Source organism: Mus caroli, unplaced genomic scaffold (assembly GCF_978045245.1).
Source record: "Mus caroli unplaced genomic scaffold, Mus_caroli_1 scaffold_1, whole genome shotgun sequence".
NCBI classification, from domain to species: domain Eukaryota; kingdom Metazoa; phylum Chordata; class Mammalia; order Rodentia; family Muridae; genus Mus; species Mus caroli.
In genome coordinates, this window is record NW_028227256.1 from 148,600,234 (window position 1) to 148,671,456 (window position 71,223).

Consider the following 71,223-nt stretch of genomic DNA (forward strand, 5'->3'; position numbering starts at 1 on the left):
GTGAGCCATACTCCAACTGGAGTCAAAGGAAATTCCTCCCAGAATGAGTGTGGTCAGAGAGTGAAAAATCAAGAACAACAAGTTTTTGGTCATCACAACTGGAAAGATGGCTATGAATGAATAAACATAATACAACACAACACAACACAATACAGTACAGTACAGTACAGTCCAATGCAATCCAATCCAATACAAAAGGAGAACATGACTGCTCGGAACTGGTTGAGGTTTTTGTTGTAGATATAAGGAAGAGCACAGTCAGAGATATCTGGAATTGTCTAGAATGAACCAGGCTAAGAGGGAGAGGGCAGGGTGAAGAGAGGAACAGAAGAGAGAAAAGGAGGACCAAGAAGCTAGGAGACCACAAGCCCAAGAGGACAAGACATAAAAAGGGCCACGTGGGCTCCAGCTGCCTGTGTAGCAGCTTATCTGGCATCAATGGGAGGGGAGCCCCTTGGTCCTGTGGCTCGTTGATGCACCCTAGGGGAATGCTAGGGTACTGAGGCAGGAGGGGGTGGGAGGGTGGGGGAGCACACTCATAGAAGCAGGGGAAAGGGTGGGGGGAAGGGGGTATGGGGTTTAACTGGGAAGGGGGATAACATTTGAAATGTAGACAAATAAAATAACTAATAATAAAAGGGGGGCCTCATGTAGCCAAAATGGCTGGGTTATATAGGGAAGAGCAGCTGGGGAAGGACAGAGAAGCTCGTGGGGGGGGGGAGGTTGAAGTGTACCGCCTAAACAATTCCGACCTGACCGGGAGCTAAACTCCAGTTCCAGGAAGAAAACCACAAAGTCCACGTGAGCAAACATTCTATGGCAACTCCCCCCCCCCCACTCCTCCCCCCCCCCCCCCCCCTTAGCAACAGCCAGTCAGGCCACAGCAGCAGAGTCAAGGTACATAGAGATAACTGAAGACATCCTACAGAAATAGATAACCCAACCAGCCTGATTGTCAGGTGGGTTTTGCCCCTGTGTTTGGTTTCTGCAGATTACACCAGAAATGCAGCTTTTAAAACTTCCTGACCTGTATGGAAATTCCCCGAGCTGGTAACCACCATAAATACCCCTAGACTGGGGCTTTCACTTCTGACCCTCTGCAATGATGACAGTAAGTGTCCTTGCTCACGGGTGGTCTAATAAAGACCCTTGAGTGTTTGCATCAGAATTGGCTCCTCGGTGGTCTTTGCGGTCCCTGCGACTTGGGCATAACAGAGGGTAGAGGGCTGGGTGAGAAGCAGTAAAGACCAGGACTCTGAAACAGGTAGAGACTGCTGCAGGAGGAGCCAGAGCCCGCTTTGATATGTTAATAGACACCTCAGACCTAACAGGATAGAATTGCCAGCTATTTGAAACTGAGACTTAGAGCAGATGTGTGAGAAAGACTGGGAAATTTTTCGGGGAATCTTCTAAATCTGAACTGCCCTTTAGACGGGTGGGAGGAGCCACCTAGGAGGTGGTTGGGCATTAGGACCCAGAGTTAAGCATCTCAGTCTAACCGCTGCCCTTCATCTACCCTCCAACCTGTAGGCTAACAAGGATCTGCTCACATTGTTTCTTGTAATAATTGACGTCACAGAAGTTACACAGAGTCCGTTTACACTGGTTATGCCTTTTAATCCTCACAGGTACTCGGAAGGTGACTTCACCTTCATTGCTTAGGTGAGGAAATCAGGCATCTTGTTTAAGGTCCCGTTGCCAGGGTGATTTCAAGACAACTCCCTCCTTCCAGTGCTGCTCTGGAGAGCGCTTCCTCCCATGATGAAGCCATGGTGTATCCTGCCTACCTGGGCGGTTTTGTTGGCTTAGGGCTCTGAGATCCTTATCAGTTTTACACCCTGGGCTTCTTTCTATCAGACTGATTTGGAAACTGTAATGGCTTTTTACCGCTGCTCACCTCACAGCAGGAGGAAAACCCGTTCCCAGCCCAGGAAAGCAACTAGCTTCTTCAGACTGTCTTTGGGTAATGAGTAGCTTCCCCATCCACTCAGAGTCAATCTTAGAGCCTTAAAATGAATGTTAAATTAAGAACCAACAACATTGTCACAACTGCTAATCTTATGAAGCAGAGACAAAAAAAAAAAAGAAAGAAAAGTTAGCGCACATTTGAATAAAAGTCACAAAATTGCTGCCATAACTCTTGCCCTGTCTCTCCTTTGCCCCCACCATCCTCCCACCCAGTTTTCTTTAATGACAACATCACTGTTCTTCCCACCAAAACCTGGCTTTCAAGTCTAGGAAAGCATCAGAAAGTCCCCGCTGAGCTGCCAGCTGGAGAAGTGTCACAGGCCACTGAACTCTAAAATGAGCTGTCTCTGTGACAAAAGGTCCCCTTCCCTGGGAATAACTTCAAGGGATCTCACACTGAGACCCCATTGCTCCTTTTGTATTCCAGTTTGATTAAACTGGGACTTGTTCTGTGCTCAGGGCTGTTGAGAACACCAGGTGGTGGATCCTAGAGATAAAGGGTTATATAGATCCTTTGTTAGAAACAGACACTCCCATTATATAGCTTACAACCTCCCAGCCTCCATGCCAGGAACATTTCAGACAGCCTAGTGGTTATACACTGAGAAAACAATCAATCAATTTCCAATTCTCTCCTGGCTAGAGATTACTGTTGGTGGTAAAAACATAGCCTACCCAGTGGCTAAAATGGAAAGAATTAAATATTAAGCACTTATACTTGTATACATGTATAAGATCATCTAAGAATAAATGAAAGTTATCCTACTGGCTGGTGAGATGGCGCAATGAATAAGAGCACTGACTGCTCTTCAGAAGGTCCTGAGTTCAAATCTCAGCAACCACATGGTGGCTCACAACCACCCATAATGAGATCGGATGCCCTCATCTGGTGTGTCAGAAGACAGCTACAGTGTACTTATAAATAATAAATAAATCTTTGGGCTGGAGTGAGCGGGGCCGACTGGGGCAAGCAGAGGGCCTAAAATTCAATTCCCAACAACCACATGAAGGCTTACAACTGTCTGTACAACATAAAATAAATAAGTAAACCTTTAAAAAAAAAAGAAAGAAAGAAAGAAAGAAAGAAAGAAAGAAAGAAAGAAAGAAAGTTATCCTACAAAACAAGTGTGAATAATAAAAGAAGTAAAGGAAAGGAAAGAAGGAAAGGAGTGTGTGTGAGATTCTGAAACTCACAGAAAGGCTTTTCCAACCTTGTGTTCCAGTCCCTCATGCACTATGTCATTGTTTAAGGTGTTTAATAATAAATGTAATAATGGTAGTGATTATTTATTAAGAACTTCTTTGTGATCATGTCAGTCTTTGATTGCTGCATGACTATTTACAGTTAGCCTGGTAGCGTAGGTCAGCACCAGGTCAGTATCTCAGAGCTCTGCAGTTCAGCCACCTAGGCTCTCAGCTCACAGTCTGGAGATCAGCACCAGGTCAGTATCTCAGAGCTCTGCAGTTCAGCCACCTAGGCTCTCAGCTCACAGTCTGGAGATCAACTAGCTGAGCACTAACCAGAGGATCTGGGGAGAGTTGGCTTCTTAGCACATCCATGATGCCAGCCCAACTTAGTTCCTTGCTATTCTAGAATTGTTATTTCTATTCCTTTGCTGGCTGTTCATCCTGGGTCTCTGTTAGCCTCTGAGAGATCTCCACATTCCATCTCGATTGTCCATCTATCTTCAAAGCTACCAGCACCACTTCAAATCTTTCTCATGCTGTGAATTTTTGATTCACTCCTCAGCCAGCAACAGAAGGAAATGTTCTGCCTTTAAATGTGCTCCCATGATTAAACTGACCCCTCCCAGATAATCTCCCTACCTTTAAATCAACTGTGCATGAACACGGGAAGGTGGTTGTACTATATTCCCAGGTTCTCCAGGGCAGACATCACAGAGGGCACATTTAAGAGTGAAGCACAGTGGCAGATATTCACATGTTTAATATTCAATAATTTATCAGCACTTACAGCAACTCCATGATCCCTTCTATCAGGTAGATCCTGTTATCTTCTCCACCTCATAGCTAAATTATTTGCCAAGATCTCACAGCTGCTAATGGCAGGACCTAGATCTCCATTTGGTAGGCTGGTCTCACACCCACACCTTTTAACCACCATACTATGTTGCTTTTCAATCAGCTATTTCCAGGACTAGTGCATGAATAATTGATTTGGTGTGGGGCCAAGAAACAACCCTGAGGATGAACTAATTCCTTGATGCATATGGAAGTTTTTGTGTGAAGTTCTTCAACTGATTTTTCTGGAAAGGAGGGACACAAAGTCTCAAGGACACAGTCCTTGCAACTGAGCGTCCAACAACAGAGGCCCTGGTTGTCAACTTCAGGTGTTGGTGAGCAACAGCACTAAAGCATAGAACTGTAAATATTCAAGGCCAGTGAGGGATAGTTAAAGGGGTTGCCCTTTAACTGTAAGAGAGCATTATAGATGGTCCCTGCTGTAAATAACTTTTTAAAGTGAGTCATCTACTCTCTAGGGCAAATACTGACAGTTGATCAGGACAACCTCAATATGCTAACAATATGCAAATTTGGATTCCATGGTTAAAATTTATAATCAGAACATCTCAAGAAAGGAGACTGTCTAAAGTCATTCCTACATCCGATAGAGGACTAATACTCAATATATACAAAGAACTCAAGAAATTAGACTCCAGACAATCACATACCCTATTTTACAAATGGGGTACAGAGCTAAACAAAGAATTCTTAACGGAAGAATACCAAATGGCCAAGAAGCACCTAAAGAAATGTTCAACATCCTTAGTCATCAGGGAAATGCAAATCAAAACAACCCTGAGATTCCATCTCACACCAGTCAGAATGACTAAGATCAAAAACTCAGGTGACAGCAGATCTGGAGAGGATGTAGAGAAAGAGGAACACTCCTCCAAGGCTGGTGGGACTGCAAGCTGGTATAACCACTCTGGAAATCAGTTTGGCAGTTCATCAGAAAAGTGGACATATTACTACCTGAGGACCTAGATATAGCACTCCTGGGCATATATACTAAGAAGATGCACCAACATGTAATAAGGACACATGTTCCACTGTGTTCATAGCAGCCTTATTTATAACAGCCAGTTACTGGAAAGAACCCAGATGTCCTTCAAGAGAGGAATAGATACAGAAAATGTAGTACATTTACACAATGGAGTACTGCTCAGATATTAAAAATGATGAATTAATAAAATTCTTAGGCAAAACTAGAGTGAGGTAACCCAATCACAAAAGAACACATATGGTATGCATTCACTGATTAGTGGATATTAGCCCCAAAGGTCAGAATACCCAAGATAAATTTCACAGACAACCTGAAGCCCAAGAACAAGGAAGACTAAGTGGGAGTGCTTCGGTCCTTCTTGAAAAGGGGGATAAAATATTCACAGGAGCAAATATGGAGGCAAAGTGTGGAGCAGAGAGTGATGGAAAGGCCATCCAGAGACTGACCCACCTGGGGAGCCATCCCATATATAGTCACCTAGACACTACTGCAGATGCCAAGAAGGGCTTGCTGAAAGGAGCCTGATATAGTTGTCTCCTGAGAGTATCTGCCAGAGCCTGACAAATACAGAGACAGATGCTCACAGCCAACCAGGGACCCCAATGGAGGAGTTAGAGGAAGGACTGAAGGAGCAGAAGGCCTGGACAATTCCATAGGAAAAACAACAATATCAACCAACCAGAGTTCCTAGGGTCTAAATCACCAACCAAGGAGTACATATGGAGAGACCCATGGCTCCAGCCTTTTATATAACAGAGGATGGCCTTGTTGGGCATCAATGGGAGAAGAGGCCCTTGGTCCTGTGAAGGCTCAATGCCCCCTTGTAGGGGAATAGGAGAGCTGGGAGGTGGGAGTGGGTGGGTGAGTTGAGGAACACCCTCATAGAAGCAGCGGGAGGGAGGATGGGATAAAGGGCTTCTGATGGGGGGAATCTGAAAGGGGATAACATTTGATATGTAAATAAATGAAATATCCAATTAAAAAAGGATTAAAAAGAGAAGTACAATACTTCCTTGAGTTAGATTGAATTAGCCACCACGCCCTGCCCCTCCCTTTCTCAAGGGTAAGGCCTGTTGAGGGCGTGGCAAAAGATTCTGGGAGAGCTCTGCAGGAAGGGGGAGGGGCTTCCAGGGCTTTATTTAAAGCCAGTCAGCTCTCTTATCAGTACCATTTGCCAGTGAGCTCCACCCAAGGACAGAGCCAGAGACATGGCCCTGGGAGCAGACCTGAGTGAAACGCTAGTCGAGAAGCCTGAACATATGAATTTAGAGGTGTCCATCCTGGCTCCTTCCAAGAGAAAGCAGCCCCTAGACAAGAAGGCAGAAGACAAACAGCCCTCTGAGAGTCGGGGTAACAATGGCAGGAGTTCCAAGTCCTCTCCCATGGGCAAAGAGAACATCTGGCCAAGTCGAGAGGCTAAGGTCCCCAGCCAGAAGCGATCTGGGCGAAGCTGGGCTGTCTCCTCCTGCGGACCCCACAAGAGAAGCAGCAAGCTGGAGGAGAAGAGGAAGAACAGACCGTCTCGCTCCATAAAGAGAGGAAGGGACAAGCCGGGGTCCACCCACAAAAGAGATTCCTCGCACACAAAACTGCATGTAAAGGACCGAAGGCCCCAGCCAAGATCTCCTGTGAGGACTCTGAAGCGCAGTCGCTCTGGAGACAGGCAAGGTGCCCCATACAACTCTGCCAAGAGGCGCAGACAGACTTCTCCTCCAGAAGAAGCCAGCTCATTACCAACATTCTCGCTGCTCATGTCCAGAGTCTTCACCAATGTGGATGCCTTGCAGGTGACCCTGGACGATCTGCAAGCCCCCGGAGGTGCCTTCCTGCGTGTGCCCTCAAGCAGCACGGAGCCCAGTGTCTCGCAGCGGGCCTGGCTCACTTGGCAACTGTCCCATGCAGGAGCCACACTGAACTGGGCGCTTCACACAGTCAATTCCATCTTGACTGCGCAGGCCAGCCTGCCCAGATACACCTGGCCCCAAGGCTATTCCTTCACTGCTGACTCTAGACCCGTGCCCACCTCCAAGATCCAGGCCAGCCAGCTGGCTCAGAGACCAGGCGACTTGGCATCTCCCAACCCTTCCGTGGATGCGAGAAGCATCCTGGGCTGAGCACAGCAGGCCAGAGAGACCAGAAGGCAGGCTTTGAGTCCAGTAAGCACCAAACTACCTACAGACTCCGGAGGAACTCCACTTCAGAGCCCAGCGTCTCTCCAGTCAACGACACAGGAAGTGACTGTGAAGAAAACCTGGGAAGCCTCACTCGGGAACTTGGGAAACCTTTCATAGATGTGGACCCTTCTACCTTGCCCTTTAGGAGAAGTGTACCATTTGAGAAACGACCGACTCTTAGCATTCAATCACCCAGAGGAGCTTGGGTATCATACAGACACCCTCCTCCCCTTTTGGACAGGGTCCCTTATGCCAACTGAGGGTTAAACTGCCCATGTATGTATGGCACAGGCCACCACAACACATTGACTTGGAGTTCCCGGGGTCACACTTCTGCCCTTGTGCATGCTAGCAGTGGAGCTCCCCAGCCGCACAACCCTTTCTGGGCACGGGAAAGCCTGTGCTCCGTTCCTTCAGTTTGAACCGCATTCTTTCTTTCTGCAGAGCACTCAAGCACTGCCTAGAACCCAGACTTTACTTCTGGTTAGCAAGCTGGACTAGGAACGTTCAAAACACAGCTCACCGTTCAGTAGACTTACTCTCTGACACAGCCAATCCATTTAGTACTCTAAATCTATGACCTGATTTTTATCCACTTCATTTCCGTCTTGGTCACATCCTGTCTTGTAATGCTTCATCGTGGTTTTCACTATTTTAATAAAGTTTTATTTTTTTCTACAAAAAAATTAAGTCATTCCTTCTGTCTGAGACGTTGGCTGCTCATTCTTTAGGGCTTACTCTCTTCTTATCTCTCAGCTGCAGTATCGTCGAAATAGCACTGAGTTTAGTCGAGAAGGTTTAAATTCCAGTGCGACCTTGAACAAGTTGATTTGCTTCAACTTGTTGGAATTTTACGTACCCAACTTGTAAAATAGAAAGGACAATATTTACCTCATAGAAATGTGAATGAAACCTGAGACTTAATGGATGGTTCCTGTTCCTGTTTAAAGATTGTAGCTATAATACAGATTTCTATACTGGACCAGGTACCCAATGAACTGATGGGAAGGAAGAACAGGGCTCACAAAGACATCTTACAATGAGGTATCAGTCCCCATGTGAATGTCTCAGAAGAACGATGATTTAGGAAAAGGAGATCAAGAATGGTGTACCGGAAATGGCTGGGCTGGGGGTGAAAGCACTCACTATACAAGCTTGAGGGCCTAAATTCAATTCTCAGAATCCATGTATAAAAGCCAGTTCAGTGATGTTCACCAGCAATCCCAGCAGTCCTACCATGGCATGGGCAGTAGAGAAAAAATTAACTGGAACCTTAATTATTATCTACTTAGTGTGCCTAAAGCATACTAACTGGATAATAGGAGAAACAAGAGAGACCTTGATTCAACAAGGTCAAAGTGACAATCAATTCTCAAAAATTGTCCCTTTACCTCACATGCACACTGTGGCACATGTGCATATGCACACACATGCGCGCCACACACACAAACACACACACACACACACACACACACACAAAATAATAACAACAACAACAACAAAGCTATGTACCCCCTCCTAATTGTAGTTAAAAGGGAGGGACAGGCAATGACTTATGTGAAAATGCTACAGTCTATTATTAGATAGATAGATGTGTATATATATATATATACATATATACTTAGTATATACTAATTTAAAAGCTGTAAAAAACTTTAAAGAAGCTATATGTCATTTATCAGGCTTCTGCTGAGCAAGCATTTTGTAAATAAATACAGTTAAGGAGTTGAGCATGGCCCCTAGACAATATTTTGAGGAACAAATGGAGGCGTAAAAAAAAAAGATCATTTCGTAGATGGAAGAGTTAGACACTCAATTTGGGTATTCCTACTTTCAAAACACTGGCTTAGGCAAACCAAACATGTTCAAGAGCATCATGTGCAAGTGTCAGAGTCAAGATAGCCAGCTAGTAGGAGAAAAAAATGATCGCTTTTGTATTAAATAGTGAGATTTAGTTGCATCAGATACATGCAACAGCAAAATGTTCTTCTCAAATCACCATAGCTAAAGTGTCAGATGTTGGTATCAAGACAAGGGGTATAGATTATTCTTAAAACATGTATTGCTATATATAATCTACAGCTAAGATAGGAGACAGTATTTGTCTTAGTCAGGCTTTCTATTCCTGAACAAAATGTCACAACCAAGAAGCAAGTTGTAGAGGAAAGGGTTTATTCAGCTTACACTTCCACATTGCTGTTCATCACTGTGATGGTTTGTATATCCTTGGACCAGGGAGTGGCACCATCTGAAGGTGTGGCCTTGTTGGAATAGGTGTGACCTGGTTGGAATGGGTGTGTCACTGTGGGTGTGAGTATAAGATCCTCACCCTAGTTGCCTGGAAGTCAGTCTTCCACTAGCAGCCTTTGGATGAAGACATAGAACTCTCAGCTCCTCCTGCGCCATGCCTGCCTGGATACTGCCATGCTCCCACCTTGATGATAATGGACTGAACCTCTGAACCTGTAAGCCACCCCCAATTAAATGTTGTTTTTTTTTCATAAGACTTGCCTTGGTCATAGTGTCTGTTCACAGCAGTAAAACCCAATACTAATACAGAAATTGGTACCAGGAGTGGGGTATTGCTGTGATAGGCCTGACCATGCTTTTATTTGAAAGAATGTGGATTTTGGGACTTTGGATTTGGAAAGCAGTGGAATGCTTTAAATGGGGCTTAATGGGTCATCCTAGTAGGAATATGGAAGACTTGGTTGCTGGGAGTAATTTGAACTGTGTTGACCTGGCCCAAGAGATTTCAAAGGAGAAGAATTTCAGAATGTGGCATAAAGACTGGTTTTGTGGTATTTTGGTGAAGAATGTGGCTACTTTTTGCCCTTGTCTGAAAAGTCTGCCTGAGGCTAAGGTTAAGAGACTTGGATTAACTGCATTAATTGCATTGACAAAGGAAGTTTCAAAGAAGCCCACCGGAGACTTTGTTCTCTGGTTAAGTATTATGAAGAGAAGTTTGAACAAGCATAGCAAGCTTAGAAAGGAAAAATATAAAATATATGGTTTGAGTATTAAAGGAGTACCAGGAAGTGAAATGGAGCAAAATCTTGTGTTCTAGGAGATAAAGATTAAGGGAGTGGGACCTTGGGGCAAGATCCTACCCAGCTAAATTAGATCCAGGCATGGTGGTACACACCTTTAATCCCATGAGACAAGCATGCTGATCTCTACATTCAAGGTCAATCTACAGAGCAAGAACCAGGATAGTCAAGCTTAGGCAGTGAAGGATTTAGAAAACATAAGGCTAGTGATAATGTAATAATACAAGGGGATCATGTTCTAGTTCCTGTAAGCAGCAGAACTCGGCAGCTTCAGCCATGTGCCTCTGGCTCTAGAGTTAAGAATGGAAGGAACTACTGGGAAAATTGATGCTGGTTAGCTGGAGCTAAGGAATTAGTGGTGATTAAGAAGAGACCAGCATCGTTGAGGTGAAATCTTCTGGAAATTGTTTTCTGGGAGCACAAAGAAGCTGTGTTCCAGAGATACCCAAGGTTGTACCTCATGCTGCGGCTGGACTTGGTAATGTGTAAGAGTCACTCAGGTGGTACTGCTTGTGAAGGAATGAAGGGATCATGGAGAGAAGCTGAGGCTTAGCCCTGTGACAGGCCAGGGAAACCCACTGGAGAAGGTGAAGCCTCAGCTGTAGTTGATGGCCCAGGACTGAAGGGGTCATGCAAAGGATTTGAGGCTTGGCACCCTGAAGAGAGCCTATGAGAGGTTATTGGTGAAGCCTAGTTGGAGTGGAACACCCCAGTGCATTGGAGATGTCAATACCATGGGATGATCACCAAGAACAGCAGCCGTAATGGAGTGGATCAACCTGAGCATAGAGTGCTACAGAGGACAGAGATGGAGAAGTGATGTCAGCCCTTAGGAGGAGTCCAAAAGATCAAGTGGAATCCCAGACACTGAAAGAAGAAGCTGTAACATTGAAATGGCCTTGGAGACTCAAAGATGTTAAAGATGCCAGGGCCATGGGATACATGCTGAGGAAAGCTGCTAACAGGGAGTGGAACCAGGCCAGGAGGAAGCAGTTTGTTGCAGTCAATAAAGATGAAAAAGGAGTGAAGATCTAAAGAACACTTTGACATCAGTCATGGAGATGCAGAGTTTGGAGTTTGTCCAGCTGGTTTCCGGCCTTGCTTTGGGGATTACAGTTAATTAAGTTGAATGAATCTCAGAAGAGACCTTGAACTTTGGACTTTTAACATTGTTGCAACTGCTATAGACTATGAGGACTTTGAAAGTTGCACTAAATGCATTTTGCATTATGCTATGTTTAAGTATGGCCCCCATAGACTCATGTTTTTGAACAAGTCTATGGGGACCAGGGAGTGGAATGTGATGGTTTGTATAACCTTGGACCAGGGAGTGGCACCATCTGAAGGTGTGGCCTTGTTGGAATAGGTGTGACCTGGTTGGAATGGGTGTGTCACTGTGGGTGTGGGTATAAGATCCTCACCCTAGTTGCCTGGAAGTCAGTCTTCCACTAGCAGCCTTTGGATGAAGACATAGAACTCTCAGCTCCTCCTGCGCCATGCCTGCCTGGATACTGCCATGCTCCCACCTTGATAAAAATGGACTGAACCTCTGAACCTGTAAGCCACCCCCCAATTAAATGTTGTTTTTTTTTTTCATAAGACTTGCCTTGATCATAGTGTCTGTTCACAGCAGTAAAACCCTAACTAATACAATCACCAAAGGAAGTCAGGACAGGAACTCAAGCAGGTCAGGAAGCAGGAGCTGATGCAGAGGCCACGGACGGAGGGATGTTACTTACTGGCTTACTCAGATTGCTTTCTCGTAGAACCCAAGACTACCAGCCCAGGGATGGCACCACCCACAATGGGCCCTCCCCACCTGATCACCAATTGAGAAAATGCCTTGCAACTGGATCTCATGGAGGCCCTTCCCCAACTGAAGCCCCTTTCTCTGTGATAACTCCAGCCTGTGTCAAGTTGACACACAAAACCAGCCAGTACAATATTTGTTATGAGCAGCCTCTCTTGGGATACGTTGAATTGCCTTTTAGAGACCCTGAGAGTTCATCAAAGCCAGCTCAGACTTCTGGACTCCAGCACTAGGAGAAGATGAATGGGTGTGGCTTTAAGGCAAGAGATTTGTGATTTCTTGCACAGGAGTTTGTCTCCCTTTCTCATCCACATAGTTACCACGGAGCTTATGGACACTGGCCGTCAGAACAAGTACCTCAACATCAAAGTGGTACCTAGCATCTTCTGGGAGGTTGAGCAATAGCAGGAGCTGGATACTCAGCAGATGGGATTGTATGGCTTAGAGGAAGCAACCTACTGTTCTCTCACCGTCGCCCCCAATTTGAAAAGGAACTGACTCTGAGTTAAGACGATGAGACCTGCAGAAGAGTTCCTCAGAGAATGTGTGTGTATGTGTGTGTGTGGAAGGCTTTTATGCACATGATGTCAAGCACAGGTGGGACTCGACATGGTTAAACAAATGCTTCAGTTCTCCACTGCCCACTAAGAGTCCACTTCTCTCTCTCTGTACCCTATTGCCTTCAACTCCAGGGAGGAACTGACAGCCCTGTCATTCACTGAGAGAAGAAAGCCAACTTAACTGTATGTCTAAGTTCCGGAGAATGGCAGTAAATGGTGGTTGAAAGCTCAACTTGATCATTGAGTAGCCTGCTAACTTTGGACAAGTCAGGCAACTTCCTTGTGCCGGTGGCAACATCTCTGTGCCCCCAGCCAGGCATGGAAATTAGTGACTGAACACACACTTACCCAGAGAGTGTCCATAGAAAGCTGAGTGGAGTCAAAAATGACCATCTCCTCCAGTAGTTTCCTGGCTGGTCTCCTGCCTAAAGACTCAAACCCATCCACACTTGTCCTTCCAACACCAACTTTCATACTTCTAAAACCTGCATCTTTTCTCTTTTTCCCTTGTCCAAATCCTCCACGTCTTTGGCACCTCCCATAGAAGTGTATCAAAAAGAAATTTAGCATGGATTCCAGTGCCCTCCAGAATTTCCTTCTTGGAAAGGGGGACAAAATATTCACAGGAGCAAATATGGAGGCAAAGTGTGGAGCAGAGAGTGATGGAAAGGCCATCCAGAGACTGACCCACCTGGGGAGCCATCCCATATATAGTAGTCACCCAGACACTACTGCAGATGCCAAGAAGGGCTTGCTGACAAGAAGGAGCCTGATATAGCTGTCTCCTGAGAGGCTCTGCCAGAGCCTGACAAATACAGAGGCAGATGATCACAGCCCACCAGGGCACCCAATGGAGGAGTTAGATGAAGGACTGAAGGAGCAGAAGGCATTTACAATTTCATAGGAAGAACAACAATATCAACCAACCAGAGTTCCTAGGGTCTAAATCACCAACCAAGGAGTACATATGGAGAGACCCATGGCTCCAGCCTTATATATAACAGAGGATGGCCTTGTTGGGCATCAATGGGAGAAGAGGAACTTGGTCCTGTGAAGGCTCAAGGCCCCCTTGTAGGGGAATAGGAGAACTGGGAGGTGGGAGTGGGTGGGTGAGTTGAGGAACACCCTCATAGAAGCAGCAGGAGGGAGGATGGGATAAAGGGCTTCTGATGGGGGGAATCTGAAAGGGGATAACATTTGAAATGTAAATAAATGAAATATCCAATTAAAAAAGGATTAAAAAGAGAAGTACAATACTTCCTTGAGTTAGATTGAATTAGCCGCCACGCCCTGCCCCTCCCTTTCTCGAGGGTATGGCCTGTTGAGGGCATGGCAAAAGATTCTGGGAGAGCTCTGCAGGAAGGGGGAGGGGCTTCCAGGGCTTTATTTAAAGCCAGTTAGCTCTCTTATCAGTACCATTTGCCAGTGAGCTCCACCCAAGGACAGAGCCAGAGACATGGCCCTGGGAGCAGACCTGAGTGAAACGCTAGTCGAGAAGCCTGAACATATGAATTTAGAGGTGTCCATCCTGGCTCCTTCCAAGAGAAAGCAGCCCCTAGACAAGAAGGCAGAAGACGAACAGCCCTCTGAGAGTCGGGGTAACAATGGCAGGAGTTCCAAGTCCTCTCCCATGGGCAAAGAGAACATCTGGCCAAGTCGAGAGGCTAAGGTCCCCAGCCAGAAGCGATCTGGGCGAAGCTGGGCTGTCTCCTCCTGCGGACCCCACAAGAGAAGCAGCAAGCTGGAGGAGAAGAGGAAGAACAGACCGTCTCGCTCCATAAAGAGAGGAAGGGACAAGCCGGGGTCCACCCACAAAAGAGATTCCTCACACAAAACTGCATGTAAAGGACCGAAGGTCCCAGCCAAGATCTCCTGTGAGGACTCTGAAGCGCAGTCGCTCTGGAGACAGGCAAGGTGCCCCGTACAACTCTGCCAAGAGGCGCAGACAGACTTCTCCTCCAGAAGAAGCCAGCTCATTACCAACATTCTCGCTGCTCATGTCCAGAGTCTTCACCAATGTGGATGCCTTGCAGGTGACCCTGGACGATCTGCAAGGCCCCGGAGGTGCCTTCCTGCGTGTGCCCTCAAGCAGCACGGAGCCCAGTGTCTCGCAGCAGGCCTGGCTCACTTGGCAACTGTCCCATGCAGGAGCCACACTGCACTGGGCGCTTCACACAGTCAATTCCATCTTGACTGCGCAGGCCAGCCTGCCCAGATACACCTGGCCCCAAGGCTATTCCTTCACTGCTGACTCTAGACCCGTGCCCACCTCCAAGATCCAGGCCAGCCAACTGGCTCAGAGACCAGGCGACTTGGCATCTCCCAACCCTTCCGTGGATGCAAGAAGCATCCTGGGCTGAGCACAGCAGGCCAGAGAGACCAGAAGGCAGGCTCTGAGTCCAGTGAGTACCAAACTATCTCCAGACTCCGGAGGAACTCAACTTCAGAGCCCAGCGTCTCTCCAGTCAATGACACAGGAAGTGACTGTGAAGAAAACCTGGCAAGCCTCACTCGGGAACTTGGACTGTTGAAACCTTTCATAGATTTGGACCCTTCTACCTTGCCCTTTAGGAGAAGTGTACCATTTGAGAAACGGCCGACTCTTAGAATTCAATCAGCCATTGGAACTTGGATATCATATAGACACCCTCCTCCCCTTTTGGACAGGGTCCCTTATGCCAACTGAGGGTTAAACTGCCCATGTATGGGACAGGCCACCACAACACATTGACTTGGAGTTCCCGGGGTCAAACTTCTGCCCTTGTGCATGCTAGCAGTGCAGCTCCCTAGCCGCACAACCCTTTCTGGGCACGGGAAAGCCTGTGCTCCGTTCCTTCAGTTTGAACCGCATTCTTTCTTTCTGCAGAGCACTCAAGCACTGCCTAGAACCCAGACTTTACCTCTGGTTAGCAAGCTGGACTAGGAACGCTCCGAACACAGCTCACCGTTCAGTAGACTTACTCACTGACACAGCCAATCCATTTAGTACTCTAATTCTATGACCTGATTTTTATCCACTTTTCATTTCCGTCTTGGTCACATCCTGACTTGTAATGCTTCATCGTGGTTTTCACTATTTTAATAAAGATATATTTTTTTCTACAAAAAAAAATTAAGTCATTCCTTCTTTCTGAGACTTCGGCTACTCATTCTGTGCGGCTTACTCTCTTCTTATCTCTCAGCTGCAGTATCATAGAAATAGCACTTAGTTTAGTGGAGAAGGTTTAAATTCCAGTGCGACCTTGAACAAGTTGATTTGCTTCCGGAATTTTACGTACCCAACTTGTAAAATAGAAAGGACAATATTTACCTCATAGAAATGTGAATGAAAACCTGAGACTTAATGGATGGTTCTTGTTCCTCTTTTAAGATTATAGCTATAATACAGATTTCTATACTGGACCAGGTACCCAATGAACTGATAGGAAGGAAGAGCAGGGCTCCCACAGACATCTCACAATGAAGTTTCAGTCCCCATGTGAATGTCTCAGAAGAATGATGATTTAGGAAAAGGAGATCAAGAATGGTGTACAGGAAATGGCTGGGCTGGGGGTGAAAGCACTCACTATACAAGCTTGAGGGCCTAAATTCAATTCTCAGAATCCATGTATAAAAGCCAGTACAGTGATGTTCACCAGCAATCCCAGCACTCCTACCATGGCATGGGTAGTAGAGAAAAAATTAACTGGAACCTTGATTATTATCTACTTAGTGTGCCTAAAGCATACTAACTAGATAATAGGAGAAACAATAGAGACCTTGAGGGCTGGTGAGATGGCTCAGTGGGTAAGAGCACCCGACTGCTCTTCCAAAGGTCCTGAGTTCAAATCCCAGCAACCACATGGTGGCTAACAACCATCCGTAACGAGATCTGGCGCCCTCTTCTGGAGTGTCTGAAGACAGCTACAGTGTACTTACATATAATAAATAAATAAATCTTTAAAAAAAAAAAAATAGAGACCTTGATTCAACAAGGTCAAAGTGACAATCAATTCTCAAAAATTGTCTCTACACCTCACATGCACACTGTGGCACATGTGCATATGCACACACACACACACACACCATAACAACAACAACAACAACAAAGCTATGTACCCCCTCCTAATTGTAGTTAAAAAGGGAGGGACTAGCAATGACTTATGTGAAAATGCTATAGTCTATCATTAGATAGATAGATAGATAGATAGATAGATGTATATATATGTATATATATACATATATATATTTAGTATATACTAATTTAAAAGCTGTAAAAAACTTTAAAGAAGCTATATATCATTTACCAGGCTTCTGCTGAGCAAGCATTTTGTAAACAAAATACAGTTAAGGAGTTGAGCATGGCCCCTAGACAATATTTTGAGGAAGAAGTGGAGGCAAAAAAAAAGATCATTTTGTACATGGAAGAGCTAGACACTCAATTTGGGTATTCCTACTTTCAAAACAGTGGCTTAGGCCAAACCAAAAATGTTCAAGCGCATCATGTGCAAGTGTCAGGGTCAAGATAGTCAGCTAGTAGGAGAAAAAAATGATCGCTTTTGGATTAAATAGTGAGATTTAGTTGCATCAGATACACGCAACAGCAAAATGTTCTTCTCAAATCACCATAGCTAAAGTGTCAGATGTTGGTATCAAGACAAGGGGTATAGATTATTCTTAAAACATATATTGCTATATATAATCTACAGTTATGATAGGAGACAGTACTCGTCTTAGTCAGGCTTTCTATTCCTGGACAGCATGTCACAACCAAGAAGCAAGTTGTAGAGGAAAGGGTTTATTCAGCTTACACTTCCACATTGCTGTTCATCACTGTACTGGCTAGTTTTGTGTCAACTTGACACAGCTGGAGTTATCACAGAGAAAGGGGCTTCAGTTGAGGAAATGCCTCCATGAGATCCAGCTGTAAGGCATTTTCTCAATTAGTGATCGAGTGGGGGGAAGCCTATTGTGGGTGGGACCATCTCTGGGTGGTAATCTTGGTTCTAGAAGAGAGCAGGCTGAGCAAGCCAGGGGAGGCAAGCCAGTAAAGAACAGCCCTCCATGGCCTCTGCACCAGCTCCTGCTTTCCTACCTACTGAGTTCCAGTCCTGACTTCCTTTGGTGATGAACAGCAGTTATGGAAGTGTAAGCCGAATAAACCCCTTCCTCCCAAACTTGCTTCTTGGTCATGATGTTTGTGCAGGAATAGAAACCCTGACTAAGACAAATTGGTACCAGCAGAGTGGGGTATTCCTGTGACAACCTGACCATGTTTGGGGGAGGACTGTGGAAGGACTTTGGAACGTTGGGCTTGAATATCCATTCATTGTTAAGAGCTCTGTCAGATGTTTTGTAGGATCTTGGAAGATAATGTTGAGAACAGTGCAGTAGATGGAGGCCTGGCTTGTGAAATTTCAGAGGGAAAATTAAAGACTCTTTTCAGGGCCATTGCTGTTTTGATTGTGAAGATTCTGTAGTTCTGGTTAGCTGGGGCTGAAGATTCAGCTGTGATTAATAAGATACCAGAACAACTAAAGCAAAAACTTTGCATTACTGGGACTATTGGTGCTGGTTAGCTGGAGCTAAGAAATTAGCCGTGATTAAAAAGAGACCAGCATCATTGAGGTGACATCTTCTGGGAAGTGTTTTCTGAAAGCACAAAGAGGCTGTGTTCCAGAGATAGCCAAGGTTGTACTCCTGCTGCAGCGGGACTTGGTAATATGTAAGGGTCACCCAGGTGATACTGGTTTTGAAGGCATGAAGGGGTCACGCAGAGCAGCTGAGGCTTGGCACTGTGAGAGGGCATGGAAGACCATTTGTGAAGGTGCAGCCTGAGTTGCAATTGTAGGACCAGGACTGAAGGGGGTCACACTGTGTTTTGGAGATGCCAGTACCATGAGATGACCACCAAGATCAGCAGCAGCAGTGAAGTACAGGCATCTGGAGCCTAGAGGACGAGTCGTGTGCTACAGAGGACATGGCTGGAGAAGTGACCCAAGCCCTTGGAGGAGCCCAGAAGATCGTGAGTTGGATCCCATACATTGGACAGTTGGAGATTGATTTTTGCTTTTGATTGTGATTGTGCCCTGATATTTTCCCTCTTGAAGGAAGAAACTGTTTTAGTGGAGCCCACAGTTAAGAGACTTTTAATTGTAAAAAGACTTTGAATTTTAAAAAAGATGGATATTGTAAAGAGATTGAAATTTTAAGAATATGTAAAGACTGTGGGACTTTTAAGTTATTTAGATCTTGGGGATGAGTAAGAAAGTAAGGATTGAGGCTTACTAGTGATGTGTTTGTGTGTCAAGTTGACAAGGGGTCAATTGTACTGGCTGGTTTTGTGTCAACTTGACACAGCTAGAGTTATCACAGAGAAAAGAGCTTCAGTTGAGGAAATGCCTCCATGAGATCCAGCTGTAAGGCATTTGCTCAATTAGTGATCAAGGGGGGAAAGCCCATTGTGGGTGGGACCATCTCTGGATGGTAATCTTGGTTCTATAAGAGAGCAGGCTGAGCAAGCCAGGGGAAGCAAGCCAGTAAAGAACAGCCCTCCATGGCCTCTGCACCAGCTCCTGCTTTCTGACCTGCTTGAGTTCCAGTTACTGACTTCCTTTGGTGATGAACAGCAGTTATGGAAGTGTAAGCCGAATAAACCCTTTCCTCCCCAACTTGCTTTTTGGTCAAGATGTTTATGCAGGAATAGAAACCTTGACAAAGACAATCACCAAGGAAAGTCAGGACAGGAACTCAAGCAGGTCAGGAAGCAGGAGCTGATGCAGAGGCCACAGACAGAGGGAAGTTACTTACTGTATTACTCAGATTGCTTTCTTGTAGAACCCAAGACTACCAGCCCAGGGATGGCACCACCCACAATGGGCCCTCCCCACCTGATCACCAACTGAGAAAATGCCTTGCAACTGGATCTCATGGAGGCCCTTCCCCAACTGAAGCCACTTTGCCTGTCATAACTCCAGCCTGTGTCAAGTTGACACACAAAACCAGCCAGTACAGTATTTGTTATGAGCAGCCTCTCTCGGAACACATTGAATTGCCTTTTAGAGACCCTGAGAGTTCATCAAAACAGCTTAGACTTCTGGACTCCAGCACTAGGAGAAGATGAATGGGTGTGGCTTTAAGTCAAGAGATTTGTGATTTCTTGCACAGGAGTTTGTCTCCCTTTCTCATCCACATAGTTACCACTGAGCTTATGGACACTGGCCTTCAGAGCAAGTACCTCAACATCAAAGTGGTACCTAGCATCTTCTGGGAGGTTGAGCAATAGCACATGCTGGATACTCAGCAGATGGGATTGTATGGCTTAGAGGAAGCAACTCACTGTTCTATCACCGTCGCCCCCAATTTGAACAGGGACTGACTCTGAGTTAAGACGATGAGACCTGCAGAAGAGTTCCTCAGAGAATGTGTGTGGATGTGTGTGTGTGGAAGGCTTTTATGCACATGATGTCAAGCACAGGTGGGATTTGACATGGTTAAACAAATGCTTCAGTTCTCCACTGCCCCCTAAGAGTCCACTTCTCTCTTTCTGTACCCTACTGCCTTCAACTCCAGGGAGGAACTGACAGCCCTATCATTCACTGAGAGAAGAAAGCCAACTTAACTGTACGTGTAAGTTCCGGAGAATGGCAGTAAATGGTGGTTGAAAGCTCAACTTGATCATTGAGTAGCCTGCTAACTTTGGACAAGTCAGGCAACTTACTCCTGCCGGTGGCAACATCTCTGTGCCCCCAGCCACGCATGGAAATTAGTGACTTAACACACACTTACCCAGAGAGTGTTCATAGGAAGCTGAAATGGAGTCAAAAATGACCATCTTCTCCAGTAGTCTCCTGGCTGGTCTCCTGCCCAAAGACTCAAACCCATCCACACTTGTCCTTCCAACACCAACTTTCATACTTCTAAAACCTGCATCTTTTCTCTTTTTCCCTTGTGCAAATCCTCCACGTCTTTGGCACCTCCCATAGAAGTGTATCAAAAAGAAATTTAGCATGGATTCCAGTGCCCTCCAGAATTTCCTTCTTGGAAAGGGGGACAAAATATTCACAGGAACAAATATGGAGGCAAAGTGTGGAACGGAGAGTGATGGAAAGGCCATCCAGAGACTGACCTACCTGGGGAGCCATCCCATATATAGTCACCCAGACACTACTGCAGATGCCAAGAAGGGCTTGCTGACAGGAAGGAGCCTGATATAGCTGTCTCCTGAGAGGCTCTGCCAGAGCTTGACAAATACAGAGGCAGATGCTCACAGCAGACCAGGGCGCCCAATGGAGGAGTTAGATGAAGGACTGAAGGAGCTGAAGGCGTTTACAATTCCATGGGAAGAACAACAATATCAACCAACCAGAGTTCTTAGGGTCTAAATCACCAAAGAAGGAGTATATATGGAGAGACCCCTGGCTCCAGCCTTATATATAACAGAGGATGGCCTTGTTGGGCATCAATGGGAGAAGAGGCCCTTGGTCCTGTGAAGGCTGAAGGCCCCCTTGTAGGGGAATAGGAGAGCTGGGAGGTGGTAGTAGGTGGGTGAGTGGAGGAACACCCTCATAGAAGCAGCGGGAGGGAGGATGGGATAAAGGGCTTCTGATGGGGGGAATCTGAAAGGGGATAACATTTGAAATGTAAATAAATGAAATATCCAATTAAAAAAGGATTAAAAAGAGAAGTACAATACTTCCTTGAGTTAGATTGAATTAGCCGCCACGCCCTGCCCCTCCCTTTCTCCAGGGTATGGCCTGTTGAGGGCGTGGCAAAAGATTCTGGGAGATATCTGCAGGAAGGGGGAGGGGCTTCCAGGGCTTTATTTAAAGCCAGTCAGCTCTCTTATCAGTACCATTTGCCAGTGAGCTCCACCCAAGGACAGAGCCAGAGACATAGCCCTGGGAGCAGACCTGAGTGAAACGCTAGTCCAGAAGCCTGAACATATGAATTTAGAGGTGTCCATCCTGGCTCCTTCCAAGAGAAAGCAGCCCCTAGACAAGAAGGCAGAAGACAAACAGCCCTCTGAGAGTCAGGGTAACAATGGCAGGAGTTCCAAATCCTCTCCCATGGGCAAAGAGAACATCTGGCCAAGTCGAGAGGCTAAGGTCCCCAGCCAGAAGCGATCTGGGCAAAGCTGGGCTGTCTCCTCCTGCGGACCCCACAAGAGAAGCAGCAAGCTGGAGGAGAAGAGGAAGAACAGACCGTCTCGCTCCATAAAGAGAGGAAGGGACAAGCCGGGGTCCACCCACAAAAGAGATTCCTCGCACACAAAACTGCATGTAAAGGACCGAAGGTCCCAGCCAAGATCTCCTGTGAGGACTCTGAAGCACAGTCGCTCTGGAGACAGGCAAGGTGCCCTGTACAACTCTGCCAAGAGGCGCAGACAGACTTCTCCTCCAGAAGAAGCCAGCTCATTACCAACATTCTCGCTGCTCATGTCCAGAGTCTTCACCAATGTGGATGCCTTGCAGGTGACCCTGGACGATCTGCAAGCCCCCGGAGGTGCCTTCCTGCGTGTGCCCTCAAGCAGCACGGAGCCCAGTGTCTCACAGTGGGCCTGGCTCACTTGGCAATTGTCCCATGCAGGAGCCACACTGCACTGGGCGCTTCACACAGTCAATTCCATCTTGACTGCGCAGGCCAGCCTGCCCAGATACACCTGGCCCCAAGGCTATTCCTTCACTGCTGACTCTAGACCCGTTCCCACCTCCAAGATCCAGGCCAGCCAACTGGCTCAGAGACCAGGCGACTTGGCATCTCCCAACCCTTCCGTGGATGCGAGAAGCATCCTGGGCTGAGCACAGCAGGCCAGAGAGACCAGAAGGCAGGCTCTGAGTCCAGTGGGTACCAAACTATCTCCAGACTCCGGAGGAACTCAACTTCAGAGCCCAGCGTCTCTCCAGTCAACGACACAGGAAGTGACTGTGAAGAAAACCTGGGAAGCCTCACTCGGGAACTTGGACTGTTGAAACCTTTCATGGATGTGGACCCTTCTACCTTGCCCTTTAGGAGAAGTGTACCATTTGAGAAACGACCGACTCTTAGCATTCAATCAGCCAGAGGAACTTGGATATCCTATAGACACCCTCCTCCCCTTTTGGACAGGGTCCCTTATGCCAACTGAGGGTTAAACTGCCCATGTATGGCACAGGCCACCACAACACATTGACTTGGAGTTCCCGGGGTCAAACTTCTGCCCTTGTGCATGCTAGCAGTGCTGCTCCCTAGCCGCACAACCCTTTCTGGGCACGGGAAAGCCTGTGCTCCGTTCCTTCAGTTTGAACTGCATTCTTTCTTTCTGCAGAGCACTCAAGCACTGCCTAGAACCCAGACTTTACCTCAGGTTAGCAAGCTGGACTAGGAACGCTCCGAACACAGCTCACGGTTCAGTAGACTTACTCTCTGACACAGCCAATCCATTTAGTACTCTATGACCTGATTTTTATCCACTTTTCATTTCCGTCCTGGTCACGTCCTGACTTGTAATGCTTCATCGTGTTTTCACTATTTTAATAAAGTTTTATTTTTTTCTACAAAAAAAAAAAATTAAGTCATTCCTTCTGTCTGAGACATCGGCTGCTCATTCTTTAGGGCTTACTCTCCTCGTATCTCTCAGCTGCAGTATCATAGAAATAGCACTTAGTTTAGTGGAGAAGGTTAAAATTCCAGTGAGACCTTGAACAAGTTGATTTGCTTCCGGAATTTTACTTACCCAACTTGTAAAATAGAAAGGACAATATTTACCTCATAGAAATGTGAATGAAAACCTGAGACTTAATGGATGGTTCTTGTTCCTCTTTAAAGATTATAGCTATAATACAGATTTCTATACTGGACCAGGTACCCAATGAACTGATGGGAAGGAAGAACAGGGCTCACACAGACATCTTACAATGAGGTTTCAGTCCCCATGTGAATGTCTCAGAAGAACGATGATTTAGGAAAAGGAGATCAAGAATGGTGTACAGGAAATGGCTGGGCTGGGGGTGAAAGCACTCACTATACAAGCTTGAGGGCCTAAATTCAATTCTCAGAATCCATGTATAAAAGCCAGTACAGTGATGTTCACCAGCAATCCCAGCACTCCTACCATGGCATAGGTAGTAGAGAAAAAATTAACTGGAACCTTGATTATTATCTACTTAGTGTGCCTAAAGCATACTAACTAGATAATAGGAGAAACAAGAGAGACCTTGATTCAACAAGGTCAAAGTGACAATCAATTCTCAAAAATTGTCCCTACACCTCACATGCACACTGTGGCACATGTGCATATGCTCACACACACACACACACACACACACACGATAACAACAACAACAACAACAAAGCTATGTACCCCCTCCTAATTGTAGTTAAAAAGGGAGGGACAGGCAATGACTTATGTGAAAATGCTATAGTCTATCATAAGATAGATAGATGTATATATGTATATGTATATATATATATATATACATATATATATATATATATTTAGTATATACTAATTTAAAAGCTGTAAAAAACTTTAAAGAAGCTATATATCATTTACCAGGCTTCTGCTGAGCAAGCATTTTGTAAACAAAATACAGTTAAGGAGTTGAGCATGGCCCCTAGACAATATTTTGAGGAGGAATTGGAGACAAAAAAAAAGATCATTTTGTAGATGGAAGAGCTAGACACTCAATTTGGTTATTCCTACTTTCAAAACAGTGACTTAGGCCAAACCAAAAATGTTCAAGCGCATCATGTGCAAGTGTCAGGGTCAAGATAGTCAGCTAGTAGGAGAAAAAAAATGATCGCTTTTGGATTAAATAGTGAGATTTAGTTGCATCAGATACATGCAACAGCAAAACGTTCTTCTCAAATCACCATAGCTAAAGTGTCAGATGTTGGTATCAAGACAAGGGGTATAGATTATTATTAAAACATATATTGCTATATATAATCTACAGTTATGATAGGAGACAGTACTTGTCTTAGTCAGGCTTTCTATTCCTGGACAACATGTCACAACCAAGAAGCAAGTTGTAGAGGAAAGGGTTTATTCAGCTTACACTTCCACATTGCTGTTCATCACTGTACTGGCTAGTTTTGTGTCAACTTGACACAGCTAGAGTTATCACAGAGAAAGGAGCTTCAGTTGAGGAAATGCCTCCATGAGATCCAGCTGTAAGGCATTTTCTCAATTAGTGATCGAGTGGGGGAAACCTATTGTGGGTAGGACCATCTCTGGGTGGTAATCTTGGTTCTAGAAGAGAGCAGGCTGAGCAAGCCAGGGGAGGCAAGCCAGTAAAGAACAGCCCTCCATGGCCTCTACACCAGCTCCTGCTTTCCTACCTACTGAGTTCCAGTCCTGACTTCCTTTGGTGATGAACAGCAGTTATGGAAGTGTAAGCCGAATAAACCCCTTCCTCCCCAACTTGCTTCTTGGTCATGATGTTTGTGCAGGAATAGAAACCCTGACTAAGACAAATTGGTACCAGCAGAGTGGGGTATTCCTGTGACAACCTGACCATGTTTGGGGGAGGACTGTGGAAGGACTTTGGAACGTTGGGCTTGAATATCCATTCATTGTTAAGAGCTCTGTCAGATGTTTTGTAGGATCTTGGAAGATAATGTTGAGAACAGTGCAGAAGATGGAGGCCTGGCTTGTGAAATTTCAGAGGGAAAATTAAAGACTCTTTTCAGGGCCATTGCTGTTTTGATTGTGAAGATTCTGTAGTTCTGGTTAGCTGGGGCTGAACAATCAGCTGTGATTAATAAGATACCAGAACTACTAAAGCAAAAACTTTGCATTACTGGGACTATTGATGCTGGTTAGCTGGAGCTAAGAAATTAGCCGTGATTAAAAAGAGACCAGCATCATTGAGGTGACATCTTCTGGGAAGTGTTTTCTGAAAGCACAAAGAGGCTGTGTTCCAGAGATAGCCAAGGTTGTACTCCTGCTGCAGCGGGACTTGGTAATATGTAAGGGTCACCCAGGTGATACTGGTTTTGAAGGCATGAAGGGGTCACGCAGAGCAGCTGAGGCTCGGCACTGTGAGAGGGCATGGAAGGTCATTTGTGAAGGTGCAGCCTGAGTTGCAATTGTAGGCCCAGGACTGAAGGGGGTCACGCTGTGTTTTGGAGATGTCAGTACCATGAGATGACCACCAAGAGCAGCAGCAGCAGTGGAGTACAGGCATCTGGAGCCTAGAGGACGAGTCGTGTGCTCCAAAGGGCATGGCTGGAGAAGTGACCCAAGCCCTTGGAGGAGCTCAGAAGATTGTGAGTTGGATCCAATACATTGGACGGTTGGAGATTGATTTTTGCTTTTGATTTGACTGTGCCCTGATATTTTCCCTCTTGAAGGAAGAAACTGTTTTAGTGGAGCCCACAGTTAAGAGACTTTTAATTGTAAAACGACTTTGAATTTTAAAAAAGATGGATATTTGAAAGAGATTGAAATTTTAAGAATATGTGAAGACTGTGGGACTTTTAAGTTATTTAGATCTTGGGGATGAGTAAGAATGTAAGGGTTGAGGCTTACTAGTGATGTGTTTGTGTGTCAAGTTGACAAGGGGTCAATTGTACTGGCTGGTTTTGTGTCAACTTGACACAGCTAGAGTTATCACAGAGAAAGGAGCTTCAGTTGAGGAAATGCCTCCATGAGATCCAGCTGTAAGGCATTTTCTCAATTAGTGATCAAGGGGGGAAGCCCATTGTGGGTGGGACCATCTCTGGATGGTAATCTTGGTTCTATAAGAGAGCAGGCTGAGCAAGCCAGGGGAAGCAAGCCAGTAAAGAACAGCCCTCCATGGCCTCTGCACCAGCTCCTGCTTTCTGACCTGCTTGAGTTCCAGTTCCTGACTTCCTTTGGTGATGAACAGCATTTATGGAAGTATAAGCCGAATAAACCCTTTCCTCCCCAACTTTCTTTTTGGTCATGATGTTTATGCAGGAATAGAAACCTTGACAAAGACAATCGCCAAAGGAAGTCAGGACAGGAACTCAAGCAGGTCAGGAAGCAGGAGCTGATGCAGAGGCCACAGAGAGTGGGAAGTTACTTACTGGCTTACTCAGATTGCTTTCTTGTAGAACCCAAGACTATCAACCCAGGGATGGCACCACCCACAATGGGCCCTCCCCACCTGATCACTAATTGAGAAAATGCCTTGCAACTGGATCTCATGGAGGCCCTTCCCCAACTGAAGCCCCTTTCTCTGTGATAACTCCAGCCTGTGTCAAGTTGACACACAAAACCAGACAGTACAGTGTTTGTTATGAGCACCCTCTCTCGGGACACGATGAATTGCCTTGTAGAGACCCTGAGAGTTCATCCAAGCCAGCTCAGACTTCTGGACTCCAGCACCAGGAGAAGATGAATGGGTGTGGCTTTAAGAGATTTGTGATTTCTTGCACAGGAGTTTGTCTCCCTTTCTCATCCACATAGTTACCACAGAGCTTATGCACACTGGCCTTCAGAGCAAGTACCTCAACATCAAAGTGGTACCTAGCATCTTCTGGGAGTTTGAGCAATAGCACGTGCTGGATACTCAGCAGATGGGATTGTATGGCTTAGAGGAAGCAACTCACTGTTCTGTCACGGTCGCCCCCAATTGGAACAGGAACTGACTCTGAGTTAAGACTATAAGACCTGCAGAAGAGTTCCTCAGAGAATGTGTGTGTTTGTGTGTGTGTGGAAGGCTTTTATGCACATGATGTCATGAACAGGTGGGACTTGACATGGTTAAACAACTGCTTCAGTTCTCCACTGCCCACTAAGAGTCCACTTCTGCCTTTCTGTACCCTACTGCCTTCAACACCAGGGAGGAATTGACAGCCCTAGCATTCACTGAGAAGAAAGCAAACTTAACTGTATGTCTAAGTTCCGGGAGAATGGCAGTAAATGGTGGTTGAAAGCTCAACTTGATCAATGAGTAGCCTGCTAACTTTGGACAAGTCAGGCAACTTACTCCTGCCGGTGGCAACATCTTTGTGCCCCCAGCCACGCATGGAAATTTGTGACTTAACACACACTTACCCAGAGAGTGTTCATAGAAAGCTGAGATGGAGTCAAAAATGACCATCTCCTCCAGTAGTTTCCTGGCTGGTCTCCTGTCCAAAGACTCAAACCCATCCACACTTGTCCTTCCAACACCAACTTTCATACTTCTAAAACCTGCATCTTTTCTCTTTTTCCCTTGTCCAAATCCTCCACGTCTTTGGCCCCTCCCATAGAAGTGTATCAAAAAGAAATTTAGCATGGATTCCAGGGCCCTCCAGAATTTCCTTCTTGGAAAGGGGGACAAAATATTCACAGGAGCAAATATGGAGGCAAAGTGTGGAGCAGAGAGTGATGGAAAGGCCATCCAGAGACTGACCCACCTGGGGAGCCATCCCATATATAGTCACCCAGACACTACTGCAGATGCCAAGAAGGGCTTGCTGACAGGAAGGAGCCTGATATAGCTGTCTCCTGGGAGGCTCTGCCAGACCCTGACAAATACAGAGGCAGATGCTCACAGCCGACCAGGGCACCCAATGGAGGAGTTAGATGAAGGACTGAAGGAGCTGAAGGCGTTTACAATTCCATAGGAAGAACAACAATATCAACCAACCAGAGTTCTTAGGGTCTAAATCACTAACCAAGGAGTACATATGGAAAGACCCATGGCTCCAGCTTATATATAACAGAGGATGGCCTTGTTGGGCATCAATGGGAGAAGAGGCCCTTTGTCCTGTGAAGGCTCAATGCCCCCTTTTAGGGGAATAGGAGAACTGGGAGGTGGGAGTGGGTGGGTGAGTGGAGGAACACCCTCATAGAAGCAGCGGGAGGGAGGATGGGATAAAGGGCTTCTGATGGGGGGAATCTGAAAGGGGATAACATTTGAAATGTAAATAAATGAAATATCCAATTAAAAAAGGATTAAAAAGAGAAGTACAATACTTCCTTGAGTTAGATTGAATTAGCCGCCACGCCCTGCCCCTCCCTTTCTCCAGGGTATGGCCTGTTGAGGGCGTGGCAAAAGATTCTGGGAGATATCTGCAGGAAGGGGGAGGGGCTTCCAGGGCTTTATTTAAAGCCAATCAGCTCTCTTATCAGTACCATTTGCCAGTGAGCTCCACCCAAGGACAGAGCCAGAGACATGGCCCTGGGAGCAGACCTGAGTGAAACGCTAGTCGAGAAGCCTGAACATATGAATTTAGAGGTGTCCATCCTGGCTCCTTCCAAGAGAAAGCAGCCCCTAGACAAGAAGGCAGAAGACAAACAGCCCTCTGAGAGTCGGGGTAACAATGGCAGGAGTCCCAAGTCCTCTCCCATGGGCAAAGAGAACATCTGGCCAAGTCGAGAGGCTAAGGTCCCCAGCCAGAAGCGATCTGGGCAAAGCTGGGCTGTCTCCTCCTGCGGACCCCACAAGAGAAGCAACAAGCTGGAGGAGAAGAGGAAGAACAGACCGTCTCGCTCCATAAAGAGAGGAAGGGACAAGCCGGGGTCCACCCACAAAAGAGATTCCTCGCACACAAAACTGCATGTAAAGGACCGAAGGTCCCAGCCAAGATCTCCTGTGAGGACTCTGAAGTGCAGTCGCTCTGGAGACAGGCAAGGTGCCCTGTACAACTCTGCCAAGAGGCGCAGACAGACTTCTCCTCCAGAAGAAGCCAGCTCATTACCAACATTCTCGCTGCTCATGTCCAGAGTCTTCACCAATGTGGATGCCTTGCAGGTGACCCTGGACGATCTGCAAGCCCCCGGAGGTGCCTTCCTGCGTGTGCCCTCAAGCAGCACGGAGCCCAGTGTCTCGCAGCGGGCCTGGCTCACTTGGCAACTGTCCCATGCAGGAGCCACACTGCACTGGGCGCTTCACACAGTCAATTCCATCTTGACTGCGCAGTCCAGCCTGCCCAGATACACCTGGCCCCAAGGCTATTCCTTCACTGCTGACTCTAGACCCGTGCCCACCTCCAAGATCCAGGCCAGCCAACTGGCTCAGAGACCAGGCGACTTTGCATCTCCTAACCCTTCCGTGGATGCAAGAAGCATCCTGGGCTGAGCACAGCAGGCCAGAGAGACCAGAAGGCAGGCTTTGAGTCCAGTGAGCACCAAACCATCTCCAGACTCCGGAGGAACTCAACTTCAGAGCCCAGCGTCTCTCCAGTCAACGACACAGGAAGTGACTGTGAAGAAAACCTGGGAAGCCTCACTCGGGAACTTGGACTGTTGAAACCTTTCATAGATGTGGACCCTTCTACCTTGCCCTTTAGGAGAAGTGTACCATTTGAGAAACGGCCGACTCTTAGAATTCAATCAGCCAGAGGAACTTGGATATCCTATAGACACCCTCCTCCCCTTTTGGACAGGGTCCCTTATGCCAACTGAGGGTTAAACTGCCCATGTATGGCACAGGCCACCACAACACATTGACTTGGAGTTCCCGGGGTCAAACTTCTGCCCTTGTGCATGCTAGCAGTGCAGCTCCCCAGCCGCACAACCCTTTCTGGGCACGGGAAAGCCTGTGCTCCGTTCCTTCAGTTTGAACTGCATTCTTTCTTTCTGCAGAGCACTCAAGCACTGCCTAGAACCCAGACTTTACCTCTGGTTCGCAAGCTGGACTAGGAACTCTCCGAACACAGTTCAGTATACTTACTCTCTGACACAGCCAATCCATTTTGTACTCTAAATCTATGACCTGATTTTTATCCACTTCAATTCCGTCTTGATCACATCCTGACTTGTAATGCTTCATCGTGGTTTTCAGTATTTTAATAAAGTTTTATTTTTTTCTACAAAAAAATTAAGTCATTCCTTCTGTCTGAGACGTCGGCTGCTCAATCTTTAGGGCTTACTCTCTTCTTATCTCTCAGCTGCAGTGTCGTCGAAATAGCACTGAGTTTAGTCAAGAAGGTTTAAATTCCAGTGCAACCTTGAACAAGTTGATTTGCTTCAACTTGTTGGAATTTTACGTACACAACTTGTAAAATAGAAAGGACAATATTTACCTCATAGAAATGTGAATGAAACCTGAGACTTAATGGACGGTTCCTGTTCCTGTTTAAAGATTATAGCTATAATACAGATTTCTATACTGGACCAGGTACCCAATGAACTGATGGGAAGGAAGAACAGGGCTCACAAAGACATCTTACAATGAGGTATCAGTCCCCATGTGAATGTCTCAGAAGAATGATGATTTAGGAAAAGGAGATCAAGAATGGTGTACCGGAAATGGCTGGGCTGGGGGTGAAAGCACTCACTATACAAGCTTGAGGGCCTAAATTCAATTCTCAGAATCCATGTATAAAAGCCAGTACAGTGATGTTCACCAGCAATCCCAGCAGTCCTACCATGGCATGGGCAGTAGAGAAAAAATTAACTGGAACCTTAATTATTATCTACTTAGTGTGCCTAAAGCATACTAACTGGATAATAGGAGAAACAAGAGAGACCTTGATTCAACAAGGTCAAAGTGACAATCAGTTCTCAAAAATTGTCCCTTTACCTCACATGCACACTGTGGCACATGTGCATATGCACACACATGCGCGCGCACACACACAAACACACACACACACACACACAAAATAATAACAACAACAACAACAAAGCTATGTACCCCCTCCTAATTGTAGTTAAAAAGGGAGGGACAGGCAATGACTTATGTGAAAATGCTACAGTCTATTATTAGATAGATAGATGTGTGTATATATATATATATATACATACATATATATACATATATACTTAGTATATACTAATTTAAAAGCTGTAAAAAACTTTAAAGAAGCTATATGTCATTTATCAGGCTTCTGCTGCGCAAGCATTTTGTAAATAAATACAGTTAAGGAGTTGAGCATGGCCCCTAGACAATATTTTGAGGAACAAATGGAGGCGTAAAAAAAAAGATCATTTCGTAGATGGAAGAGTTAGACACTCAATTTGGGTATTCCTACTTTCAAAACACTGGCTTAGGCAAACCAAACATGTTCAAGAGCATCATGTGCAAGTGTCAGGGTCAAGATAGTCAGCTAGTAGGAGAAAAAAATGATCGCTTTTGTATTAAATAGTGAGATTTAGTTGCATCAGATACATGCAACAGCAAAATGTTCTTCTCAAATCACCATAGCTAAAGTGTCAGATGTTGGTATCAAGACAAGGGGTATAGATTATTCTTAAAACATGTATTGCTATATATAATCTACAGCTAAGATAGGAGACAGTATTTGTCTTAGTCAGGCTTTCTATTCCTAAACAAAATGTCACAACCAAGAAGCAAGTTATAGAGGAAAGGGTTTATTCAGCTTACACTTCCACATTGCTGTTCATCACTGTGATGGTTTGTATATCCTTGGACCAGGGAGTGGCACTATCTGAAAATGTGGCCTTGTTGGAATAGGTGTGACCTGGTTGGAATGGGTGTGTCACTGTGGGTGTGGGTATAAGATCCTCACCCTAGTTGCCTGGAAGTCAGTCTTCCACTAGCAGCCTTTGGATGAAGACATAGAACTCTCAGCTCCTCCTGCGCCATGCCTGCCTGGATACTGCCATGCTCCCACCTTCATGATAATGGACTGAACCTCTGAACCTGTAAGCCACCCCCAATTAAATGTTGTTTTTTTTTTTCATAAGACTTGCCTTGGTCATAGTGTCTGTTCACAGCAGTAAAACCCTAACTAATACAGAAATTGGTACCAGGAGTGGGGTATTGCTGTTATAGGCCTGACCATGCTTTTATTTGAAAGAATGTGGATTTTGGGACTTTGGATTTGGAAAGCAGTGGAATGCTTTAAATGGGGCTTAATGGGTCATCCTAGTAGGAATATCGAAGACTTGGTTGCTGGGAGTAATTTGAACTGTGTTGACCTGGCCCAAGAGATTTCAAAGGAGAAGAATTTCAGAATGTGGCATAAAGACTGGTTTTGTGGTATTTTGGTGAAGAATGTGGCTAACTTTTTGCCCTTGTCTGAAAAGTCTGCCTGAGGCTAAGGTTAAGAGACTTGGATTAACTGCATTAATTGCATTGACAAAGGAAGTTTCAAAGAATCCCACCAGAGACTTTGTTCTCTGGTTAAGTATTATGAAGAGAAGTTTGAACAAGCATAGCAAGCTTAGAAAGGAAAAATATAAAATATATGGTTTGAGTATTAAAGGAGTACCAGGAAGTGAAATGGAGCAAAATCTTGTGTTCTAGGAGATAAAGATTAAGGGAGTGGGAGCTTGGGGCAAGATCCTACCCAGCTAAATTAGATCCAGGCATGGTGGTACACACCTTTAATCCCATGAGACAAGCATGCTGATCTCTACATTCAAGGTCAATCTACAGAGCAAGAACCAGGATAGTCAAGCTTAGGCAGTGAAGGATTTAGAAAACATAAGGCTAGTGATAATGTAATAATACAAGGGGATCATGTTCTAGTTCCTGTAAGCAGCAGAACTCGGCAGCTTCAGCCATGTGCCTCTGGCTCTAGAGTTAAGAATGGAAGGAACTACTGGGAAAATTGATGCTGGTTAGCTGGAGCTAAGGAATTAGTGGTGATTAAGAAGAGACCAGCATCGTTGAGGTGAAATCTTCTGGAAATTGTTTTCTGGGAGCACAAAGAAGCTGTGTTCCAGAGATACCCAAGGTTGTACCTCATGCTGTGGCTGGACTTGGTAATGTGTAAGAGTCACTCAGGTGGTACTGCTTGTGAAGGAATGAAGGGATCATGGAGAGAAGCTGAGGCTTAGCCCTGTGAGAGGCCAGGGAAACCCACTGGAGAAGGTGAAGCCTCAGCTGTAGTTGATGGCCCAGGACTGAAGGGGTCATGCAAAGGATTTGAGGCTTGGCACCCTGAAGAGAGCCTATGAGAGGCTATTGGTGAAGCCTAGTTGGAGTGGAACACCCCAGTGCATTGGAGATGTCAATACCATGGGATGATCACCAAGAACAGCAGCCGTAATGGAGTGGATCAACCTGAGCATAGAGTGCTACAGAGGACAGAGATGGAGAAGTGATGTCAGCCCTTAGGAGGAGTCCAAAAGATCAAGTGGAATCCCAGACACTGAAAGAAGAATCTGTAACATTGAAATTGCCTTGGAGACTCAAAGATGTTAAAGATGCCAGGGCCATGGGATACATGCTGAGGAAAGCTGCTAAAAGGGAGTGGAACCAGCACAGGAGGAAGCAGTTTGTTGCAGTCAATAAAGATGAAAAAGGAGTGAAGATCTGAAGAACACTTTGACATCAGTCATGGAGATGCAGAGTTTGGAGTTTGTCCAGCTGGTTTCCTGCCTTGCTTTGGGGATTACAGTTAATTAAGTTGAATGAATCTCAGAAGAGACCTTGAACTTTGGACTTTTAACATTGTTGCAACTGCTATAGACTATGAGGACTTTGAAAGTTGCACTAAATGCATTTTGCATTATGCTATGTTTAAGTATGGCCCCCATAGACTCATGTTTTTGAACAAGTCTATGGGGACCAGGGAGTGGAATGTGATGGTTTGTATAACCTTGGACCAGGGAGTGGCACCATCTGAAGGTGTGGCCTTGTTGGAATAGGTGTGACCTGGTTGGAATGGGTGTGTCACTGTGGGTGTGGGTATAAGATCCTCACCCTAGTTGCCTGGAAGTCAGTCTTCCACTAGCAGCATTTGGATGAAGACATAGAACTCTCAGCTCCTCCTGCGCCATGCCTGCCTGGATACTGCCATGCTCCCACCTTGATGAAAATGGACTGAACCTCTGAACCTGTAATCCACCCCCAATTAAATGTTGTTTTTTTTTTTCATAAGACTTGCATTGGTCATAGTGTCTGTTCACAGCAGTAAAACCCTAACTAATACAATGACCAAAGGAAGTCAGGACAGGAACTCAAGCAGGTCAGGAAGCAGGAGCTGATGCAGAGGCCACAGACGAAGGGATGTTATTACTGGCTTACTCAGATTGCTTTCTTGTAGAACCCAAGACTACCAGCCCAGGGATGGCACCACCCACAATGGGCCCTCCCCACCTGATCACCAATTGAGAAAATGCCTTGCAACTGGATCTCATGGAGGCCCTTCCCCAACTGAAGCCCCTTTCTCTGTGATAACTCCAGCCTGTGTCAAGTTGACACACAAAACCAGCCAGTACAGTATTTGTTATGAGCAGCCTCTCTTGGGATACATTGAATTGCCTTTTAGAGACCCTGAGAGTTCATCAAAGCCAGCTCAGACTTCTGGACTCCAGCACTAGGAGAAGATGAATGGGTGTGGCTTTAAGGCAAGAGATTTGTGATTTCTTGCACAGGAGTTTGTCTCCCTTTCTCATCCACATAGTTACCACGGAGCTTATGGACACTGGCCTTCAGAGCAAGTACCTCAACATCAAAGTGGTACCTAGCATCTTCTGGGAGGTTGAGCAATAGCAGGAGCTGGATACTCAGCAGATGGGATTGTATGGCTTAGAGGAAGCAACCTACTGTTCTCTCACCATCGCCCCCAATTTGAAAAGGAACTGACTCTGAGTTAAGACGATGAGACCTGCAGAAGAGTTCCTCAGAGAATGTGTGTGTGTATGTGTGTGTGTGGAAGGCTTTTATGCACATGATGTCAAGCACAGGTGGGACTCGACATGGTTAAACAAATGCTTCAGTTCTACACTGCCCACTAAGAGTCCAATTCTCTCTCTCTGTACCCTATTGCCTTCAACTCCAGGGAGGAACTGACAGCCCTATCATTCACTGAGAGAAGAAAGCCAACTTAACTGTACGTCTAAGATCCGGAGAATGGCAGTAAATGGTGGTTGAAAGCTCAACTTGATCATTGAGTAGCCTGCTAACTTTGGACAAGTCAGGCAACTTCCTTGTGCCGGTGGCAACATCTCTGTGCCCCCAGCCACGCATGGAAATTAGTGACTGAACACACACTTACCCAGAGAGTGTTCATAGAAAGCTGAGATGGAGTCAAAAATGACCATCTCCTCCAGTAGTTTCCTGGCTGGTCTCCTGCCTAAAGACTCAAACCCATCCACACTTGTCCTTCCAACACCAACTTTCATACTTCTAAAACCTGCATCTTTTCTCTTTTTCCCTTGTCCAAATCCTCCATGTCTTTGGCACCTCCCATAGAAGTGTATCAAAAAGAAATTTAGCATGGATTCCACTGCCCTCCAGAATTTCCTTCTTGGAAAGGGGGACAAAATATTCACAGGAGCACATATGGAGGCAAAGTGTGGAGCAGAGAGTGATGGAAAGGCCATCCAGAGACTGACCCACCTGGGGAGCCATCCCATATATAGTCACCCAGACACTACTGCAGATGCCAAGAAGGGCCTGCTGACAGGAAGGAGCCTGATATAGCTGTCTCCTGAGAGGCTCTGCCAGACCGTGACAAATACAGAGACAGATGATCACAGCCGACCAGGGCGCCAAATGGAGGAGTTAGAGGAAGGACTGAAGGAGCTGAAGGCATTTACAATTCCATAGGAAGAACAACAATATCAACCAACCAGAGTTCTTAGGGTCTAAATCACCAACCAAGGAGTACATATGGAGAGACCCATGGCTCCAGCTTATATATAACAGAGGATGGCCTTGTTGGGCATCAATGGAAGAAGAGGCCCTTGGTCCTGTGAAGGCTCAAGGCCCCCTTTTAGGGGAATAGGAGAGCTGGGAGGTGGGAGTGGGTGGGTGAGTGGAGGAACACCCTCATAGAAGCAGCAGGAGGGAGGATGGGATAAAGGGCTTCTGATGGGGGGAATCTGAAAGGGGATAACATTTGAAATGTAAATAAATGAAATATCCAATTAAAAAAGGATTAAAAAGAGAAGTACAATACTTCCTTGAGTTAGATTGAATTAGCCTCCACGCCCTGCCCCTCCCTTTCTCCAGGGTATGGCCTGTTGAGGGCGTGGCAAAAGATTCTGGGAGAGCTCTGCAGGAAGAGGGAGGGGCTTCCAGGGCTTTATTTAAAGCCAGTCAGCTCTCTTATCATTACCATTTGCCAGTGAGCTCCACCCAAGGACAGAGCCAGAGACATGGCCCTGGGAGCAGACCTGAGTGAAATGCTAGTCGAGAAGCCTGAACATATGAATTTAGAGGTGTCCATCCTGGCTCCTTCCAAGAGAAAGCAGCCCCTAGACAAGAAGGCAGAAGACAAACAGCCCTCTGAGAGTCGGGGTAACAATGGCAGGAGTTCCAAGTCCTCTCCCATGGGCAAAGAGAACATCTGGCCAAGTCGAGAGGCTAAGGTCCCCAGCCAGAAGCGATCTGGGCAAAGCTGGGCTGTCTCCTCCTGCGGACCCCACAAGAGAAGCAGCAAGCTGGAGGAGAAGAGGAAGAACAGACCGTCTCGCTCCATAAAGAGAGGAAGGGACAAGCCGGAGTCCACCCACAAAAGAGATTCCTCGCACACAAAACTGCATGTAAAGGACCGAAGGTCCCAGCCAAGATCTCCTGTGAGGACTCTGAAGTGCAGTCGCTCTGGAGACAGGCAAGGTGCCCCGTACAACTCTGCCAAGAGGCGCAGACAGACTTCTCCTCCAGAAGAAGCCAGCTCATTACCAACATTCTCGCTGCTCATGTCCAAAGTCTTCACCAATGTGGATGCCTTGCAGGTGACCCTGGACGATCTGCAAGCCCCCGGAGGTGCCTTCCTGCGTGTGCCCTCAAGCAACACGGAGCCCAGTGTCTCGCAGCGGGCCTGGCTCACTTGGCAACTGTCCCATGCAGGAGCCACACTGCACTGGGCGCTTCACACAGTCAATTCCTTCTTGACTGCGCAGGCCAGCCTGCCCAGATACACCTGGCCCCAAGGCTATTCCTTCACTGCTGACCCTAGACCCGTGCCCACCTCCAAGATCCAGGCCAGCCAACTGGCTCAGAGACCAGGCGACTTGGCATCTCCCAAACCTTCAGTGGATGCAAGAAGCATCCTGGGCTGAGCACAGCAGGCCAGAGAGACCAGAAGGCAGGTTTTGAGTCCAATGAGCACCAAACCATCTCCAGACTCCGGAGGAACTCAACTTCAGAGCCCAGCGTCTCTCTAGTCAACGACACAGGAAGTAACTGTGAAGTTACCTGGGAAGCCTCACTCGGGAACTTGGACTGTTGAAACCTTTCATAGATGTGGACCCCTCTATCTTGCCCTTTAGGAGAAGTGTACCATTTGAGAAACGACCGACTCTTAGAATTCAATCAGCCAGAGGAACTTGGATATCATATAGACAACCTCCTCCCCTTTTGGACAGGGTCCCTTATGCCAACTGAGGGTTAAACTGCCCATGTATGGCACAGGCCACCACAACACATTGACTTGGACTTCCCGGGGTCAAACTTCTGCCCTTGTGCATGCTAGCAGTGCAGCTCCCTAGCCACACAACCCTTTCTAGGCACGGGAAAGCCTGTGCTCCATTCCTTCAGTTTGAACTGCATTCTTTCTTTCTGCAGAGCACTCAAGCACTGCCTAGAACCCAGACTTTACCTCTGGTTAGCAAGCTGCACTAGGAACGTTCTAAACACAGCTCACCGTTCAGTAGACTTACTCTCTGACACAGCCAATCCATTTAGTACTCTAAATCTATGACCTGATTTTTATCCACTTCATTTCCGTCTTGGTCACATTCTGACTTCTAATGCTTCATCGTGGTTTTCACTATTTTAATAAAGTTTTATTTTTTTCTACAAAAAAAATTAAGTCATTCCTTCTGTCTGAGACGTCGGCTGCTCAATTTTTAGGGCTTACTCTCTTCTTATCTCTCAGCTGCAGTATCGACGAAATAGCACTGAGTTTAGTCGAGAAGGTTTAAATTCCAGTGCAACCTTGAACAAGTTGATTTGCTTCAACTTGTTGGAATTTTACCTACCCAACTTGTAAAATAGAAAGGACAATATTTACCTCATAGAAATGTGAATGAAAACCTGAGACTTAATGGACAGTTCTTGTTCCTGTTTAAAGATTATAGCTATAATACAGATTTCTATACTGGACCAGGTACCCAATAAACTGATGGGAAGGAAGAACAGGTCTCACACAGACATCTTACAATGAGGTTTCAGTCCCCATGTGAATGTCTCAGAAGAATGATGATTTAGGAAAAGGAGATCAAGAATGGTGTACCGGAAATGGCTGGGCGGGGTGTGAAAGCACTCACTATACAAGCTTGAGGGCCTAAATTCAATTCTCAGAATCCATGTATAAAAGCCAGTACAGTGATGTTCACCAGCAATCCCAGCACTCCTACCATGGCATGGGCAGTAGAGAAAAAATTAACTGGAACCTTGATTATTATCTACTTAGTGTGCCTAAAGCATACTAACTAGATAATAGGAGAAACAAGAGAGACCTTGATTCAACAAGGTCAAAGTGACAATCAATTCTCAAAAATTGTCCCTACACTTCACATGCACACTGTGGCACATGTGCATATGCACACACACACACACACACACACACACACACGATAACAACAACAACAACAAAGCAGTATATACTAATTTAAAAGCTGTAAAAAACTTTAAAGAAGCTATATATCATTTACCAGGCTCCTGCTGAGCAAGCATTTTGTAAACAAAATACAGTTAAGGAGTTGAGCATGGCCCCTAGACAATATTTTGAGGAAGAAGTGGAGGCAAAAAAAAAAGATCATTTTGTAGATGGAAGAGCTAGACACTCAATTTGGGTATTCCTACTTTCAAAACAGTGGCTATGGCCAAACCAAAAATGTTCAAGCGCTTCATGTGCAAGTGTCAGGGTCAAGATAGTCAGCTAGTAGGAGAAAAAAATGATCGCTTTTGGATTAAATAGTGAGATTTAGTTGCATCAGATACACGCAACAGCAAAACGTTCTTCTCAAATCACCATAGCTAAAGTGTCAAATGTTGGTATCAAGACAAGGGGTATAGATTATTCTTAAAACATATATTGCTATATATAATCTACAGTTATGATAGGAGACAGTACTTGTCTTAGTCAGGCTTTCTATTCCTGGACAACATGTCACAACCAAGAAGCAAGTTGTAGAGGAAAGGGTTTATTCAGCTTACACTTCCACATTGCTGTTCATCACTGTACTGGCTATTTTTGTGTCAACTTGACACAGCTGGAGTTATCACAGAGAAAGGAGCTTCAGTTTAGGAAATGCCTCCATGAGATCCAGCTGTAAGGCATTTTCTCAATTAGTGATCGAGTGGGGGAAACCTATTGTGGGTGGGCCATCTCTGGGTGGTAATCTTGGTTCTAGAAGAGAGCAGGCTGAGCAAGCCAGGGGAGGCAAGCCAGTAAAGAACAGCCCTCCATGGCCTCTGCACCAGCTCCTGCTTTCCTACCTACTGAGTTCCAGTCCTGACTTCCTTTGGTGATGAACAGCAGTTATGGAAGTGTAAGCCGAATAAACCCCTTCCTCCCCAACTTGCTTCTTGGTCATGATGTTTGTGCAGGAATAGAAACCCTGACTAAGACAAATTGGTACCAGCAGAGTGGGGTATTCCTGTGACAACCTGACCATGTTTGGGGGAGGACTGTGGAAGGACTTTGGAACGTTGGGCTTGAATATCCATTCATTGTTAAGAGCTCTGTCAGATGTTTTGTAGGAGCTTGGAAGATAATGTTGAGAACAGTGCAGAAGATGGAGGCCTGGCTTGTGAAATTTCAGAGGGAAAATTAAAGACTCTTTTCAGGGCCATTGCTGTTTTGATTGTGAAGATTCTGTAGTTCTGGTTAGCTGGGGCTGAACAATCAGCTGTGATTAATAAGATACCAGAACTACTAAAGCAAAAACTTTGCATTACTGGGACTATTGATGCTGGTTAGCTGGAGCTAAGAAATTAGCCGTGATTAAATAGAGACCAGCATCATTGAGGTGACATCTTCTGGGAAGTGTTTTCTGAAAGCACAAAGAGGCTGTGTTCCAGAGATAGCCAAGGTTGTACTCCTGCTGCAGCGGGACTAGGTAATATGTAAGGGTCACCCAGGTGATACTGGTTTTGAAGGCATGAAGGGGTCACGCAGAGCAGCTGAGGCTCGGCACTGTGAGAGGGCATGGAAGGCCATTTGTGAAGGTGCAGCCTGAGTTGCAATTGTAGGCCCAGGACTGAAGGGGGTCACACTGTGTTTTGGAGATGCCAGTACCATGAGATGACCACCAAGAGCAGCAGCAGCAGTGGAGTACAGGCATCTGGAGTCCAGAGGACGACGTGTGTGCTACAAAGGGCATGGCTGGAGAAGTGACCCAAGCCCTTGGAGGAGCCCAGAAGATCTTGAGTTGGATCCCATACATTGGATGGTTGGAGATTGATTTTTGCTTTTGATTGTGACTGTGCCCTGATATTTTCCCTCTTGAAGGAAGAAACTGTTTTAGTGGAGCCCACAGTTAAGAGACTTTTAATTGTAAAAAGACTTTGAATTTTAAAAAAGATGGATATTGTAAAGAGATTGAAATTTTAAGAATATGTAAAGACTGTGGGACTTTTAAGTTATTTAGATCTTGGGGATGAGTAAGAATGTAAGGGTTGAGGCTTACTAGTGATGTGTTTGTGTGTCAAGTTGACAAGGGGTCAATTGTACTGGCTGGTTTTGTGTCAACTTGACACAGCTAGAGTTATCACAGAGAAAGGAGCTTCAGTTGAGGAAATGCCTCCATGAGATCCAGCTGTAAGGCATTTGCTCAATTAGTGATCAAGGGGGTGAAGCCCATTGAGGGTGGGACCATCTCTGGGTGGTAATCTTGGTTCTATAAGAGAGCAGGCTGAGCAAGCCAGGGGAAGCAAGCCAGTAAAGAACAGCCCTCCATGGCCTCTGCACCAGCTCCTGCTTTCTGACCTGCTTGAGTTCCAGTTCCTGACTTCCTTTGGTGATGAACAGCAGTTATGGAAGTGTAAGCCGAATAAACCCTTTCCTCCCCAACTTGCTTTTTGGTCATGATGTTTATGCAGGAATAGAAACCTTGACAAAGACAATCGCCAAAGGAAGTCAGGACAGGAACTCAAGCAGGTCAGGAAGCAGGAGCTGATGCAGAGGACACAGACAGAGGGAAGTTACTTACTGGCTTACTCAGATTGCTTTCTTGTAGAACCCAAGACTACCAGCCCAGGGATGGCACCACCCACAATGGGCCCTCCCCACTTGATCACTAATTGAGAAAATGCCTTGCAACTGGATCTCATGGAGGCCCTTCCCTAACTGAAGCCCCTTTGTCTGTGATAACTCCAGCCTGTGTCACGTTGACACATAAAACCAGCCAGTACAGTATTTCTTATGAGCAGCCTCTCTCGGGACACGTTGAATTGCCTTTTAGAGACCCTGAGAGTTCATCAAAGCCAGCTCAGACTTCTGGACTCCAGCACTAGGAGAAGATGAATGGGTGTGGCTTTAAGGCAAGAGATTTGTGATTTCTTGCACAGGAGTTTGTCTCCCTTTCTCATCCACATAGTTACCACGGAGCTTATGGACACTGGCCTTCAGAGCAAGTACCTCAACATCAAAGTGGTACCTAGCATCTTCTGGGAGGTTGAGCAATAACACGTGCTGGATACTCAGCGGATGGGATTGTATGGCTTAGAGGAAGCAACTCACTGTTCTCTCACCGTCACCCCCAATTTGAACAGGAACTGACTCTGAGTTAAGAGGATGAGACCTGCAGAAGAGTTCCTCAGTGAATGTGTGTGTATGTGTGTGTGTGGAAGGCTTTTATGCACATGATGTCAAGCACAGGTGGGACTCGACATGGTTAAACAAATGCTTCAGTTCTACACTGCCCACTAAGAGTCCACTTCTCTCTTTCTGTACCCTACTGCCTTCAACTCCAGGGAGGAACTGACAGCCCTATCATTCACTGAGAGAAGAAAGCCAACTTAACTGTATGTCTAAGTTCCGAAGAATGGCAGTAAAAGGTGGTAAAAGCTCAACTTGATCATTGAGTAGCCTGCTAACTTTGGACAAGTCAGGCAACTTCCTTGTGCCGGTGGAAACATCTCTGTGCCCCCAGCCAGGCATGGAAATTAGTGACTGAACACACACTTACCCAGAGAGTGTTCATAGAAAGCTGAGATGGAGTCAAAAATGACCATCTCCTCCAGTAGTTTCCTGGCTGGTCTCCTGCCCAAAGACTCAAACCTATCCACACTTGTCCTTCCAACACCAACTTTCATACTTCTAAAACCTGCATCTTTTCTCTTTTTCCCTTGTCCAAATCCTCCACGTCTTTGGCACCTCCCATAGAAGTGTATCAAAAAGAAATTTAGCATGGATTCCAGTGCCCTCCATAATTCTCTTCTTGGAAAGGGGGACAAAATATTCACAGGAGCAAATATGGAGGCAAAGTGTGGAACAGAGAGTGATGGAAAGGCCATCCAGAGACTGACCCACCTGGGGAGCCATCCCATATATAGTCACCTAGACACTACTGCAGATGCCAAGAAGGGCTTGCTGAAAGGAAAGAGCCTGATATAGCTGTCTCCTGAGAGGCTCTGCCAGAGCCTGACAAATACAGAGACAGATAATCACAGCCAACCAGGGCCCCCAATGGAGGAAGGACTGAAGGAGCTGAAGGCATTTACAATTCCATAGGAAGAACAACAATATCAACCAACCAGAGTTCCCAGGGTCTAAATCACCAACCCAGGAGTACATATGGAGATACCCATAGCTCCAGCCTTGTATATAACAGAGGATGGCCTTGTTGGGTATCAATGGGAGAAGAGGCCCTTGGTCCTGTGAAGGCTCAATGCCCCCTTGTAGGGGAATAGGAGAACTGGGAGGTGGGAGTGGGTGAGTGAGTGGAGGAACACCCTCATAGAAGCAGCAGGAGGGAGGATGGGATAAAGGGCTTCTGATGGGGGGAATCTGAAAGGGGATAACATTTGAAATGTAAATAAATGAAATATCCAACTAAAAAGGATTAAAAAAAGAAGTACCATACTTTCTTCAGTTAGATTGAATTAGCCTCCAAGCCCTGCCCCTCCCTTTCTCCAGGGTATGGCCTGTTGAGGGCGTGGCAAAGATTCTCAGAGAGCTCTGCAGGAAGGGGGAGGGGCTTCCAGGGCTTTATTTAAAGCCAGTCAGCTCTCTTATCAGTACCATTTGCCAGTGAGCTCCACCCAAGGACAGAGCCAGAGACATGGCCCTGGGAGCAGACCTGAGTGAAACGCTAGTCCAGAAGCCTGAACATATGAATTTAGAGGTGTCCATCCTGGCTCCTTCCAAGAGAAAGCAGCCCCTAGACAAGAAGGCAGAAGACAAACAGCCCTCTGAGAGTCGGGGTAACAATGGCAGGAGTTCCAAGTCCTCTCCCATGGGCAAAGAGAACATCTGGTCAAGTCGAGAGGCTAAGGTCCCCAGCCAGAAGCGATCTGGGCAAAGCTGGGCTGTCTCCTCCTGCGGACCCCACAAGAGAAGCAGCAAGGTGGAGGAGAAGAGGAAGAACAGACCGTCTCGCTCCATAAAGAGAGGAAGGTACAAGCCGGGGTCCACCCACAAAAGAGATTCCTCGCACACAAAACTGCATGTAAAGGACCGAAGGTCCCAGCCAAGATCTTCTGTGAGGACTCTGAAGCGCAGTCGCTCTGGAGACAGGCAAGGTGCCCTGTACAACTCTGCCAAGAGGCGCAGACACACTTCTCCTCCAGAAGAAGCCAGCTCATTACCAACATTCTCGCTGCTCATGTCCAGAGTCTTCACCAATGTGGATGCCTTGCAGGTGACCCTGGATGATCTGCAAGCCCCCGGAGGTGCCTTCCTGCGTGTGCCCTCAAGCAGCAGGGAGCCCAGTGTCTCGCAGCGGGCCTGGCTCACTTGGCAACTGTCCCATGCAGGAGCCACACTGCACTGGGCGCTTCACACAGTCAATTCCTTCTTGACTGCGCAGGCCAGCCTGCCCTGATACACCTGGCCCCAAGGCTATTCCTTCACTGCTGACTCTAGACCCGTGCCCACCTCCAAGATCCAGGCCAGCCAACTGGCTCAGTGACCAAGCGACTTGGCATCTCCCAACCCTTCCGTGGATGCAAGAAGCATCCTGGGCTGAGCACAGCAGGCCAGAGAGACCAGAAGGCAGGCTTTGAATCCAGTGAGTACCAAACTATCTCCAGACTCCGGAGGAACTCAACTTCAGAGCCCAGCGTCTCTCCAGTTAACGACACAGGAAGTGACTGTGAAGAAAACCTGGGAAGCCTCACTCGGGAACTTGGACTGTTGAAACCTTTCATAGATGTGGACCCCTCTACCTTGCCCTTTAGGAGAAGTGTACCATTTGAGAAACGACCGACTCTTAGCATTCAATCAGCCATTGGAACTTGGATATCATATAGACACCCTCCTCCCCTTTTGGACAGGGTCCCTTATGCCAACTGAGGGTTAAACTGCCCATGTATGGCACAGGCCACCACAACACATTGACTTGGAGTTCCCGGGGTCAAACTTCTGCCCTTGTGCATGCTAGCAGTGCAGCTCCCTAGCCGCGGGAAAGCCTGTGCTCCTTTCCTTCAGTTTTAACTGCATTCTTTCCTTCTGCAGAGCACTCAAGCACTGCCTAGAACCCAGACTTTACTTCAGGTTAGCAAGCTGGACTAGGAACGCTCCGAACACAGCTCACGGTTCAGTAGACTTACTCTCTGACACAGCCAATCCATTTAGTACTCTAAATCTATGACCTGATTTTTATCCACTTCATTTCCGTCCTGGTCACATCCTGACTTGTAATGCTTAATTGTGGTTTTCACTATTTTAATAAAGTTTTATTTTTTTCTACAAAAAAAAAATTAAGTCATCCCTTCTTTCTGAGACATCGGCTACTCATTCTTTGCGGCTTACTCTCCTCGTATCTCTCAGCTGCAGTATCGTAGAAATAGCACTGAGTTTAGTTGAGAAGGTTTAAATTCCAGTGCGACCTTGAACAAGTTGATTTGCTTCCGGAATTTTACGTACCCAACTTGTAAAATAGAAAGTACAATATTTACCTCATAGAAATGTGAATGAAAACCTGAGACTTAATGGATGGTTCTTGTTCCTCTTTAAAGATTATAGCTATAATACAGATTTCTATACTGGACCAGGTACCCAATGAACTGATGGGAAGGAAGAACAGGGCTCACACAGACATCTTACAATGAGGTTTCAGTCCCCATGTGAATGTCTCAGAAGAACGATGATTTAGGAAAAGGAGATATAGAATGGTGTACAGGAAATGGCCTGGCTGGGGGTGATAGCACTCACTATACAAGCTTGAGGGCCTAAATTCAATTCTCAGAATCCATGTATAAAAGCCAGTACAGTGATGTTCACCAGCAATCCCAGCACTCCTACCATGGCATGGGTAGTAGAGAAAAAATTAACTGGAACCTTGATTATTATCTAATTAGTATGCCTAAAACATACTAACTAGATGATAGGAGAAACAAGAGAGACCTTGATTCAACAAGGTCAAAGTGACAATCAATTCTCAAAAATTGTCCCTTGACCTCACATGCACACTGTGGCACATGTGCATATGCACACACGCACACACACATACACACATACACAATAACAACAACAACAACAAAGCTATGTACCCCCTCCTAATTGTAGTTAAAAAGGGAGGGACAAGCAATGACTTATGTGAAAATGCTATAGTCTATTAGATAGATAGATAGATAGATAGATAGATAGATAGATAGATAGATGTATATAAATATACTTGGTATATACTTATTTAAAAGCTGCAACAAACTTTAAAGAAGCTATATGTCATTTACCCGGCTTCTGCTGAGCAAGCATTTTGTAAACAAAATACAGATATGGAGTTGAGCATGGCCCCTAAACAATATTTTGAGGAAGACCTGGAGGCAAAAAAAAGATCATTTTGTAGATGGAAGAGCTAGACACTCAATTTGGGTAGTCCTACTTTCAAAACACTGGCTTAGGCCAAACCAAACATGTTCAAGAGCATCATGTGCAAGTGTCAGGGTCAAGATAGTCAGCTAGTAGGACAAAAGAAATGATCGCTTTTGGATTAAATAGTGAGATTAATTGCATCAGATACACGCAACAGCAAAACGTTCTTCTCAAATCACCATAACTAAAGTGTCAGATGTTGGTATCAAGACAAGGGGTATAGATTATTCTTAAAACATGTATTTCTATATATAATCTACAGTTATGATAGGAGACAGTACTTGTCTTAGTCAGGCTTTCTATTCTTGCACAAAATGTCACAACCAAGAAGCAAGTTGTAGAGGAAAGGGTTTATTCGGCTTACACTTCCACATTGCTGTTCATCACCAAAGGAAGTCAGGATAGGAACTCAAGCAGGTCAGGAAGCAGGAGCTAATGCAGAGGCCACGGAGTGAGGGATGTTACTTACTGGCTTACTCAGATTGCTTTCTTGTAGAACCCAAGACTATCAGCCCAGGGATGGCACCACCCACAATGGGCCCTCCCCACCTGATCACCAACTGAGAAAATGCCTTGCAACTGGATCTCATGGAGGCCCTTCCCCAACTGAAGCCCCTTTCTCTGTGATATGAAGCGGGAGGGGGCCTTAGCTATACTGCTCATTGCTATTTCTTAATACAACTCAGGAGCCTCATAAACACATGCTAACTAATCCCCCCCCCCATCAAATATGAACCTATTATGTACCAAGCCATGTGATGGGGCTCAGGTATGTAAAGGGGGTTCACTGTCTCTCAGGATACTCCTCCCAGCTCCAAATTCATTCTGAATGCTTCCTTGAAATATCTAATGGACTTCTCCATCTTGATGAGTTTTCAGGTCTGAAACAGACTCTTCTCCCTATAGTTTCCTAATCACCTTTTAAGCCAAATCACCAAAGAAAAGAACGGCCCCAATACCTCTGTTCATTTGCTACAAATACATTCCAATCGCTCTAAGAACAGATGTAAGATTTTCTATTATATACATCAAACACAGTCCTAACAGTTATCATTCTAATGAAAGCTAGAAGAAGAGAGAACATAAAGGTTACAAACAAGAGGGAGTTGCTGACAGTACTAGGATAGCCAGAGAAGAGGATTAGACGGAAGGCCAACACGAGGCTGAAGACTACGGCCAGATGACCAACAAAAGAGAGATAAAGAGAGATGGGAAAGACATACAATGTGCACTTGTTATTACATTTAAGGAGTCATGGCTGTGTTTTTAGACTATGACCAGAACATAAAAACATCTTTAGCTTTATTTAAATGGCTAGGAAATCATGTGTGGACATATTCTAGGAGACCTGGCAAAGAAGACCAGAGGAACCTGAACTAACCTCTAGCTAGAGTCAGCAGAGTTAACTGCCATGCCTGCTCCCCTCAGTCCCGCTGCATTACATAGTCTCAATTTTCCGGAGCCAAAAGGACAGGGGGACAAAGGATGTTAGCAAGAGATATTAGAGAGAGTTATTAAGCATGAAGAACAGTAGACGCATGAGAAAGAGAAGCTGAGGAATCACTCTCCCACCTTGTGGCTAAGACAACATGGAGAAGAATGGGGAGGGGGGATCACAAGATACAAGAGTATCAACCTCAGGCAGCAGAGTTAGCTGGGAAGTCAATGACCAGGAGAGCCCCCACTGGGCCAGCAGGACCCTCATTTTAGCCTTCTCCTTGAGCTCCTTGCTAACAGGTAGCCTGCTAACTTGAATTCCTATCAATTCCACTTGACTGGTAAATTGAAACACCTGATTGTCATTAATGAGATTTTTACCAGAACCAGTCTGAGCCCAGGTGATAACCTATATTCCCAGAGCAAGGTCCCTTACTATCATAAATAACTGTCAGTATTATTTATCAAGGCCTTCTAGTGAACCAGAAGAAAAAAAAATCTCTGAAATTATACCAGTTGTTTATTTCCATGTGATATTCAACTCTCTATATATGACCAGTGAGACGAGACAACCACCATGTAGCTACTCCAAATATTATACCTACTGAACTTATCTGGAATTATTTAGGTTAGAGAAAACAAAAACCTCTTCTTGTGCCTGTCTAATACAGAACTAAAAGACCATGATGCTCGAGAAAAGGTCATTCTCTGCTTTGCCTTTAATCTTCTTGCTTAAAAATTGTTAAAGATTAGTTCAACATGAAAGCGACCTCTTGTACCTTGTGTTCCCAGCCAGTTCCACCCTGTTATAGCTCAGCAAGGTAGAGGGAAAGAATTTGGCAAAGGGAAAGAATTTGATCAAATGAAGGCAGAAAGAACTCCCTGTAACTTAATCTAGAAAATCTGAAAGGGCTTTGTTGGAATTATCATCACTAAAGGGTGCTCAGTGGACAACACCACCATCTAAATCCTCATGCCTGCTAGATCAGCTCATGGATGAGCTCAACTGCCTAGGCTTACATTACGAACAAGAAAAATGTAAGCACTTAAATGTGGGTTACTGTGTTTCACAGGATATATCCAGTTACTGAAGTCTTTATGAGTTCTGCATAGTTCATCCTCCAATATCTGCTTAAAGAGCTAACCAGTGAGTGGAAGGGAAGGAAGGGAATTCAGTTGCAAAAATAAGCAATACACAAATATGCTTTGAGCATGAAGCCTGAGATAACAAAATGTAAATCAAATTTCTCATCCAAAACATGATGGGTGATGCCTGGTATAGAATGGGCTAGAGATGAAATTCTTACAAGAGATGGCTAGAAATCCCACACTGCTGCTTTCTTCCTTCTCCCTTATCTTCATGGTCTTACACTCTGATTGAGTTTCTTCACTGTACTAGCCCTTATCTCTAGGCCCAGCATCTCAGTTCCTAGAGAGCTAAAGCCTCGTCATTCCTTCTGTACAGGCCGTACTGACAGCACAAGCCAGCCCTGCTTCACTGGTCATCCATTCTGAGCACTGTGCTTGGGAGAGAGCCAAAAACAATCAGAAAGGCAGATCCAGGCCCTGCCCCAGATGGTTCGGGGCAGTAGCAGATATTCTTACAGATATCTGTGTGGGTACTAGATATCGTTATATATACATTTGGGAGCTCAAGAATACAAGGCTTTATAACTTAATTCAGTTGAAGAGATGGGAAATCTGAAATTTAAAGGCAGTTAGTATAGTTTAATAAGATACTCCCTAGAGAATCTTATTTATAATAGCCAGAAGCTGGAAACAACCCAGATGTCCTTCAACAGAGAAATGGATACAGAAAATGTGGTAAATTTACACAATGGAGTACTACTCAGCTATTAAAAACAATGAATTTATGAAATTTTTAAGCAAATGGATGGACCTGGAGGATATCATCCTAAGTGAGATAACCCAATCACAAAAGAACACACATGAGATGCACTCACTGATAAGTGAATATTAGCCCAAGATACAATTTTTCAAAACACATGAAACTCAAGAAGAAGGAAGACCAAAGTGTGGACACTTCGATCCTTCTTAGAAGGGGGAGCAAAATACCCATGGAAGGAGTTACGGAGACAAAGTGTGGAACAGAGACTGAAGGAATGACCATCCAGAGACTGCCCCACCTGGGGATCCATCCCATAGACAATCACCAAACCCAGACACTGTTGTGGATGCCAAGAAGTGCTTGCTGACAGGAGCCTGATATAGCTGTCTCCTGAGAGGCTCTGCCAGTGCCTGACAAATACAGAAGTGGATGCTCACAGCCATCCATTGGATGGAGTACAGGGTCCCCAGTGAAGGAGCTAGAGAAAGGACCAAGGAGCTGAAGAAATTTGCATCCCCATAGGAGGAACAACAATATGAACTAACCAGTACCCCCAGAGCTCCCAGGGACTAAATCACCAACCAAAGAGTACATATGATGGGACTCATGGATCCAGCCTTATATGTAACAGAGGATGGCCTAGTCGGTCATCAATGGGAGGAGAGGCCCTTAGTCATGAGAAGGCTTGATGCCCCATTGTAGGTGAATGCCAGGGCCAGGAAGCAGGAGTGAGTGGGTTGGTGAGCAGGGAGGGGGCAGGGGAGAGGGTTTTTTTTTCGAGGGGAAATCAGGAAAGGGGATAACATTTGAAATGTAAATAAAGAAAATATGTAATTAAAAAAAAAAGACATGTGCTGGAGGTGTTTCTGGGAATGCAGTTAAACAATGTGCCTTCTGAGATAGAATACATACCTGGTTCCCTTAGACATTTGGTGGGGAGGGAGAAATTGAGATTAAACTTAGAGTTTATTTCTTGGGAGGCAAAACCAGAGGACTTTGTAGCTCACTGCTTTACAAAGTTGGGCATGCATACAATTCAAAACAAGTCCTGGTTTTCTATGTGAGATGCCCAGTGGCAAAAAAAAAAAAAAAAAAAAAATCATGGCTCATAGATGTTGTTTATTAAGTGGAAAATTCCACTCAAGTGAAAGAGGAAAGAACCAACCAGCGTACAAATGATGATTAAGGAACAGGCCCCAACTGCACTCCACCTTCTTGGCCAGAAAACCACTAGCAGGGTCAGTTCGCTTCAGGTAATAACAGGTCAGTTTGCTTGTGTTGGCCTGATAGGTCCATGATGCGTATGTTGTCATCCATGGCTCAACAGAATTACAAGTGAACTTCAGCTCCATTCCACTTATTTATTTTTTAAGCTTTATTTTTTAAAAGATTTTATTTATGTATCTGTGGGGGCTGCAAATGAGTTCAGGTGCCTGAGGAGGTTAGGGGACATTGGACCTTAAGCTGAAATTGTGACCCAATGTGGATGCTGGGATGCAAACTCAGGTCCTATCTGAGAAGTATGTGTTCTTAACCACTGAGCCATCTCTCCAGCCCCTATTTGCTATTCTTAGAACCTATTTCTGACAAGTTTGTATTATTATTAATGCTATTGTTATTATTGACTTGGCATCATTCTAGTAGTGGAGGTAAATATATAAAACTGGTAAGCTTGCTGAATCCTGATAGAAGCCGTGACAAAAGCAGAGGCGTACAATAGGCTCAAGCAAAGCAAAGAAGAGCAATGATTCTGGCAAACTCTAGTCTCTTAGAAGGAGCAGTGTACCGGCAAGATTGCTGAGTTGACCAAAATCTTCTATGTAGATGTCTTCTTTTTTTAAAAAACACATTGTAAAACCACTTAACATCCTATCAGGAAACTTTCATTAGTAATTAGTTCCTTGACCTCAAAGACCTACATTCAAAGTGTGGGTCTGTACCTGTTCAACTCGGGTGCATGCAGTTCAGCTTGTACACCCCTGCCTGGCAAGACCAACTGACCCCAACTTTAATTAGATATTTAAGATGAGATCAAATCCAAAAGCAACCCGGAAAACAGCCAATCCCCGCCATACTTTGGTGCGTCCCCTCCTCCCACTGTAACTTTAATTTTTTTTTAAACCTTTTTAAAATGACAGTTCTTAAATGCTTTAACCTCCCTTTTAGTCCACCACTTACCAGAGGGGGGGAGGGGAGGGGAGGAAAATGGACCTGTTTAGAAAAGATCTTTAGAACAACTCCCATTTGTGTTGTTTGGAAATTGACAGTTCAATTCACAAGTTAACAGTGACAGCTTGATCCATTCACAAATACATCACGGATACACCAACAGTCCAGTTCAGTAGAGTTGGGTTAGCAACAGCGGTGACATGGTGACTTGATCTAGCAGAGATATCCAGGCCTCAGCCTCGACATAAGTCAAGAGGAGGGACCAAGAGAAGTTCTCAGCTGTGCCCCTCTCAGGGAATCGAAGATCAACAAAGACTCAAGACCCACAAGCATTACACAGCTAGCTCTACCAACAAGCCAAGCTCAGCTCCTGTCACTGTCCATTGCATTGAGACCTATTTATACCCTCCAAACATATCCTCCACAAGTCTGTCTCAGCTGACATCACTGCCAATCAGTGTCCGAGCAAACGACAAGAAACTACAGCACGCCACCATTGTGCTGTTTCTCTATGAAGTTCCGATAAATGGAGCTCAATTACACAATGTAAGGTAGACCGATACATGTATGTTGTTAACCAAAAATCCCTTATCACGTGCTTGTTTTAGCAGAACATCCTTTCACATCTGTCCACTTCAGCTAAACGTTCCTTCCCTGCAGCCAACCTGCTCCGTACTTTGGCTCTCCCCATCCCTTCCCTGAAGGTTTCCTGTCTTCCCTTCAGCTTCTCAGGCATAGCTATCCTAAATAGTCTCCCATTTTCTCAACAAATGCCCTTCAGCCACGAAGCCAACATTCCCAAATTTGCTGTAAGTGCTGGGTTGTGTAATTTTCACAGATAACACCCCACATATGACAAGTGTTCACTTCCCGTCTGCCCCGTGAGTAGAAGAGTGTCATTCTGACAAGCTCTCAGCACTTGCCCAATGAAACCACTCTGTCTCTATTCCCTTCATCTGGTTTTCCTCTGTGTGTGAAACACCGTTTGCATGTCTCCCATTCTTCCCTCCCCCATCATACTCCCCGTCCCTAACACCCTTACAGACATCTTTTTTTTTTTTTTTTTTTTTTTTTTTTTGGTTTTTTGAGACAGGGTTTCTCTGTATAGCCCTGGCTGTCCTGGAACTCAATTTGTAGACCAGGCTGGCCTCGAACTCAGAAATCCGCCTGCCTCTGCCTCCCGAGTGCTGGGATTAAAGGCATGCGCCACCACGCCCGGCCTTACGGACATCTTTTAAACAATGCTTGAATGCAAACGATAATATAGAACGGATTTTCCAGATATACCTGATTCAGTTGCTCACAATGTCACCTCATCAAGTCACTTCAGGTCACATCCTAGTTTATCATGTAGAGCGGGGGTGATGCCCCTTAACCCGTGGTGTTGTTATGAGGTAAACTGAGGTACTTCTAAAGTCTCAGTGTGCTCTCTGAGCAGACAGGAAAAGCCGCGTTCTGTCCTTTCCCCAGGACTAAGCTAAGTCTCCCCCTTCTGGGAAGACGGCCAGTTTGCTCACTTCTGATTCTTTACTAGGGAGGGCATCACAGAGCTTCCCCAGGCTCCGAACACTCTGAGGAAAGAACACCTGAAGCTGAGGAACCTCAGGAATAAGGGAAAACTCAGGAGTTTACCAGACATTATTAACCCCGAGCTGTATTAAATTCAACAAGAGGAAACTATAACCCGACTCTTTAAATAGGAACATCCGGGAAGCCATGTTAGGCTTTCTGAAGTGAGCAATTATGCCTAGTGTGCTATTACTGTCCTGTTAGCACGCCTCCACTCATTACGAAACTTCTGAAGAGTCCTGGAGCCTGTGATTTATAAAGCTGCTAGTAATCTCATCTGGCCGGTGGCAAATGAGCTCCAGGCGGCCAGAAGGTGTGTTTTATCTAAGTCCAAGTGTAGGATGCCTATCTGATTTTATGGCTCTTTTTGACACCACATCTCAGGTTCCAACACGGTCTCTGAAACAAGGAAGCACCCTGGAGACAGAGGAAAACATCTTTAAGGAGGCTTTGGCGAGCCCTCGTGTGGTGCCAGTTAGGCGATTCCCAACCCCACGTGGCAGAAATCAGTGCCATGGATTTCTTGGGTTTGTGATAATCTCAACTCAAAGGCTTATACTCCAGCTCTACAGGGCCACAACCTTGAAGTTGAAGTCTGACAGGATCACATCTTCCCTCTGTGCCTCTTCAGGCTTCAAGGACAGAGAGCACAGCCCGCTTTCTCCTCAACTCCCATACCTACTTTAACAGCACTGGCTCCTCCGGATCCAGTTCCTGTGTTCTCAGCTATACTTAAAGATCTTTTACTTAAAGATTAAGTAAAAAATCTTAATCTTTTACTTAAAGATTAAGTAAAAACTAAAATAAAGAGGTAGTAACCCATCTAAAGTCCACAACGAAATCAGGAGATAGCTACCACCATAGTCCCTGTTTGACAAGTGGGAAACTGGCTTAGGGAACCTGTAAGAGAGAGCGTGCGCATTCAACCTTGGGCAGTGTGTTTCTGGGAGGGTGCACTTCCTGATTTTCCTAGCTTCCTTAAACAAACTGAAACAACAGGGTTCCTATGCTGTACACGATTAACCTATTAAAAACAATGTTTTGTGAGAAATAAACCCTTAGGAAGCCAAGCCTGTGTTCTTTTCTCTTTATACTATCTGTTGTTTAAAAAAAAAAAAAAAAAAAGTTGGTGATCAGAGTTCCACAAAGCACACTGAAAAATGTCTCTACACCCACAAAGTCTCCACACACCTTATTTTATCTTTGCCCAAAAGATGTGTTCCTGTCTCTGAGACCACAATGATGTGATCTAAAGAATAAAAACCAAAACGTTATTCTAGCTCAGAGGTATAAATAACTGCCCCCCCACCCCACCCCAAGTAGTCTGTTCTCACAGTAAGCAACCATGATCACTTTGTAAAGTGCATCTTCAGCTGCATGCTATAATCCTTACTGACTTAATGAGCGTCTGCAGATTCATCACTCACTCGAATTCATGCTCCTGCAGAGTCAATGACACCATCGAGGTGGGAATTTCTGCACTTTCTTTAACAAACATGAAAACTAACTCCTGGTGTTGAAATATATCTCCTCAGCTTCTGGCATGATTCCGCAGCTCACAGGAGACTCTGACTGCTTCATTTAGTCATTCTTCAAGCATTTATTGAATTCTGGAAGACCAGGGTGAGCAGGATGAACAGCATCTCTTTGCTTGAGGTGCTTAAATGCCACTGTGGGGCAATAGGCAATATACCGGTAAGTGCTTAGCTAGAGCGAAGCATAAATGCTTCAAAGAAAATCAGTAGGATTGTGTGTAAGAGCAAACAAGAAGAAGAGGGGAAAATCAGTTGATTAGATCATCAAGGAAGGCCTCTGGGGTAAGATTTATCTGAGACTTGAATACTGAGAAGCAAGCATACTCATTCCAGAAGAGAGAATAGTCAATGCCAAGTCCTCAGATGGGATGGAGACCGAGTTAAACTTGCTCTTAGAAGGGTTTTGTGTGTGTGTGTGTGTGTGTGTGTGTGTGTGTTTACACCAAGTCCACAAGTTGGTACAGGACACACCCAGACATCAAATTCTCAACACAAAGGAGATTTATTACCCTGAAGGGACATGGAGGGGGATGGGTGTACCTCTAGATCAGACAAAGGCAGCAAGCAGGTGTTTCTGTAGGAGTGATTTTTAAGGAGAAAGAGGGAAGTCTGTGTTAACATGGAGTTGGTAAGACCTGGTTGGACATGTTAGCCAGTGTAGCAGAGGAATGGATTCTGACTGCTGGACCTTGGTGTTTTGATAGTTGGACCTTAGTAGTCAGTTTCAGGAAGGAGTCCGTGGCCTGGAGGCTAGCTTTAGGAATGTAATCTAATGGGTTAGCAAGGAAGAGGGAAGAGAAAAGAGCAAAACCTGCCAGTGCCATGTTTGAAATGCTTGGGCCTGTTAAGAGAGCCCCTCAATATAGACTTGTTTCTGCCTCTCCTATCATGACAGTTACTGGTTCTCAGAACTGCCCTTTGCTGTCTAAACCACTGCTCTCTGGGTGAGCAGCAGTCACCCATGCCTATTGATGATTAACACCAACAGACCATGGGAAACCGACTTTGCAAGTCAGCCAGCCATAACATTTTACTTTAAGCTGCAGGAGATTTAGTGCAATTGGGAGCCTCGCCATTCTTCCCTGCATAATTCTGCCTTCCCTAGTCTCCTGTGATGTCCCCAGGGGCCCGGCCCGATAGCTGTGCTGAGTTATAACTATTCTTAATCTGTTGTGAAGATCTGAGTTTGATCTCCTGAACTCATCTCCCACAAGCTGCTCTCCAACTGCGACACGTGCATGCACAGACACACACAAATAAATGCAGAAAGTAAATTAACATTTCAATATAACGGCAAGACTTGGAGGATAAACTATTTATAATCATTCCAAAATAACTAGTTCTTAACAAGGGAAAATTTGACAATTCAGCATCCAATTAATACTTATCAGTGCATTCGTTTGCTAGAAGCAAACAACCAACATGTATCGTCTCATTTCTGAAGGCTAGAAGTTCAGGGTCAACCTGTTGGTAGAGCTGGCGGGTTTTTTCTCTGAACTTGCTCATGGTCTTCTTCTCCCTGTGTTTCTAAGTATGCACACCTGTCTCTAAGTGTCCCTAAGTGGACTGGGGTCACTTTGATAATTTTACCTGAGCTTACTTCACTATATAAAACATTTATCTTCAGCTAAGTTCAGAGAATCAGGATACAAACAGGGTAGAAAGGACACACAGTCCCAATAAGAGCACCAGGAAGGAAAAAACAAACAGGAAAAGAGAAGACATTTTGAAAAGATAAAACCATGATAATTCAGGAATGCTGTGGATGGGAGAATTAGTAGACAAGGACATTAAAGTAGCTACTAAAAGCCTACCCTCCCCCCAACCCATGCTCAAAAGTTAAAAGGAAGCAGGGGGGTTAATGGTAAGGAGTAGCCAAGGAGATGCAAGAGGGTGTCATGACACAGGGATGGCTAGCTCTGAATGGTTTCCACAAAGGCAATGTGTGAGGCGAGGAGAACAGCCAGAGGGATTGGCAGCCATCTAGAAACTGCATTAGTGTAGCTGGTGATGTAGAAGTCATAGCACAGAAAACTATGTACAAAAGAATCCAGAGAAGAAACACTGGGAGAGGGAACAGAGCACCAGTGAACTATGGGGCAAGTCCTCTCACCCTAACACCTGTGCAAATAGAGTCCCAAAGGGGCCAAAACTTACTTCAAGAAATAATGGCTGAAAACATCCACAATCTTGTAACCAATTAAGTCTTTAGTGTCACAATGCTTTAGCAGTTCCCCAAACAGAAACTCACTATGACTGCACTAAGCATCCATGCTTGAGTAGTGAACCTACCTAAAGTCAGTGGTAACCAGATAGCCAGGAAGCCTACAGATGAAGGCTCACTAAGGAACAAAGAAAATGGCAGCTGACTTGTAGCCAACCAGGAAACCAAGGCACAATAGTGCAGTGTAACAAGACTTCCTGGACCCAATGCACCCCAGCAGGGCAGCACCTTAAAAGCACTGAAAGATGAAAGAATCTGTCAGCCTAAATTATATACTCAGTAACTACAGCTTTCACATAGAAATGTAAAATGAAGGCATACAAGCTGAAACCATTTCTCAACAGTAAAACTGCCCAACAGGAAATGTTAAGGGAAAGTCTTCAGTCAAAAAATAATAGCAAATGAAATCTAGATCTATCAAATGAGTAAGGAACATAAAAAGTGGTAATTAGGTGAGGTCTGGGAGAGATCTTGTTATTTTTCTCTCACCATACACCACTCAGGCCCTCTCTCTCTTAAATACTCAGCTTAGCTTGGACACTTCCAATTTACACGTGCAGCATCGGTAGTAAATTATGTTCCTCCTACAGGCTTTGAACACGTGTCCATTGATAATGTGCTATATACAACAAAACCTGAGACAATAGCAACCGGAACACACTGGCCTCCCTGCTAAGCGCAGTAAGCACACATTCTACCACATGTGACCATACTGCCGTGGGCCATGGTTAGCTGAAGAGTCTGATCCAACAATTATCTCTAGACCTCAAAGGTTTGTGGTAGGTTTGTGGTTTTAATTATCTTCATGATATGGTCATTTGATATAATAATCCAATTCATAAAGGATTCATGAGCCTAGATCATAACGCACTCTAAACAAAGCAACTTCACTGTGTTCTGTATTCTGGTTGGGATCAGGCATCCTGAGTAGGAGAGGAAGAGAGTAGAAAGGGGTCAAAGTAGCCGTTAAAACAGACATTAAGATTCCTGTTGTTATCTGCACCGTTGCCAAGGGTGCAGAGGTTTTTGCCATAGAGATATTCAGAAACACAACAAAAACAGGGGAAAGTGAACCCAGAAACTGGCATCAGGTAGCTTGATTTTTCTGGTTTAAAAAGAGAAAAGCCAGATGTGCTTCTGTGGATAAAAACAAGACATCACCAGCCCAGCGACGAGGAGCTGAAAGAACTTGCTTTGGAGCCAGCAGGAAAGCAGGTGAGCAAGCCAGCATTGGAAACTTCCGACACACCCTGTTTCAAGGAAGTCACACTCCTCCCATTATGACTTCTCCCTACCCTCAAGCCCAGAGACTGGGCTCCCCCAACACACACACACTCTGTGCTTCTCAACAGTCATGGGGCATTCTAGACTGCAGGTCTTTTCTTCCTAAATTTATTATCAATTCCACCTTGAAAGAACTAGAACTTCTGTTTCTTTTGTACATTCCCCTTAAATAGAAAACAAAGGGATAAAGGGTTTAAAAAAAATGAGGAGAGAACAGAGGTGTGAAGGAGAAGGTACTTAGAGAACAGAAAGGAAGACCTGCTTTAAAAGGGAAGGAGGACTCCAGTGCACTGTCCTCAGGTAACAGCCTATTTGTAAACTGACTTGTTCTTGGCTGCTCTATTGAACTTGCTGTATTCCCCTTCCTGTAACAGATGCCTGGTGGAAGATTCAATGCAAGGAATCCTCTGTCATACTTGATCTGAATCATCATAAGAAACGACCCCACTGATGGCTATATCACTTTCTGATGACAAATTGAATGTAGGAAATAGGTGTGATGCATTCCAGGATGTCTGTCATCGATAGGGACAAAGTCACAGGAACAGCTGTTCATCTCTCTTTGTAATGCACTTTACCCTTTAATCCAAGCCCAGATGTTTCCACTTGAGGGCAACATCTAAGACAAAGAGTAACACTGGAAGTGTTTAAGAATGTGCATCGCGGGTTGGCGATTTAGCTCAGTGGTAGAGCGCTTGCCTAGCAAGCACAAGGCCCTGGGTTCGGTCCTCAGCTCTGGAAAAAAAAAAAAAAAGAATGTGCATCGCTGGGCATGGTGGCTCATGCCTTTAATCCCACCACTCGGGAGGCAGAGGCAGGCGGATTTCTGAGTTCGAGGCCAGCCTAGTCTACAGAGTGAGTTCCAGGACAGCCAGGACTACACAGAGAAACCCTGTCTTGAAAAAAACAAAACAAAACAAAACAACAACAACAAAAAAAGAATATGCAGCACCCAGGTCCCTTGACCCCAGCACTGGCACGAAGCAGGAAAACATCATCCCCCCTACCCAAACACCTCTAGAAACAGCACCTCACAGTTGCAGGTAGTTTAACCTTAACTGTTGTGAAGCTCTCATTAGATTAGAGTAAAAGCCCTCAAACCACTGGTTTTTTGGGGGTTGGGTATGTTTGTTTTTAATTTCTATCACTTATAGGTTCTTAGAGGGAATGACTTTGCCACATTTAACATTAAATGTTACATAAATCGAACCTAGAGTTGTTTACTGACTATAATAAAGATACATTTAGTCAGCTAGACAGATGACTCAGCAGTTAAGAGCAATTGCTGTTCTTCCAGAGGACCCAAGTTCAGTTCCTAGTACCCTTATCCAGCATACAACCACCTGCACTCCATCACCTCTGACCTCCTCAGGCACATGCATACACCTGCACATAGCTCCACATAAACTCAGACATGTAGATACAATTAAAGATAAGTCTTTCTAAAATTAGTGCATAAATCAATAAAATTTCGGATGTCTTTCAGTCTGGAATGTATTACTCATCGGTTTCTTGACTTGTCCTGAGCCACAGAACCCACTAGCTATCTATAGATTTTAATAAACAAACATAAGGTCATATGAGATGATGTTAGAAACACTGAGTAGAAGGTCAAGAGCAATTGAGTCTAATTCTGGTACTTTTTGTTGTTGTTGTTATTGTTGTTGTTGTTGTTAGCGTAAAAGGAACTTTGGTAAGTCATATGACTGCTGCACCTTACTTTGAGCCTCTAAAAGATGGAAAAAGTCTGCCCTGCAATAAAAACAAGGGAAGGAAGAGGAATGTATTAGATGCCTCGTGTGTGCACATATGAATCACTTTATAAGAGTATCATGGCACCTTTGTCTCATTTCCAGTTTTACAGACCAAGAAACTGATGCTCATAAACCAAGTGGCTTTAAACCGTGCTGAGCAAAGGACTCCACACTTAAGGAAGACCACTGAGCTGTCACGATGGCTGTCAGGGATGGTTGCTGAGAAAGAGGCACACACTAAACAGAAGGCTGACAGTCAAGGAGTGGCTTAAAACTGAAACAAATACACCTGAGTTTGTCTCAAGGATTCTTTCCGTCATGCCTGCTGCTTGTATTGAGCCGATGCAAAACAAAGTATGTGAAAGTATCTCACAGGGTCAAAAAAGAAAGACATTTTTATCTTACATCTATTTATTTATTTAAATTTTATTTCATTTATTATTGCTATTATGGTTTTTTGAGACAGGGTTTCATGTAGCCCAGGCTGGCTTCAAACTTTCTGAGTACCAAAGGTGGCCTTGAACTCTGCCTCCCAAGTACAGAAGCTATAGGGCTGTGTCACCAATACCACTTGGAAACAAAGAGAGTTTGAATAAGTAACTCTTGCTTTCTGTCTTCGTGGAGCTTAAAACCTTATTGAAAAATATCAATGGACCACTCATCTGAAAATTTCACTCACATGCAACAACGTGTTCTACTAAAATAAAAGGCAAAGTTGATAGTATTGATTTTGTCTGATCACCAACTGTATCGGTGAAGACAAGGCAGTACCTCTGGCCCAGGAACACAGTGCCATCCGTGTCACAGGCTGGCATGGTAAATAAGTGTTACAAACACAGTCTATCTCCAGTTCACTAGGTTTGTGATAGGAAACACTGCACTATTCGTATTTGAGGTTTGACTGCATGTATTTCTACAATTAAGGTTTATACTGGTTAAGTAACACTCAAATTTTAGTAATAATTCTTCTTAACTGAAACAGCAATGCTACCTTTTATTCATAAAATCTTCCTTCATGTTTGAAAGATTGGGAATACACATAAAAATAACACATCAATGTACCTAAAGGATCCTTCAAGAGAAAGTCAAACCAAAGATGACGGCATCACCGTAATTACAAAGCAAACGAGTCACGAAAGGAAGCCTTTGTGTTCTTGTTCTTTCGAGACTTCACTTTTGTGCCATTATATGTATTTTTCTTATTTTTGAGATAATATAATCACATCGTTTCTCTCTTCCCTTCCCTCCCACATCCCTCTACTTCCTCTTTCAAATTCATGGCCTCTTATTTCATTAACTGTTGTTGTGTGCGTGTTTATATAGTGTGTTTAATAATAAGAGCTTACAAGCATATCCCTAAATACAACCTGCCCAGTCAAAATAATGTTACTTGTATGCACGTTTCCAAGACCATTTGCTATTGGATAACTAGTCGGTGTGCTCTTCCCTGGGGAAGACTATTTTCCCACTCCCAGCATTCCTCGGCAGCCTATAGTTCTTTGAGTGGGGTTGAAGTCTTGTTGGGCTCTTTTTAATTGTAACGAGGTTGTATGTCGGGGGGGGGGGGGGAATTAAATCCACTTACATTAAAATACAACCTGCCACAGAAGTGGTAACAGTATAAGTCTATTTAGCCAAGTTAGCAAAAATGAAATAATCTGCCTTCTGATTTGCCCTTTCTTATCTGGTCAGCTATCAGTAGCCCCTACCACCACCACCACCACCACCACCACCACCACCACCACCACCACCACACTTTCAGTGGATATTCCTACATTAGGACAGTTCTTTTGGGGAGGCTTCTTACTGAAGCTATTCTAAATTTTGTCAAGTTGATACTAAAACTAACCATCATAAAGCTATTTCCATATTATCAAATTAACTCCTCACATGATAGTTAGTATGGGCAGAATTATGCCTCTTCCATGTCCTGAAAAACAAAAAACAAAAAAAACAACCAACCAAACAAGCAAAATCTTCTTAGGTTAAATACTTTCCTTCAAATTTGATAGTGTGTGGTGTAGTAAACCGGCCCTCGGCCTACATGAACCGGGTATTTCTGGAAGGCAGGCTGGGGCTGAAAGAGACTTAGACTTCGAGAAAAGAATGATGAAGCCAAGACAAATTTTTCTGACCAAGGCCCGAGAGTTTACTAAAAGACTGTGCTTATAAGGGGGAAGGCCCACCCTCTCACCCCGCCCCCACCAGTCCATCCTTGGTGCTTGGAGCCAGCCTGTAGGTGATGTGCAGGATAGGATGTGTCTCCAGGAATGTCTCAAGGGTCTCTCAGCAGGTAGCAGAGTCTCTCAGAGAAGAGCAGTGGTAGTTGACATAACAATATAGCCATCTAAGTCAGAAGGCTACACCCCAGGTGATCTCATAGTCAGTAGTAGCAAAGTCTGAATCAGCCTGCTTCAAGGCTGGGGGAGGCTGCAGTATGGAGTTGGAGCTTCTGGAAAGCAAGTTCAGGGGAAGTTACTAAGACAGAGCCCTGGAGATGGAAGTTACTAAGACAGAACCCTGGAGATGGAATTACTGCCCCCCTGAGAGGACCCATCAGAGAGCTTGTGTTCCTTCTCTCCACTGTCTGAGGACAAGGGGACTCATGAACTTCATATCAAGAACAAAGTCTCCTCCAGCCTGAACTCTCCAGGACCATGCTGGGGTTTTATAATAAATCCACAGCCTAGAGCTGGGAGAGGTAGGTTCTGCCATTTAAACCACCCACTCTGTGGTTATGATATGGTAACCCAAGTGATAAAGACAAACAGAAATGTAGCAGGTTGACAATGGATTACCCTGAAAGACACCACCAGTTGACATCACCAGCGCAAGGAGATTCTCAGCACGGTGCTCCTCCTGACCTGCCTGGGAAGAGCACAAGGGGGCTTATGGGCCGCCTCAAGCCTCCCCACAAATCATAACCTCTATCTAACCTTCAGGAAACATTGATCAGTCTAGGCTGAGAGACATTTTACAAAATAGCTAATACTTCTCAAACATGTTGATGTCATGAAAGACAAAACAAAGTAACAAACTAGGACAACTAGAAACACCTGAAAAAACTCTTTATATCAGCTAACTCAGTTGTATCTGAATTTTGGTTATTTTACTACATTTATGAAAGGTGACAACATTTGGGGAAACCTCACAAAAGATAACTAAGAATTCTCCTTACCATTTTGCAACTTTTGATAATTAGGAGATTGTTTCAAAATGAAAAAAAATAATTTTAATATTATCCCATTTGTGTGCATATATATGTGAAGGGGCAATACATGTACCACTGCATGTGTGTGAAAGTCAGAGGACAATTTGAGAGAGGTGGTTCTCCAATCTATCATATGGATCCCAGGAACTGAACTAAGTCACTAAGCATTGGTGGCAGGTGCCTGTACCCACTGAGCTATCTCATCAGACCAAAGAAATCATCTCTAATTAAAAATTCAAATGACAGTGTTATAAACATACTATTCTTTCACACACATCTTCTATTTCTTAGCTGAAAATTGCATCCTAAGTTGAAAATGCTAACGCATCTATCTTCTCTAGGAATGAAAATGCTAGCCTATTCTTTTGTCCATACATCTACACCCTAAAAGCTGAGGAAGAGTTGAGACTACCTTGGTGGTTTAAAGGATCCCAGTGCACCGTGTATGGTTTTGCTAGTCAGAGACCTCTGTGCTGGATAAGAATGGCAGGATGCACCACTCTATCCTGTTACAACCCAGATCTTTCTCCATTTGCTACTCTAACCGACTTCTTTAACAAGAACTCAAACAAGGAATCCTGATCCCCACAGCCACGCTTATTTAAACTCTTTCCCTTCTGAAGTCCATGTTCCTCATCATTGAAACACTGTCATCCAAGCACTACACTATGACAAGTACTTCACCAATTGTATGACATTCCCTCCACATGTTTAGTGATCAAAAACATAAGCATCAAACACAATAAATGCCTGGGTTTGCTGCTGAAGTTGGTGGGGGAGTGAAAGCACTGGCTAAGGTGAGAACTTTGCCACTAGGACGCCCTTTCCTTATCTCAGGAAGGACTTAATGGAAACAAAATATTAAGGAAGGGAAGGCTAGGAAGTTACGTTCACTTTTAGAGCCTACTGTAACAAATTTCTATGAACTTATTGGTATAAAGAACAGAAACTGTTTTGGGAAGCAGAAGTCAAAATCAGCAGCCCTGAGCCTGAGGCCCTATAAAATTCTGTTCTTGCCTGACTGTGGGACCGTGAAAGGCAGTTTTCTGGTTGAGCTAGGTTTAAACCCCAGAGACCCAGCAGGTGTTCCTGCAAAGTACAGAAGGCGTTTGCCACTCTCCCAGACACTAGGCTCCTAACATGAGGCCTCAGCTCTCCATAATTCTGTGGCCGTCAGTCACATAGGGCGATGCCCCAAACCCCTCCACAGGTAGAGGACATGACTACAGATCACATAGCCTCAAGACAGATCTCCATTTTAATGAGGTAACTAAAGGCCTGAAGGGTGTAGCCAATTAAGCTCTCCTTCCCAGACACTCCTACCTGCAGAAGGTATTTAACTTCAGGCCCTCCCTGAGAAAGGGGGTATGGTTTTACTGATCATAACTCTCCCGCTATGACAATAAATGCTTTAAAACAATGGACTGCCCCCTTCTCATCGGGATCTGCCATGGGGAGCAATGGAGCAGGTTTTCCTCTAAAGAGCCACATCTAGTCTCCTGCAGAAGGCCTCCCTGTGCTCTCAGCCACAGTCTCCACCAAGCCAAGGACTCTCGTCCCTGTGGGACCTAGCAGGAGCTCTCTCCTCCTGCTCTTTTCCCTTCAGCCCCAGGCCAGAGCCAGCCCCGCAGGCCCCACTCCATTCTCAGCTCTTCTGAGGCATCTAGTGAGAACCTGTCGTCCTCAGCCTCCATGTGGCCAAGGGACCCATGAGCCCAACTCTGGCAGTTCTGCAGGGACCTCAGACTGTACTTCCCCACCCCAGGAGTAAGGACCTGTGGCTTCTCACAGCCCAACACCCACCTGGTGGCAGCATGTGGTGAGCACAGTAAAACTTCCTGCATCCCACCCAGTGACCCAAGCCGTGGGCCAGATAAGGGAGACCATCTTTAACCCATACCTGACCTTGATCTGGTGGCTGCCAGCTTCCCTTGATTCATACCTGCGTAATCCAGTCTCTGCCTTAACATCCATGTCACCTTCTCTTATGTCATGGCAATCTCCTTTGGCCTCCTCAGGAAGACACACAATCAACTGAAGGTCTACCAGATAACCTAGAACAATCTCTCCACATCAAGAATATCTACTTAATCATATCTATAAAAAAATTCTTCTGTTCTCAGTAACAATGCCAGTCCTAGAGATTAGTGTCTGGCTTCCTTGGGAGCCATTGTCCAACCTTCTCCAGAGAGCCATTCCTTTCAAAGGGAGCAATGTTCAAAAAAGCCTTTCAATCCAGTCAACAGATAAGGAGGCTGCAGTCCTGTTGCTGACGTTGCCTCTGTCTGAGACTCTGAAGGAAAAGTCCTGACTAGAAGGTGAGAGACAGTTAGCAGGAAATCTGGAAGAGAAAACAGTGTAGTCACCAAGGGAAGCCCAGGAACGATGACATCAGCTCACAAGGATGCTACACAGGAACTAATCATGCTGATACCGCCACCAGGCCACCTGAGCCCCCTGCCCTCCCGCCAATGTCTCCAGGAGTCACACCTAAAGATCCAAGTAAAGGCACTGACAGCAACACCCTCCCGCTGCACCCCCCACTCGACCCCTGCCCCACCCCCCACCCACCCAACCCCTAGTTCTACTTACTTTGATTGTATTCTCCTGGCACACTGCAATTTGCAACTCTGCCTCATTCTGCTTTTTCCACAAAATGGTCGTCTCATTCTTTCTGTAGTTGAGAAGGAATGACTGATTAAAATTAATCTTCTAGGGACTGGAGAGATGACTCATTGGTTAAGAGCACTGGCTGCCCTTGTGAGTACCAGGTTTGATTCTCAGCATCCACATGGTAGCTCACAAGAGTCTATAACTCTAATTCTAGGCAATCCAGTGCCTTCCAAAACACAGGCCTACATTCAGGCAAAACACTTATTCACATAAGATAAAACAGTAGTCATCGTCGTCGTCGTCATCTCTCTATAGTGACCACCTGCATCAACCGTGTTTATCCAATACGAAGGTCAGCATCTCTGTGATCCAAGGAGAGGTGAACAATGTGGCAAAGACAAACTGTTATGATTTCCTTAAACCCCCTGGGGGCGGGACCTAAAATTAAAGTTTTTGAGATTTATGAATCTGAACTCTTTACTACATCAGGTTAAGTGCTATGTGATATCCTCCCGGGGAGAGATTAGGAGCAGCCACCAGTCCCGGTTGTAGGGAGACTAGGAAATTCGAGGAGCTGGTTTGGAGAATCTTCCACAGCTCTGGCTGCTTCTCCACACCCCAGCCCAGCACGGTGACTCATCTCTTTTCAGACCACCTGAGTTTAAATCTCTGCTCCAACACTTACCAATTGTAAGGTTTGCTTTACAAGAATATAATTGTGTGTGTGTGGGGGGGGGGGGGGAGGCGTTGAGTGAAAAAGCACATGTGTTATCAATTAACTTCTTGGGACCACAGTCTTTACTGTAGTTTGGACTACAGTCCAACCATTGACCTCAGTGTCTTCTATTCTGTCAGTGTGGTTAATGTTCATAACCAACTGACCAATAAGGGATATGATCCTGAATGACCTGAAGTAGATCTGATTCAGGTAACAAAAAAAAAAAAAAAAAAAAAACCTTAAGAGCCAGGTTGGGTAATCTCAGAGGAAGAAGGAATTCTACCTATGGGCAGTAGCTTCAATTCATGTTGAGTGTTTTAGCTCCGCCTGCCTAACAGCCTAACCTATGGACGCCTCCAGACACATATACAGATTCCTGATGGTTGGCTCCTTAATAAATATACCTCCTCCGGGGACGCTGATGCAGCTTGACAGCTCAGAGCTGTCTCTGCTCTTTCTGTAGATGGCACGTGGAATGGTACTATCATGGCAGTGCTACAGTTCCTTAACAGAGTTCTAGAATTTTCCTGTGTTGTCTCAGTCCCCATGTTCTATCCCTCCGACTCCAGCCAGGACATTCTATCTTATCAGACCACAGTGGCTCGTTTGATTAAAAAAAAAAAAAATGTAGCCACCAAAAATACTCCATGTAGACAAAACAAAGCCACCCGATATAATTGATGCATCCTAATAACGAACACATTCCCTGGGAAAACACTCAACACCTGGATTCTGTTTGCTTTGCTTTTTGAGGTAGTTGATCACTATATAATCCACATTGGCTGTGATCCTCCAGCCCCTGCCTCCCAGCTGCTAGGATTACCATCATACCCTGCTAGAAATACATCTTTTATTGGTGATTATTAGCCTGAAAAAAAAAGCTTTATCCTTTGACTAATTAGTTCAAATCCATATTTAGATTGTATTAGTATTTTAATTGTATATATTTATTGGGTGAATTATGATAATGCAGTAGATGTAAACAATGAATGCTGATCAAACAGGTGAACAAATGCATCTTTTAAAATGTTTTGGATTAATATGAAACACTGAGCACAGTTATGAGGTACATTTTAGATTGTTTTTCTTTTAATGTCTAAAGATCACATTGTCCTTCAGTACAGTATGCTGTTTTAATGCTTTTCCAAATACATTAGTTTTCACTTCTTCTTCCACTGCATTTTCCATTTCATATGATATAATTCTTTTGGTAAGATTTATTTTTTACTGTATGTGTGTGGGTATGTCTGTGTAGAGATATGTGCATATATGTGTATATATGTCCATGGAGGTCAGACACATCAGATCGCTGAAGCTGTTCTTACAGGTCATTGTGAGGCACCTGTCATGGGAGCTGGGTCCTCTAGAAGAATATTGAGTGCTCTTATCTGCTAAGTCATCCATATTCTCTATGACAGAATTCTTTAAACCCCATAAAGATATCTGCATGATTCACTTGTGCCTCTACTAATAGCTATTTTTAATCTTTTTCTGGGCTGGAGAGATGGCTTAGCAGTTAAGAGCACTGACTGCTCTTCCAAAGTTTCTGAGTTCAATTCCCAGCAACCACATGGTGGTTCACAACCATCTGTAATGATATCTGACACCCTCTTCTGGTGTGTCTGAAGACAGCTACAGTGTACTTACATATAATAAATAAATCTTTGGGCTGGATCAAGCAGGGCTATTGTGAAAAGAAAAAAATTCTGCATATGTATGTTTTATCTACATGTATTTTGTGTAGCACATGTACGTCTGGTGCCAGCAAAGTCTTTAAAAGGTCATTGGGTCGACTGGAACTGGAGTGTGGGTGATTGTGAGATGCCATATGGGTGCTGGGAATAGAACTCTGGTCCTCCAGATATAGCTGTCTCTTGTGAGACAATGCCGGGGCCTAGCAAACACAGAAGTGGATGCTCACAGTCAGCTATTGGATGGATCACAGGGCCCCCAATGGAGGAGCTAGAGAAAGTACCCAAGGAGCTAAAGGGAACTGCAACCCCATAGGTGGATCATTATTATGAACTAACCAGTACCCCAGAGCTCTTGTCTCTAGCTGCATTTGTATCAAAAGATGGCCTAGTCGGCCATCACTGGAAAGAGAGGCCCATTGGACTTGCCAACTTTATATGCCCCAGTACAGGGGAATGCCAGGGCCAAGGGGTGGGGGTGGGTGGGTGGGGGACAGGGGGAGGGAGTGTATTGGGGACTTTTTGGATAGCATTGGAAATGTAATTGAGGAAAATACCTAATTAAAAAAAAAAAAAAAGAACTCTGGTCCTCTGGAAGAGCTGCCAGTAGCAGCTTCCCACCTCTATTAAAAGCTTTTTATATCTACAGCGGCTTCAAGTTTGCAGCAGAAAGCAACCAAATAAACCAGTTAAGCCAAATGAAATCACATTTTCCGTTTGCCTCTAATACTTCACCAAAATCTGAATTAGATCACAGAGTACTCTCCCCTTTCTAATCGTCTCCATCTCTTCCTGATGGTTTTGCCTTTCAGGAACGGATGTCTTATTGCTCTGTCTGAAAAGCGTCTATCCAGCACCTACCATAAGCAACAACTGCTTGTCACACTTCTGTTCTCATGGGGTGAACAGTTATTAGTGAAACACTAATTACTATAATAGTAGTGCATCACAAAGAACTGTCACTGGAAAGGTGACCACTGTCATCAGAGTGTTCCAACAACACCGAGTCTGTGATGAGAAAGAAGAAGGTCTCCTCTGACTGGGATAGATGGATGAGTAAACAGAGAGAACGTAAGCCAGAGGTAGCTTCTGAGACAATTCTTAAGGAATGCCTAGAATTTACTAAGCTGGGTGGGGTCATTTCAGAGGATGAAATCCATTCACAAGCCCTAGAGATGACTTGCTCTAATTGAATTAAGTAACACCCAGACAGACATTTGCCTGAGGACATGTGACTAGTTCATGGCTGTAAGGACTTCAAGAGAAGCCAGAAACCTTAGTAGTTGACAGAGCAATGGCTGTCTATGGCTACAGCATTCCTTCTAGTTACATGATGGGACAAGATTTGAATTGCTAGACCTTCCAGCAACAGCCAACAAGGCTAAACTTGATCAAAAAATACCTGTTGATTCTTCACTCTCAGAAGCCCAGGATGCAGTCGTTCATCCTTCATCTGCCTCCAGCCTGGAATCCAGGCTTTGCACCAGCCCCACTCAGTCTCCACCCTCCTTTCCTGGGCCGTCCAGTGTTGTGGCCTGCCCGCAGTCCACAACACGAACGGTTCAACTGAGAATGGCAGTTCAGGCTGAAAAGAGAGGAATCTAGACGGGGCGGAAGAAAGAATGGAGCCAAGACAACATACATTCTGTTCAAGGCTCAATTTTACTATTTTCAGACACTCAGTTATAAAGGAAGGGGGAGGGAACCCAACTTCCCGCCAAGTAACTCAGGGTCCAGTACAGGACGAACACGAACACGTGTGTGCCTCCAGGCAGCAAAGGCAGGTTCCAGCAGTGGGCGTGGCAGGACGAATGAGCCGGTAGCTCCACCTTTGAGCAAGCAGGTTCCAGGCTGGGGGAAGGGAGGCCACAGTCCAGAACTGTCAGTCTGCCTTCACCTTTTCTAAGTGATTCCATCATCTTCTTTCCTCCACTGAAACTTTGGGTGCAAAGCTTAACTCTCTGCTTTTTGTGTGTCTCCATTGATCTCCAGGTGATCTCACCTGGCTCTCCGGTGTCCAGCCCTGTGATAACAAAGGTTCTCAACTGAGCGAACCTCTTGATGCTTTAAATCCCAATCAACGGGGAGTCACAGCATAAGCAATGCTGCACCGGTTCAAAGCAATCCCCTCTGTAACTGTGCATCCTGAGGTCATACCCCAAGGCTCGTTCATATTCCCCTCCGCCCTCCACAGAGCTTTATGCCCAGGAGAAGTAGCCATAGACTCATCCAAGAGTCATCCTCACATCCCATTTTGAGGCTCTTGAAGACTCCCCCTGAGGTGCCCACTTCCTGCCACAGAATGAATGGCCTTTTTCCACAGCTGCCTCTCCTTTGCACGGCGCTCCTAACTCTGTGTGTCAGACCCTCGATTACCCAGTAAGTTTCATCTTACATTACTGTGTATATCTCTTTTCTGTGAGCTACTTTTTCTCCTCACCCCCAACCCAGTTCATACACAGCCTCATAACAAATTCATAGAGCACTGTAATATGAAAACAGTTTATTTTTTGGAACAGACAATACAGAAAAAATTTGGTTTGACCATAATAAATACTTTATAGCTATGCATATAAATAGCACCAAATGTTATTATTGCTTTTCTCTTGTTTTCAATCTATTATGATGTCACATTCCAAACAAGAGGTTATTTTTATAGGATGGGCAAGGTGAGAATTTGAAATACCACATATTTCCCAAAGACGCTGCTGTTCATTGACTACTGTTTTTAACCTTGAACATGAAATTCAAACTTCTAAGGAGACAAAATTATATAACTCTAAACAAAACAAATAACGCAAAGGATTCTAA

At 45.0% G+C, this 71,223-nt stretch overlaps 4 protein-coding genes, 1 long non-coding RNA gene and 2 pseudogenes across 7 annotated transcripts; 6 read left to right on the forward strand and 1 right to left on the reverse strand.

Moving 5' to 3' along the window:
• The first annotated feature begins 6,197 nt into the window (after positions 1 to 6,197).
• Positions 6,198 to 7,150, forward strand: LOC147006159 (uncharacterized). The gene has a single exon (XM_085831570.1). The coding sequence runs from the start codon at positions 6,205 to 6,207 to the stop codon at positions 7,108 to 7,110; it is 906 nt and encodes a 301-aa protein (XP_085687696.1). The 5' UTR covers positions 6,198 to 6,204; the 3' UTR covers positions 7,111 to 7,150.
• Positions 7,151 to 14,046: 6,896 nt separating this feature from the next.
• LOC147006160 (uncharacterized) lies at positions 14,047 to 14,950 on the forward strand (annotated as a pseudogene).
• Positions 14,951 to 19,779: 4,829 nt separating this feature from the next.
• LOC147006161 (uncharacterized) lies at positions 19,780 to 22,369 on the forward strand. Its single transcript, XM_085834779.1, has 2 exons — positions 19,780 to 19,821; positions 21,449 to 22,369. Exons 1-2 carry the CDS (start codon positions 19,780 to 19,782, stop codon positions 22,367 to 22,369), a joined length of 963 nt encoding a protein of 320 aa, XP_085690905.1.
• A 6,312-nt stretch (positions 22,370 to 28,681) lies between these two features.
• On the forward strand, positions 28,682 to 29,587 carry LOC147006162 (uncharacterized). The gene has a single exon (XM_085831663.1). It carries the CDS (start codon positions 28,682 to 28,684, stop codon positions 29,585 to 29,587), a length of 906 nt encoding a protein of 301 aa, XP_085687789.1.
• A 6,941-nt stretch (positions 29,588 to 36,528) lies between these two features.
• Positions 36,529 to 37,434, forward strand: LOC147006163 (uncharacterized). Its single transcript, XM_085831695.1, has one exon. The coding sequence runs from the start codon at positions 36,529 to 36,531 to the stop codon at positions 37,432 to 37,434; it is 906 nt and encodes a 301-aa protein (XP_085687821.1).
• Positions 37,435 to 43,605: 6,171 nt separating this feature from the next.
• On the forward strand, positions 43,606 to 44,591 carry LOC147006164 (uncharacterized; annotated as a pseudogene).
• A 17,734-nt stretch (positions 44,592 to 62,325) lies between these two features.
• On the reverse strand, positions 62,326 to 67,199 carry LOC110301684 (uncharacterized). 3 transcript variants are annotated; one of them, XR_002378730.3, is made up of 5 exons: positions 67,126 to 67,199; positions 65,983 to 66,064; positions 65,333 to 65,731; positions 62,978 to 63,047; positions 62,326 to 62,631 (listed from the first exon to the last, which is right to left on the reverse strand). It is a non-coding gene; the product is annotated as an uncharacterized LOC110301684 (long non-coding RNA). The 3 variants fall into 3 exon arrangements; XR_003837597.2 differs by lacking the exon at positions 67,126 to 67,199 and adding an exon at positions 66,689 to 66,734; XR_003837594.2 differs by lacking the exon at positions 67,126 to 67,199 and having other exon boundaries at positions 65,983 to 66,669.
• Between the last annotated feature and the right edge of the window lie 4,024 nt (positions 67,200 to 71,223).

What these genes read in the sequence shown, in the direction of transcription:
- LOC147006159 (XM_085831570.1), top strand. Translation starts at nt 6,205, where the DNA reads ATGGCCCTGGGAGCAGACCTGAGTGAAACGCTAGTCGAGAAGCCTGAA.
- LOC147006161 (XM_085834779.1), top strand. Translation starts at nt 19,780, where the DNA reads ATGGACACTGGCCTTCAGAGCAAGTACCTCAACATCAAAGTG. An exon ending in AGTACCTCAACATCAAAGTG is followed by an intron (nt 19,822 to 21,448) that starts GTACCTAGCATC and finishes GCTCCACCCAAG; the next exon opens with GACAGAGCCAGAGACATAGC.
- LOC147006162 (XM_085831663.1), top strand. Translation starts at nt 28,682, where the DNA reads ATGGCCCTGGGAGCAGACCTGAGTGAAACGCTAGTCGAGAAGCCTGAA.
- LOC147006163 (XM_085831695.1), top strand. Translation starts at nt 36,529, where the DNA reads ATGGCCCTGGGAGCAGACCTGAGTGAAATGCTAGTCGAGAAGCCTGAA.